Source organism: Quercus lobata, chromosome 5 (assembly GCF_001633185.2).
Source record: "Quercus lobata isolate SW786 chromosome 5, ValleyOak3.0 Primary Assembly, whole genome shotgun sequence".
NCBI lineage: Eukaryota > Viridiplantae > Streptophyta > Magnoliopsida > Fagales > Fagaceae > Quercus > Quercus lobata.
In genome coordinates, this window is record NC_044908.1 from 53,286,449 (window position 1) to 53,353,485 (window position 67,037).

General features: G+C 35.9%; 4 protein-coding genes across 7 annotated transcripts in view; 3 read left to right on the forward strand and 1 right to left on the reverse strand.

The window, feature by feature from the left end:
- Positions 1–9,220: 9,220 nt before the first annotated feature.
- Positions 9,221–48,475, forward strand: LOC115992162 (187-kDa microtubule-associated protein AIR9). Of its 2 annotated transcripts, none has more exons than XM_031116242.1 (39): positions 9,221–9,601; positions 9,782–9,860; positions 10,182–11,061; positions 15,036–15,107; positions 15,916–15,981; positions 16,127–16,198; positions 16,298–16,363; positions 16,468–16,530; positions 16,610–16,675; positions 18,442–18,541; positions 19,002–19,103; positions 19,889–20,121; positions 20,220–20,334; positions 20,941–21,061; positions 21,198–21,373; positions 25,482–25,614; positions 25,987–26,087; positions 26,191–26,238; positions 27,991–28,175; positions 28,290–28,407; positions 28,545–28,672; positions 30,549–30,717; positions 31,465–31,583; positions 31,813–31,981; positions 32,175–32,259; positions 32,365–32,438; positions 32,536–32,658; positions 33,058–33,253; positions 33,348–33,469; positions 33,961–34,168; positions 34,529–34,602; positions 34,826–34,964; positions 35,240–35,421; positions 36,337–36,492; positions 38,508–38,639; positions 40,505–40,563; positions 47,396–47,425; positions 47,529–47,660; positions 48,026–48,475. In XM_031116242.1, exons 3-39 carry the CDS (start codon positions 10,204–10,206, stop codon positions 48,200–48,202), a joined length of 5,169 nt encoding a protein of 1,722 aa, XP_030972102.1. In that variant the 5' UTR covers positions 9,221–9,601; positions 9,782–9,860; positions 10,182–10,203; the 3' UTR covers positions 48,203–48,475. The 2 variants fall into 2 exon arrangements, with proteins under 2 accessions (XP_030972102.1, XP_030972103.1); XM_031116243.1 differs by having other exon boundaries at positions 9,222–9,601; positions 32,539–32,658.
- Positions 48,476–49,440: 965 nt separating this feature from the next.
- On the reverse strand, positions 49,441–51,622 carry LOC115992163 (cationic amino acid transporter 1-like). Of its 3 annotated transcripts, none has more exons than XM_031116245.1 (2): positions 51,493–51,622; positions 49,441–51,274 (listed from the first exon to the last, which is right to left on the reverse strand). In XM_031116245.1, exon 2 carries the CDS (start codon positions 51,265–51,267, stop codon positions 49,480–49,482), a length of 1,788 nt encoding a protein of 595 aa, XP_030972105.1. In that variant the 5' UTR covers positions 51,268–51,274; positions 51,493–51,622; the 3' UTR covers positions 49,441–49,479. The 3 variants fall into 3 exon arrangements, with proteins under 3 accessions (XP_030972105.1, XP_030972104.1, XP_030972106.1); XM_031116244.1 differs by lacking the exon at positions 51,493–51,622 and adding an exon at positions 51,456–51,470; XM_031116246.1 differs by lacking the exon at positions 51,493–51,622 and adding an exon at positions 51,445–51,462.
- Positions 51,623–59,941: 8,319 nt separating this feature from the next.
- On the forward strand, positions 59,942–60,442 carry LOC115990685 (uncharacterized mitochondrial protein AtMg01250-like). Its single transcript, XM_031114492.1, has one exon. The coding sequence runs from the start codon at positions 59,942–59,944 to the stop codon at positions 60,440–60,442; it is 501 nt and encodes a 166-aa protein (XP_030970352.1).
- Positions 60,443–65,041: 4,599 nt separating this feature from the next.
- Positions 65,042–67,037, forward strand: part of LOC115990686 — a 2,318-nt gene continuing 322 nt past the window's right edge. The window contains exons 1-2 of the mRNA XM_031114493.1: positions 65,042–66,615; positions 66,719–67,037. The exon at positions 66,719–67,037 is cut by the window's right edge and continues 322 nt beyond it. Coding sequence (XP_030970353.1) covers positions 65,042–66,615; positions 66,719–67,037 — 1,893 coding nt within the window. The remainder of the gene's footprint in view (positions 66,616–66,718) is intronic.

The window sequence follows — 67,037 nt, forward strand, 5'->3', positions numbered from 1 at the left end:
TTCTCTCTTTTCTCTCTTAGTCTCTTTTCCTCTTCATTTATGTGTCTAAAATATCACCACCACCATAAATAAATATTTTTAAAAACCCAGTCACCATCACTGCCACTCACATCCAAGCAAACCCACTACTCATAGACCACCAAACCCACCACCAGCAACAACAAGCACAAGAAACTACCACCACAAGAACCACTAAAAAAAAAACACAAGCCACCAACAATCATAACCATAAGAAATAACCGCCACAGAGAAAAACAAAATACAAAGAACTGCCAAAAACCACCAACAACAACCACAACCACAAGAAATAGCTACCACAAGAATCACCGAGAGGAAAAAAAAACACACAAAGAAACTGTCGTTCTCGCCAACAACAACCACAATGCCTAAACCCAAAAACCTACCACTACTAATCCCACCAATTCTAGAAACCTTCCACACCGATCTCCACCTCACCATGCCACCACGTCAACCAGCAAACCCATTACCCATGGCAGCAAACCCAATACTAAAATCCACCAGCCCAAGACCAAAACCGACCAATGTCAAGAAACCCACTCATGGTGGCAACTAGAGAGAGATAGGGACAAAGAAGAGAGGCAAACCACCCCAAAACCACCGACCCAGACCCACTCACCACCACCGCCACATCAATAAAACTCCTATACCATGCCTAACTCTACTGCTACTACCACTGCATGAGGTTTCAGGTTTGAGAAAAGGAAGTTTCGAGTTTGACGAGAGGAGAGGGCAGAACAAGAGCAAGGGAGAGAAGAAGAGAAGGAAGACGGAGAGAAATGAAAGAAAGAGAGAGAAAAGTAATAAATATAGACGATATTATAGCAAGAGAGAGAGAGAATAAAATACAATAAAAAATTATACAAGCTTGCTACAGTAACATCATATATGTAAGGCAGTATTGTAGTAAGATTGTAAACTTTTTTAGAATTGGAAGACCAGGTAATGGGCTTTTTTGTGCTTTATTGATGGTAAAATATAGTAACATATACCCTATGCAAGACGGGGTACTGATGCTCTAAGGAGAAAGAATAATTAACAAAAAAAGGAATGAATAAATATTGATTATAACTATCTAGTTGAAAAAATATATATTAATTATAATGTAAAAAATTAAATACATCTAGTACTTGTACAAAACTTATGGATGGACAAGTGCTTCTTACATGGTTCGCTTCCTTACAAATGTTGCATTTTCTTTTCTTTGTTGGTTTGTTTTCTTTTGGATTCTTTAGTCTCAAAGATTTGGGTCTTCTCTTAGAAGGAGCATACAAAGGGTCTTGTAAAGCACCTAGAAGATTTGATAATACCTGGCTGTTAAGTACATAATATTATTAGAACTTGCTAAATCATCAACATCATGTATGACTAGAAGTTCCACATGAACCTTCTACAGAGCTAGGTCAAGATGTTCATATTTCTTCACTAACTGTGACCCTACCTCTACAACTTCCAAAAAATGAAGCATTAAACTATTTTCTCATCAAAATGGAAGAAATTTGTGACTTCACCTGTGTGACATAACCAGATATGCAGTATATAATATGATTCTTGGCCTTGATTGTCCATCTTTTCAAAATATAATGTGTAGGAAGAAGCCCACAAGAGATTTTTTTAACAAAAACTTGTACTCATGGTTTTAAAAACCGAGGTGGTCAATGAACCATTTTTGCATTTGGTTCTTGGTTTTGGCTAGTTTTGGGCGGTTTTGGTTGGACTGAATTGGTACTCGGTTGAACCGGCCGATTTGGTTTGGTATTTAAAACCATGCTTGTACTCTTAGGAGTAAGAAGCTCATGATTATGATTGTCCACAAACTTAAATACAATCCATGTTTTTTTGTTTTTTTTTTTTTTGTTTTGTAGACTCATCATTATTTTGTGATGAAGCCAAAAATGTTCGTCAGTCAAGGCCCTACAAAGATGAGGGAGAAAGGCACCAAAGTGTAGGGGTGGCAATTTGGGTTTGCAAGTCAGGTTTGTGTCGTGTCGAGCCATGAGTACTCTGCTATATGGGTTAACCCGAACCCAACCTGTTTAGTAAACGTGTCAAGAATTATCAACCTTAACTCGACCCGTTTATTAAACAAGTCGACCTGACACGACACGTTTAACCCATTTAATTGATAAGTTATGCAAAAGTCAATACAAATGACCCATTTAATAACCTATTTGATTAATAGGTCATACATGACCTAAATAACCTATTATCAATTTCCATATATCTAAAATCAAAATACAATTACAGTCATAAATATAGTAATATACATATAATTACAACAAAAAATTAAGCAATAATAACAAAATTTAATACATTTATTATCTAAAAGGGTCAGATGGGTTCACATGTTGAACATGAACACGACCCGTTTATTAAATGGGTCAGTCGTGTCGACCCGAATATGATCCGAACTCGTTTAGCCTCAACCCATGACCTGTTTGTAAACGGATTAGTCGTGTCGGGTTCGTGGGTCGTGTCAGATTTTGCCACCCTTACTAGAGTGGCATAGTTCTCTAATGACTAATTTAGTAGAATTCTCAATATCTCTTAGAGAATCAGAATGTAATTCTATGTGTTTGAATGTAAATACCTTTCTCTTGGTGCTTGATGGCTTATTTATAGCCTTGTTAAGAGCCCCATTATAAGTGTAGCTGTTGGGAGCCTCGTTGTGGCTCTCTTGGCTGTTTTGAGTAATGTATATTTGAGCTTAAATAGAGACTTAATTGGCTCATAATTGCTCTTTCTGACTGTTGTGGCTTGTTGGTTACGAAATCATTTATTATTGTGTAATCAATGTCGTATGGTCGTCTTGAATAAGTATGGTTGTCTAGACAATGGAAGGCCCTAGATTTTAGCCCTCATCACTTTGCTTCCCACTCTAGTTTTTGTAGGTTGTGGACCTTTTCTTTCTTTATCTTTACAACTTTTATGACGAAACCCTTCCCTCCAACAAACATATTCCACTCTAACCAATGGTTTATCTTCTTTGGATAACCATTTATGATTTATTTGAACGATGAAACCTTTTTCCTTACATATGCATTGTAACATGCATGACCTAGCATTTTTTGAGTTGTCGAATGCCATATCAGGACATGGTTCCAAAGGCCATATAGAAGCAAAAGATTGATTCAAATCATTCTTACGTAAGTCTACATCGTTTTGATCTTCTACTATTTCCGGCTCATCATATACTAAGTCTTCTACCAAATCATCACAAAGAGAGATTATTTTAGGTTCTTCATTGTTCACATTCATACTTGCAATTCGAGTAAATATTTAATTTCAAGATTTGTTCAATTACAAAACCAAAATCTAAAACATAATAAACTTCCCCAATTTCACAAACTAGTTTTATTACACCAAAATCTAATTGGAAACTTTTAGGCTTATAATAAAATTATCAAAGAAAAAAAGAAAAGTAATTTACTTGATATACTATAGAACACTAGCTCTAATAATTAAGGGATAAAGCTCAATAACATAAGAGACACAAATGGAAACACATAAACCATATAGGAGGCACTCTTACTCTCATTGTTATTGTTCTTTATCTTTTGCTTTGCAAAATCCCACTGGGGGTTAATGTTATTGTCAGCAACACCTCTTAGTCAAAATTAAAAAAAAAAATGAATTTATTTTTTTAATTTTTTAAAAGTCTGATCCTAATGGAGTAACTGTGCAAAACGAACAAAAGAAGAAAGGGAATCTGGAAATAAATGGCTTAGTCAACAATAAAAGATTACAACTCTACAAGAGTCTTACTCTTGGAATAAAGCATAAAGCTCTAAACTCAATGCACATATCAGGACTGACTTACCTTACAAACTGATTAATGCTGTTGGACAATTATTGTTGCTAATGCATTTGTTATTTTACATAGCTGTAACTGAATCTTATTTCTTGGCACAAACTGATACTAATTGAATTACATCATTAAGCCTATTCAATTACACATTGGAACTTCATATTGATGTTGCTGGACACTTAAAATTGTTGCTGATGCATTTGTTACTGCATCAGATACTTTTTATGTTAAAGAGGCCAATAACAAAAATACCCATTAAATAAAATAAATAAATATATATATATATATATATGTGTGTGTGTGTGTGTGTGTGTGTGTGTGTATGGTATTTTTTTCAAATCTGGTTTGAAAATGTGAAATATGGTATTTTTTGAGATGCTACCGGATGTAATAGGATGTATTAATTTTACAATGATTTTTAAGTAAAAGGCTAATGTGACATGTCCTTATTGGTTTACACCATGTCCTCATTGAATTTATTCTTATAATTAATAAATCTCACATGATGCACCCCAAGATGCAACTAACGCTTATGTTTTAATCTAATAAATTCATCTTACTTGCTATTCTTTGCCTCTAAATTTGCGTGTAGGATATTATACCAAATGAAGTTTATTATAAAGAAGCAAAAAAATGAACACCTATTTAAGTTAAAATCCAAACTCTAAACAATCAAAACTTAAAACAGTTTTTTAATTAAAATTATTTACTAATTTTATAATTTATCATTACTATTTATTTAACAATTTTGTTTTAATTGTTTTTTAAAAAATCAGCTTACATATGAATCTTCATCAAGTCATGCATGATATGGGAATAATACTAATATTTTTATAAACTTATGCTTTAAATGCTCCTAAAATTAAAGAAAATGTCAATACTAAAAGGAAAATAAAGGAAACAAAAAATTAAAGGATAAATATATACACACACGCACTAGCCTTTAAGCACACGCTCATGCGCGTACTCAGAGGCTCTTTTATTTTTTAGGTAAAATTTAATAATTTGCATCAATTATAATTTGGGATTACTACATTTTCCAATCACAAAAAAACCTAGAGATGCAATGAGTGTTATGCGTTTGTACCAAATATTAAAATTATAATTGATGCAAATTATTAAATTTTACCCAAAAAAATAGTAACTTTTTAACGTGGCTTTCTAAAATTAAAAAAAAAAAAAAATTAACGTGGGTTTAAAAAAAAGAAATATTTTCGGCCAATTAAAAAAATAAAGAAAGAGAAAAGTTTAAACGTGAAGTTTGTTTCTGAATAAGTGGATTAGTGGGAGAGTAATCCTTATTTTGTAGACAATGTTTTAGTGGGAGTTAAAGATGTATTTTTATTTTGTTGTCCTTTAGTTCTGCCTCTACTTAAATTTAGAGAAATACGGGTATTTTGGACAAAAAAAATCCGATCCAAACAGGGGAAGCCCCTTAAATAGTAACATAGATATAATAAAAAGGGGCTATTACCTATAATTTATTAGTATTTTTAAATTTTTAACAATAAAATAGAGTGGGAAGGACATTTTTGGAAAAGCCAAGGGGCCTTAGCCCACCCCTCCCCGTGGACGTCCCAAAAAAGATTTGGAAACTTTTTTTTGGGGGATTTGTAGCACATTAGGTTTTTGACAAGGTGACTCTTGTGTGCTTGTGTATCTAGAGTGGGGTGTATGTGTATGAGTCTCTTTTTCTTATTTTTATTTTAGGAGTCGTCACCAATCATTGGTTTTGTATTAGGTGTGATTAATCACGTAGATGTTTAATTTATTTTAAGTTATCTAATTAACGAAACCAAATTTCAAAGGTTCATTAATTAAGGTAAACCAAAAGTTTTTGAATCAAAGATCTTGAACTCGAAAGTTTGGTTATGTGTTTTAAAAAGGTTTTTGCAAACAATATACATACATTCATATATATATGTGTGTGTGTGTGTGTGTGTGTGTGCATGTGCGCGCACGCGTATACATGTGAGTAAATATTTACGTATAGCTAGCATGTGAATATTAACTTCAATAACATATACAATTAAAACATGTAAGATATATACATAAGTAACACGTGAATAAGCATACAAATATACTATACACATGTTACTTATGTATATATCGTATGTATATACTAGCAACTAGTATATTTGTATATACTAGCGACTGGCCTGATACACCAATGCTAGCCTCCAACAGTTCTGTCCTCATTTGATTTGGAGTTACGGTCATCAAGATATCGCACTTGCAAGGAAGGTAACGTAAAGCTGAAAAATTCTGAATGTTTTTTTCATGAAAAATTCATATCTTTTTGATCCAAAGCAAATATCGTTGAGCCTTTTTGGTAAAAATTAACTAAGACCTTGTTTTTCAAGATGGTACAGCCTGCTTATTCTAGTTCTCGCCCAATCGGTATAGTTTATTGTGTGAAGTTAGGTAAAAAACTACTTGTTTTTCCTAAAAAAAGTGAAGATTTTATTAGGGTTTTCAGTATTTTGGTGATATCTCATCTGTTTTAACTCCGATTTTAGTTCGTAAACTATCATTTCAAAGGGAAAAATATGCCCTATGAGGTGGTCCAAAATTCAACACAATCCAATGGTCGGATCAAAAAGTCAAAGTTTTGACCATACCTAGTTTGGGTTTTGGCCTTAATTGTTGTAAAATGACTTTTTCAAATGTTGTAACTTTTTGATCAAACACCCAATCATATTGTATTTATTTTTACCCTTTTTGGCTTTGAAATTCATGATTTTGCAAAAAAAATTTGGTTGTTGCTTTGACACGTGAATCAGGGTTAAACAAAATACAGTATCTATACTCCCCTTCCCTCCACCCCTGATTGCACGTGCACACACACACAATAATAATAAGGGTAAAATATTATTTTGGTTTCTAAACTATAATGAAAGTTTGTTTTTCGTCCTTAAACTTAAAAAAAAAAAATTCTTTTTTCATCCCTAAACTTTGTAAAAACTTTTTTTCAATGGTTTAGAAAAATAATGACGAAAAAATAAAATTTTCAATAATTTCAAAATGAAAAACAAACTTTTAAGTTTAAGTACATAAATAAATCATTTTCAATAATTTAGGGATGAAAAATGAACTTTTTAAAGTTTAAGAATGAAAAAAAAATATTTGTAAAGTTTAAGAATTAAAATAATATTTTACCCTAATAATCTTTCGTTTTCATTTTAGTTATCATGCAACTAAGTACTAAATGAACTTCTTCTAAAAAAACAAAAGTACTAAATGAACATGTTGGAAATTTTTTTAAAAAAAGTATGAGCAATGTTATGTCACGTGAAGATATATATATATATATATATAGTTGATAAGTACTATCCACTACAATAAAATATTATAAAGATACACCATATACTTTTACCAAAAAAAAAAAAAAAAAGATACACCATATACGACCTAATCTATTCATCAAATATATTCTACCTAATCTTACATGTGAGAAGATGCATGGAACGTGTTAAAACTTAAAATACATGTTGATTACGGTGGTGGATATTATAGGATAAAACATATCTAAACTATATATATGCAAAATTGTAAATCAAATAAAATATAACATTTAACATATTGATTTATTAAGCATTTTGAGTTTTGCTTACATAAATTCTCCATCTAGTGAATAAAAATATTAGTATAAGCGGCAAATTCGAAGTGGTTGATGGCAAAAACTCCAAATCACAAATCTTAGGGCCCATTTGGATTGAAAGGGGAAAGAGGAAGAGTAGAGTAGAGTTGGCTAAAAATAGGTTAATTTTGGGCCAAATTTACTCTATTCTACTCTATTTCATCTCCCCCCCTCCTTAATCCCAACAGACCATTAGTCCACATTAATTTCTAAATAAAAGAAAGTCTACTTTTGAGTCTTTAACATTTAGCACCACCGCGCACCCTTGGTGCGATAGTCACTCCACAAGTATAAATGTTTATAGGGTGTGAGGGGTAAGGGCCAAGGTTCAAGTATCTAGGAGGGAGTTTCACACATAAATACATTTAAATTAGGTTAGAGTATAAATTTTCTATCTTGTATAAAAAAAAAAATTTAGCATTTTTTTACCCCAAAAAATAATAAAGAAGTACATTAACCAACCCCCAATCACCACCATGCATGTGTCATGGTTAGAAAAAAAAACTAAATCACCACCATGAGATAAGATGGTTGGAGGTTTACTTCCGCAGTCACTTTTTTTTTTTTTTTTTCGTTTCAAATTGGGAAGAAAATGACATTGAGAATAAGATTACAAAATTAATCTTCACCATTTCACTTCTTGATCATCCATATCAAATGCTCTTAATACTGTCCCTAGACTATTGTCAATTTAACTTGCAACACTCTATGTCTAGAAGATATTTTCTTTAACTTTTTTTCCTGTTGGGTTAATAGAGAATGTACTTCGGTTACTCGTGCCGCCACTAAATTTTCCTTTAATTTGGTTAAGATTTTATATTTTAACAAAGAGAAACAATTTACCACCTATGGTTTGTTGTGAATGTATTGTGAAAATATTATAGATATAATACTTCTTTTTTTAATAAACTAAGTATGATAAAAATCTTAAGAACTGCTTGTGAGGTTGACTGTAGTTCTTGCTTTCCAATTTGAATAATATTGAAGATTAAAAAAAAAAAATCTATATCAAACACACGGTAAGGAAAACCATATATATATTTTTATTTTTATTTTTATTATCCTACTTTTCTATCATTTCAATAAAAAAAAGAGTCTAAATCTCTTATTTGAGGTAAAGATTTGCCCCTTTATTTTTTTTTAATCAATAATAAATAAAGTAAAAAAATAATTAACAGATGTCTTAAGAATATTAGTTTAAAATATATTTTTTAATTTTTTATGACAAAAAAAATAAAGCAACTAACTTTTAAAATAATTTTTTATTTTTATTTTTATAAAAATAGTATTAAAACTTTCATAAGGGTGCATGTTTTTCATAAGAGTGCATGTTTACTGACCCATAAAGTAAAGTTACAATTATATATATATTTTTAAATTTTTATGATTAACTTTTTAACCTTATAGGCTTATTCTAAAAACAAACATGATTAAAAAAAAAAAAAAATCGACATTCTCATTTATCCAACTTTTTCGGTCTTTCTACTCTTTTTTTCCCACCCTTCAATAATCATTTGCAATTATTTATTTATTTTATTTACACATTTTTCAAAACTTTCCTAAATATAAGGGTTTGTGTCAAGTCCTAAGTCCTAACTCCAAGCCAAACCCAGGTTTGTTTACAACTGATGTGACGTTTGCATTGGAGTTCCTTTCCTTTTCCTTTGCGGGCTCAAATTTCAAACTTATCCTACACACACTCTCTCTCTCTCTCTCTCTCTCTCTCCACTCTCCACCACTTTTAAACTCCCTGCGGACCAGCCTCTGTTTCCGCCAATTTCCCTTGTCGTCAAATTATTCAACACCATTTTAATTATTTCTTTTTATTTATTTATCAAGATTCCACTGTATTTCAAAATTTTAATAATAATCCCCATTCCCCATTGGACTTTTGCTACCTTTCCCGTCTTTTCTTTTCCTATCTCTCATCAACAATATTGCTTGCTTCCCCAACACACTCTCACTCTCACTCACTCACTCTTCACTCTCTTTCTCTCTCTCTCTCTCTCTCTCTCTCTCTCTCTCACTTTTGCTTTTTTTCTTTTGGTTTCACGCTGCGAAATTTCCAATGATTTCTCCGTCAAAGCCCTAACTTCTTCTTCCCTCACCAGATCTGAAACTCTCTCTCTATTCAGGTACTCTCCCTTCTCTCTTCTCTCTCTCTCTCTCTCTCTCTCTCTCTATTCAGGTACTCTCTCTTCTCTCTCACAGTTCTTCAAATTTGCTCTCACATTGTTGTGCTTCTTTCTCTCAATTAGATCGACTAAGAAGAAGCTTGAAATTTAGCTTAACAACCTGCATTTTTTTTTGGACAGATCCTACTGTAATTTGCACTTCCAAGTACGGACGTCTCGGTTCTCGAAGCTTTTCTACATCTTCCAAATTTTCTGCTTTGTAAGTATCTCTAACTTTATTTTCTCAAAGAAACAATTTTTTTTTTTTTTAAGAATTATTTTTTTGAAAATGTAGTTTAAGCTGAAATGCGGTTTCTTTCAGTGGAGAAATAGATATTGGAATTTTATGCTTTTTGGTACCCAACAAATGATAACGACAGCTCGGCTAACTAAATTATTTTACTTTACAAGCTTTAGTCTTTTTCTTTTTAGCTTTCCTGTATTTTCCAGCAAGCCAAACAGAGCGTCGGTGACAAATTCGCTTCATTTTCCTAACTCTTTTTGTTTGTTTGTTTATTTGTTTGGCTGTCGTTGTTATCAGATTGTTTGATTTCCATTTCACAATGGAGGAGCCATTAGCACAACCTGACGAAGATCCAGTACAAAAACCCCAAATTCCAACAAAAAAAACTACTACTACTACTGCTACTGCTACTTCATCAGAAGCTGTGAAAAAGGTTGCGAAAACTGTGAAACCTGCTGCAGCAACTGGTTCCGTTAGGAAGAGATTGGACTTGAAAACGGGTCCGGGTTCTGGTTCGGGCTTGAGCTCTACTTCGAGTGTGATGAAGCCAACTTTGAGTGCGTCGTTGAAAACTGCAAATGCTGTGCCGGCCGCCGCGAGGCGAAACAGCACGGGAGGGTTGCCGGAGAAGCGACAGAGCAATGCCGGTTCGGTTGCAGGCAGAAAGACTAGCAGTGTGTTGGGTTCGGAACCAGTGCGGCAGCCTGTACCGGAACCTAGAAGGAGTTCTTTGCCTTCGGTTGTTAACAAGGCTTCTTCGACTCGGAGTAGTGTTCCGGAGACTAGAAAGTCGATTCCAGTGTCGCCAGTGAGCCGGGTTTCGAAAACAACACCGACTGGGTCCAATGTGAGTAAGCAGGAGAGTGTGAGGAGGTCTTTGGTTAAGCCGGCACTGTCCGCCTCCTCCACTTCTTCTGCTTATAGGAGGATTACTTCTACTTCATTGGACAGTAGCGGCAGCAGTGGGATTAGGAGGTCGGTTTCGAAGCTATCCTCCCCATCATCATCCCGGTCGCCTACAGTTTCGAGTGGATTGAGAGGTGGGTCTTTGTCGATGTCTCTGGACAGGAGTGCTAGTTTGTCTGGACGGAGAAAAGTGGGGACTCGGACTCCTGAAAGCCGGGACTCTAGGTTCATTGTTCTTCCACAGGTGGAGATTAAAGCTGGTGATGATGTGGTAAGCACTGTCTCTGCAAACCTTTTAATTGTTCATGATGGTACAAGGATACTTTAAATTTTGTTTTAGTTATTTAGAAATCTAGTTGGCTTTGAAGGGCTTTAAAATTTATTCGTTGAAGCAAGTAAAGGTGGTTGCCATTAGTTTGCTGTGGTTTAGTGACATTGCTATGTTCTCCTTTTTATTGTGCCTATCAATGAACACCATTGAAGATATATGCCTTTAGACGTTTTCCTCTTGATGATAATCACAAAGCTTCTGAATTTCTATGGAAATGAGTTTGAGTTAGGTACCTAACGAGGGTGTGTGTTTGTTGCCAAAGTGTTTAGTTATTGCCCATCATTATTTTTACAAGTAATAATGCAAAGGAGTGTACACTAGATGTATGCAACTTACCTATCAAAAAAAAAAAAAAACACTAGATGTGTACAACTGGTACTTGGACACCAAGTAAAAGTACAACTATCATGCATATCAAGAGAATTGGCAAGTCATCATAGACTGGAAGCATGTATCAACTCAAATAGAAATTTGAAGAAAGAAAGTTTTAGGTCAGTAACACTTTCTTTTTTGAATAAGTCGGTAATACTTCTCACCCCCTTCAAAAGTTCTACCATTCTTCCCTCTTCAAAGCACTTATCCAGTTTTCACTGTTACAACTCCTTCCATATATGTCTTGCCAACTCTCTTACAGCTCCAGGACACCTTTGGCATGACCCAGTAAACCCTTAAAAGAGAAAATATGAAACACCTAGGCTCTTGAGCAGCAATGTAGTAGAGAAATAGGTGATCTAAAGTTTACCCAGCCATTTTACACATACAACACCAAATTATCATGATTAACTTCCATTTCCTGATCAACAGTTAGGATTTTACCTGAAATTACTGTGCAAATAAAGAAAGCCACCTTAGATGGGATTTTAGACTTCCATAAACTCTTCCAAGGAAAACACGAGGAAGTTGTTGGGTGCAACATTTCGTAAAAAATTTAACTTCAAAGACGTGCCTAGCAGATGAATTTCGATAAATATTTATTCATTTATTTTTTTATAAGTGAAATTTCATTAAATAAAAGGCTAGAAGGGTGCCACCCATGTACACAGAAAGTGTACCATGGTACGCCAAAATTAAATGCTAAAAGTACGTTCATCAATCAAATCAGGCAAAACAGTAAACGGAAACAGTCCAAAACCATTTATTCACTCAAACAGATTGTTAAGAAATAATAGCTTTAGGTCATGAATAGATTTCTCACAACCCTCAAAAGTCCAAGCATTCCTCTCCTGCCAAAGACCCCACCTAAGGCAATGGGGAATCATGGTCCAAATCTTTGCATTGCAACATGTGCTCAACTTGCCTCTCTAGCTAGCTAAAAGCTCCACAACACCTTTTGGCACAACCCAATACACCACAAACCATGAGAAATCCATGGCCCAAAGCTCTCTAGCTACCGTGCAATGGAGAAGTAGATGGTCAATAGTTTCCCCATCCCTCTTGCACGCGTAGCACCAATCAAGTGCAACTATTCTCTACTTCCGAAGGTTATCTCTATTGGCATAACCCAATACACCACAAACCATGAGATCCATCCCTCTTGTACGCGCAGCACCAATCAAGTGCAACTATTCTCTACTTTCGAAGGCTATCAATATTGGGAACTTTATGAGAATACTCATAATCTAAACGTATTTTAAAAAGAGTGACAATTGGTAAGACCCCTGACACTAGCCCATTCAAACAAGGTTCTACTTAGCAATAATTTCAATTGGGCCCTTGATCTTTTCACATCTTCAAAAATCCAATGATTTTACTCAATCCACAATAGCCACATCAAACATTTATCGTTGAATGATCCCCAAAACAATTCCTCCACCCAAACAAAATATTTGCAAGGGTGGGAGATGGAACTCGTATACGCTTTTGGCATGATAGGTGGATTGGTGAGAATTCTTTAAAAGATCGCTATCTTGAGCTTTATGTATGTTCAGCGGTCAAGGATGCTTGCATCTCTGAGGTATTATGGGCTCCAGAAGGGGATACTATTAGAGTGTGGAATTTAAGGTTTTATAGAGCGTTTGAAGATTGGGAGTTGACTGCATCTTATTCTCTATTTCAGCTTATCCAATCTCGTATTCCTCGGGGTGATAGGAGAGATACTCGTTGCTGGCGGCTAAAAGGGGATGGAAAGTTCGACACCCAGTCTTACTACCATGAGATTCGGGGTGCCTCAAATTCTTTATTTCCTTGGAAGGGTGTTTGGAAACCAAAAATTCCTAAGCGTGTGGCGTTCTTTTTGTGGACTGCTGCACATGGTCGGATCCTCACTTTGGATAATCTAATGCTTAAGAGTCGCCCTTTGGCTAATTGGTGTTGTATGTGTTGCTGTGATGGGGAGTTGGTAGACCACCTTCTTCTTCATTGTCCTGTTACTCATTCCCTATGGGCTTTCATGCTTCAGGCTTTTGGTATTCATTGGGTTATGCCAGGTTTGTTGGCGGGTTTGTTATCTAGTTGGCATTAGTGGCTTGGGAAGCATAATTCGGAAATTTGGAATTTGGTTCCAGGGTACCTAATGTGGATTGTGTGGTTAGAGCGAAATCGTCGATCTTTTGAAGATAAAGAGAAAAAGTTGGAGGAGTTAAAGATTTTATGCCAACGCAGTCTATTGGAGTGGTCTCGTTGTTGGGGTTTTACTGCGTGTTCTTCTCTCTTTGAGTTTATGCCTTCCCTTAGTTTAGTTTCCTAACTTCTCTTTCGCTATTGTGTTGTGTTGTGTTGTTGTTCATCATCATGAATATCTTGTACTTCTCTTTTATTTTTTTCCTTCTTTAATATAAGATTTTTGATTACCTATCAAAAAAAAAAAAAAAAAATATTTGCAATTCCTTGGTAACACTCATTGAATCCCAAACAATTGAAATACTCAATTGCATAAATCATATGCGACCTCACAATGCATCAACAAGTGATTAACCATTTTCCCATTGCACCGGCACATGCAACATCAATAACTAGAGTGAAACCTTGTTTGATAAGGATATCACAGGTAAGTATCTTCCCCCTAGCATGCCTTCTCATCATCAATGGCTGAGAAGTGTAGTCCATCCAACAAAGGTCATCTTAGTCCTTTGGCATATAAATTCCAATTGAAAAATAAAGTACAAAACTATTTTGCACCAATGTCCACCTGGTCAGTCACCAGTGAACACCTCCCCTTCCATAGATAAATGACCTATGGTGTTACTTCTATGATGTGGGTTTGCAAGGTGATGAAAGAACTTTGTGTTCTTTTCCCCTCCCTTAGGCCAAAGTGCTCAAGATTTTTGCCTCCAACTAATTTTCTCTGTGAGAATTATCTTCTCAAGTTCAGCAGTTGCCTATTCTCATTGCGCCTTTTCAGCATTTAAAAAAGGGATTATTCTCCTCAGGCCTCAATCACATCCAGCACCCAGATGCTTTCTTATAAACAAGTCTTCCTTTATTATTGTTGTTGTTATATATTATTATTATTATTATCATTATTAGTTGTTTCTTTTAAGAAAAGTTCACTAACCATAAAAGACGGATAGCTTCAGTTTAGCTGCAGGAAATAAGAATTTGGGATCTGATATTAGTGAATATAATAGAGGTGCTGACGTTGAAGGGAAATAATGGTTTGGTTTATCATCAATCAGAGCAACTGACAAATTTCCTTCAATCACCAGTCTCCTATGGGGATGTGCCAATGCAATTTTTCTTGCATGTGCTTTATGGAGCAAATAAGAATATGCATATAAATTCTTTTCAATTAATAAGAAAAACAATAGAATATTCATGTTATATTGCTCCTACTTCAGTATATGTGGTTCTTTCTCATACTGTTGAAATGAATCACTCCTTAAAAATTATTATATTGGAGGCAATGAGCTTTTAATTTATTACTTATTAGTGCTTCATTTATTTATTTATTTATTTTATAAATTTTTTGTTATTAGAGGTTGGATCTTCGGGGTCACAGAGTTCGCAGTCTCAATGCTAGTGGCTTGAACTTGTCAGCAAATTTAGAGGTAAACTGATGTTATGTCTGATGCATCATTAGTTATATATGGTCAACTTTTTATTGGAGAAACATTTTACCCTTCTGTTTTTAATTAGATTCCATGTTAATATCATTATCTTTAAATTCCTTGTTAAGTTCTTTTTTTTTTGGATAAGTAAATTCCTTGTTAAGTTCTTGTGGACGAACTTCTATATCCTGAAGGTTTGATGAATGATGTAGCTTTCCAATTGATAATAAACTTATTCAAAATAGAAGTTTAAATGTGATAGGGTATTCATGATGTCCAGTGGTATGTTTTGGTTTCAATCAACCATTAGTGTTAATGTTAGCTGGTTTCTTGTGATGGAGTAGGAGCTTTACCATCAAGATAAGGTTCCTTTGAAGCTGATTGTTATTATTTCTTTGTTGACTGGAAAGTCTGATTTTAAGATATAGATAGGGAAATGGGATGCATATAGAGTGGAGAAAGCGTCGTTCATAACTTTCAAAAACATGTCTAGAATCTTCATTTTTTATAATGGAAATTCTTCACTAATCTGTAGAAGTATATCAGATGATGGCTCTTTTGTTAATTTCAGAAATTGAGCATTTGATAATTGTTTCCTGGAACCCTTGCTTAATCTGCATTAAGTGCTCTCATATTTTGTTTTCAGTGTTATATGAAAAAAACCTGAAACTATTTCAAAATTCAAAACTCAGAACTCTCTGAACTAAACTGATTGTCGATAACTTCTGGATCATGGTTCTCTAGCTTGCAATTGTAAGTTTTAAAAGCAATATTTGAAAATTAAGGAACTGATGATCCTCTTTGTCAGTTTGTTTATCTCAGAGACAACCTCTTGTCTACATTGGAAGGAGTTGAGATACTGAAGCGGGTGAAGGTTTGTTGTTTCATCATACCAATTTCATTCTTCATTCACTTCAATGGCAATTCTTCTGGAAGCTAGAGTAATTGACGTGTAAGGTTATTTGTAGATCTGCAAAAGAATAGCTTGCTGATATACTGGTTGTACTGTTTCTTGCTAGGTTCTTGATTTGAGCTTCAATGATTTTAAAGGGCCTGGATTTGAACCTCTTGAGAATTGCAAAGCTCTACAGGTATGTGTCTCATGTGTATTGATTGCTGAATTGCAATGACTCGGCACATGTTGGAGTTATCAATGCAATAGGGCCCTGAAATTTTTATTACTTGTGTAGCAACTTTATCTTGCTGGAAATCAAATCACATCGCTTGCAAGCCTTCCACAGCTTCCTAATTTAGAGGTACAGCTTTGAAAAGCAGTGTCAGCTTTGCTGATCATCAATGAAGATTCACGTTTCAGGTGCTTAAAATGTATTCTCCTCCATAACCCCCTCCTCTTTTGCAGTTTCTTTCTGTTGCTCAGAATAAGCTGAAGTCTCTTTCGATGGCAAGTCAACCTCGACTGCAGGTATGTTGTTACTTTTATGCAGCTTATTTCTTCATCACAAATGCATAAATTTCTTAATTTCCCCCTAAACTTCATGTAGGTATTAGCTGCCAGCAAAAACAAAATTTCCACTCTAAAGGGCTTCCCATATTTACCAGTTCTTGAGGTTAGTAATTTAATTCTGTTTGTTAGACTCACTGCATGCTAAATAGTTTCTCAAGTAGTCTCATGTGATTCATTATGACTATTGTTCATCACATAGCGGATTTAATTTGGTATGAACTTACTGTACTAATTTTGAAGGTTAAAATCATTGTCATTTAGTTTGCCTTATTTACAACATGACAAATAATATAGTCAAGAAATTTGAATTGTTCAATTTGCAATTTGCAGAAATATAGTTACAGATTTAAGTAACTGATCATGATTTTGGGATAGAGCTTAGTTGGGTTGGTGAATGAAAGTTAGATGATCTGAAGTTTCTTGATTGCCCAACTTTCTACAATGTAGAGTTTGACATAAAGCCATCAAATCTTTTGAAATTAAATCAATTTTTTAATAATTACTATGTGCAAGGGGATCTTTATAGCGTTATGAATACAAATTGTATTAAAATTCTGATGCTTTGACTTGTAACAAGAAAGCCAGTAACTATTGGATTCAGTTTACTTTTTTTCAAGCTTGACTTTTCAGATTAATTAATTTATTTTTTGATAGGTAAGAAAAAATATTATTGAAGCTGGAAAAGCATAAAAAATACATAAGGTTCACGATAGTGAACAAAGAGGAAAAAGAAGTAGAAATAAATGAACTGACACTAAACTATTCTAAGAAACAAAAGAAAATCCATTAGTGTAGAACAATCTGAGAGACCCCAACACCAAGACCAATAAAAAATGGTCCGATGACATAAATCTAACAACTGAGCCAAAGATTTTCCAGTATCCTCAAAAGAATGCCGATTCCATTCAGTCCAAATAGTCCACATTAAGCAACCCGAACCAAATTCCAAATGTTAGAATTATGTTTCCTAAGCCAATGATACCAACAAAAAAATAAGTCTGCAACTGAACTTGGCATGATCCAATCAATCCCAAACAACCGAAGCATATACATCCACAAAGAATGAGTTACCGGACAGGAAATCAGCAGGTGATCCACAGATTCCTCATTACAACAACATATACAACAACGATTAGCCAAAGTGTGACCACAGAGCATAAGATCATCCAAAGTTAGAATTTGGCCATGAGCTGTTGTCCGCATAAAGAATGCCACCCTTTGGAACCTTTACTTTCCAAATGCCCTTTCAAGGGAAAGTAGAAAGAGTTACATTTAAAATCTTATGATAGAAAAACCGAACATCAAACTTCCCACTTCCATTGAGTCGCCAACAAAGTCTATCACTACCTCCACCCCTACGAATCCGAGTTTGAATGAAGTGAAGAAGGGAGTAGGAAGCCGCTAATTCCCAATCATACACCAAACTCTATCATTATCACCAACTGGAGGACTTAACACTTCAGAAATACAAGCTTCTTTATTGGCTAAACACACAAATAACTGTGGATAAAGAGTTTTAAGAGAATTTTCCCCAGTCCACTTATCATGCCAAAAAAGAATATGAGAACCATCCCCCACCACAAAGGACAAATGCTTAGAAAAACTTTGCCATCCTTCACTAATACTTCGCCATAAACCACAACCATGAGCCCTTCTACAAACTCTAGTGCTACAAACTTTTCAGATTAATTTATGCACTCAATTTGTAACATATTTCACTTTTTATGGACCTTACTTGGTGTAAAAAATATGGATAAAATGTGAGGAATTAATGATTTGCAGATATGTTACTAAATTATCTACCTACATAATATAAAAGTACATACTCATATATGCTTGTAATTTTGTGATTATTATGTTGTGCTGCAGCATTTAAGAGTGGAGGAGAATCCTATTCTTAAGATGCCTCATTTAGAAGCAGCTTCCATTTTGCTTGTTGGTCCTACTTTGAAAAAGTTCAATGATAGAGGTATCTTGTAATATATTTCACTTCCCATTTATTTTTATTTTTGATAAATTACCAATTCTTCCAAAATTTTAAATTATTAGGAAATGGTGAATTTAATTATTTAACTATTGTTCTAACGTTCTCCCTCATGTATGGGTCCACTTCCCCTTAATAAGTGGAGCACAACAGGTGGGTTGTTAAACTTTTAATGGGAGATATAGTAAAGAAGGGTTTGAACATTCTCTTGAAAACCTAAGTTATTAGGAAATGGTGAATTTAATCATTTGACCATTGTTCTAACAATGTTAAAAAGTATTTTTAATGAGTTGCTGCTCAGTATATTGTGCCTTTTCCCCCTCACTTTGTTGTGCTTCTTACTTCAAAATATCTTTACAACTTACGATTGGTCTTATGGTTTAATTTCCTTTCGTTTTTTTGTTTTGTTTTGTTTTTTTCTTACTTTTATACTATATCTGGAAAGATCTTTCTCGGGAGGAGTTGGCGATAGCAAAGCGTTATCCTGCACAAACGGCTTTGTGCATTAGAGATGGTTGGGAATTTTGCCGTCCAGATCATGCAGCAGGTGCATAATCTGAATATCCTTTTTTTTTAGGTAGTAGCTGATTTCTATTATCATATAGGTCTGTATTGTTCTTTGCATCTTAGTGAATATGTATATGTATGATGAATGATGGATGGTATGGTCATGCCATTGATGAACTCATAGATTGCCATAAATAGTAAGATGAAGGTAATATGTTTTTGTGAGTTTTAAAAAAAAAAAATTAAATATTAAATATTCATAGTTGGTTGGATGTTAGTGAGTCTACGTATGTGTGTATATCCACAGTTTTATTGTTATAGTTTTTAACAAACAACTCCTGTCATCATCAATTCAATTGAAAAATTTAGCATTGCTTCTATATAACAGCAGCAACGCTTTCTCCAAATGTTAATCTGGTGAGGATGTGAGGCAGTTTTTATCTTGCTATTTTCTATTTTTGATAAATTATTTGGTTTTACATTCATGATGAGTGGTACCTGCAAAATTTACGTATACATTTTGTTGACATTTACTGGAGTTTTTCTGACAACAAGAGGCTGGAGATGAAATTTGATTACTCAATACTTAATCAACTGATGTATTTGTGGTATTATTCCTGTGGGTCTATTTTGAAAGTTTCAATTGTTCCACTGTCTTTTTTGGAGTAAATTTTTAGCTTTAAATCTAGCATAGGGTTTGAGTTTAGTAATGCTCTATGCAACTGGAACTAATGCAAGCAAGGATAGCTGTGCATGATGGTAGTTATAATTATGTTTTTAAATTCAATCTGAGACGCTATTATATATGTGTGGTGTCATGTACAGAGTCAACTTTTCGTTTTCTTGTTGAGCAATGGAAAGATAAATTGCCTTCTGGGTACCTGCTCAAGGAAGCCTCAGTGGATCAGCCTTCTGAAGAAGATGCTTGTCGATGCCACTTTACTTTCGTCCAAGACGGCACATTGAGCACTGATCCGCCATTAGTATTAAACTATCAATGGTTTATGGGAGAGAGAATGCTTTCAAATTTTGCTGCTATTCCTGATGCTACTGGAGAGGTGCTGGAATTTTGCATTCTTATCTGTGTATTTGAAGTTTTGAGTCGCTATTAATGCTTCTTTGTTTATGTCATGCTGCTTGATGATGTAATGGTCAGGTTTACTGGCCAAAGCATGAAGACATTGGTAAAATCTTGAAAGTGGAATGTACTCCTCTACTAGGAGAAACCAATTATCCTTCCATTTTTGTCATATCCTCACCAGTTTCACGAGGTATACATTTTTCTTATTTTCTTTGGGATTGAAAAGTTGATTTTAGATGTTCCTTTTAGTAAATTCAGCATGAACTTGAAAATTTCTCATGTATGTTAGCTGGGGTTAATGTGAAACTTGCAGTTGTAGCTCTACATCAATGCATTTCTTGCTAGAATAGAATGTTCATAATATGAAATAGTTGTAAAGTCTCCCTCATGCACTTAATTTTATTTCATTTTTCATGCCTTTCATCTGTAATATACTTAATATTTAATAATAGGAGGAACTGTAATCTCTAAACTAAAATTCCTTCATATGTTCTAAAAGTTTTAAAATTCCTTCGGGCTGATGGTCTCTAGCATAGAATCAAAGCTTAGTTGTCTCTGATGTCCTTCGTTCAATTCTATGTAATCTCTATTTATTAGTTCATTTGTGCTGCGCATGCAAAGCCCGTATTATTTGAGACAGTTGTCTTTGAGTTTCACCTTTTTTGGAAGGAACTATCAGTCCAAGTTTTATCTTGTAGATTCATGCCATTGTTATTGAAATAATTTCCATATGCACAGCTTGTATCATGCCATTATTGAATTTTTCCTTTTAACTTTCTTTATTGTCATTGCAAAGGAAGTGGAATTCCAAAGGTTGTGAACCTTGAAATCCAAGGGGAACTGGTAGAGGGAAATGTCATCAGGGGTTATGCTGAGGTTGCATGGTGTGGTGGGACTCCAGGGAAAGGTGTTGCTAGGTGAGTTGCATTTTTAATACACAACTACATATGTTTATGTTTCTTATTTATATTCGTGCATGAATCATGTATGTATACATACGTATAAATTTGCAATAGAATGATAAAATCTAACTTTGCAATTCACATTTTTCAGTTGGTTGAGGAGAAAATGGAACAGCAGCCCTGTGGTTATTGCTGGTGCAGAAGATGAGGAGTACCGGTTGGCTATAGATGACATTGATTCAAGTCTGGTTTTTATGTACACACCAGTAACAGAAGAAGGTGCCAAAGGAGAACCTCAATATAAATATACAGATTTTATTAGAGCAGGTGTGTTTTGGGGGAACGTAAATCTTCTCATTTCCTTTTCATTAAAGTTTACCTTATTCAGCATCATTCTTTATGTGGATGTTTTAACTTTCCTTTGCAAATATGCTTGCTTGTGATTGCAACTGTTTCTAATCTGCGTTTAGTCCTTCTATTACTAGTTGTATATGCTTGTCAGAGTTGAAGATCACATAATGCCTATGCTATGGTTTGAAACATGAGATATACCAGATCAACTTATTAGTTCAAGTGCTGCCTGTACATCAGTGGATGCTTATTCCAGGGTTGGGTTGGGCCGTTGGGGACACGTATATTTTTCTTATTAATAAAGCCACTGACAGAAAGTTTTGCTAGAAGCCTAGGAAAACAGCAGGAAGAGACCGAAACCAGTACTCTGGATTTGTGAGTATGACCTGCATGTTAATAACAAGTCCAACTTGATACTAACACAAACCAAAACAAACTTGAAGACAAGGAATACAACCTTTCTTGATAAAAAAAAAAATGAAAAGAGCATCTAAAATTTTACATTTTTTACTTGATAGAAAAGCATTATGTGCCATAATGCCATATGCATCTAGCCTATAATTATCTCATGTAACCAGAAAATTTTCCTTCAAAACCTAAACATTTAGCAACAGGATTCTAACTCAAGGATACCCAAAATCATCACATGAAAACAATATCAACTTTCCAACCTCTTTATACATACTCACCCATAAAATGACAGCAAAACAAAGCCAGGGATTTAACAAGCTCTAACAAGCTAGAGTTATCCAAAATACATCTATGCTCAAAAAGGGATCAAATACATCTTGCTTCCTTGTTACACAAAAAAACTCACCAGTCTAATAGACACGCCAAAAAGAAACTACAGCTCCTCTTGTCACCTTTAACACATTTGTTGCTTCCAAGAAAAGAACTTGCTTACAATAATAAATGATGACAGTGCTGCAAGGGCCAATAAGGGTTAAGTGACATGGGAATTTGGTGAGAATGTTTAACAGTGGAAGCATGTGATCTAGTTCTTGAGAACAACATAGTAATTTGATGAGAATGTTACACATTAGCAGTATTATCATTACATCCTTGCTTATTTATTTTCAGAATAATTTTCTCATGCTTATAATAACGATACACTCACCCTTTTTAGAGTTCCAGAATTCTTTTAGATCTTCCATTTGTTATTCTTGTAATTTTATATACTTTGTGTTCATCATTGTGAACATAAGTAATTTTGCATTTTCAATAAAATTTTCATTACTTAAAAAAAAAAAAAATACACTGATGGTATAATATTTTTGTTTAGCCTAGCTCTATGGCCAGGCATTTAGCATTCACCATCGCCAGTTATTCTTGGGTGTCGCGTGTATTAGCATAAAACAACTTTATAGGACGTGAGCATCATCAACTATTGGGTGGTTGGCATCTACCACAAGTTGACCTTTCCCAACAAAGTTTGGGTACAAGATTCATCTCACTAATTTGGCGGCCAAAAATGTCATTATTCATGGAAAACCATTAATTTAATTTGTACTGGCCAAGTTTAGAAGATACTATAGGACTTAACCAGAAATCACACCATATTTCTCAATCCATACTTCTCCATCCCATTTAATAAATAACATAGCATAAGAAACTTTGGATTTCAAAAAATCAAGAATATACATTTGTTTGAAACATGATTTTATGCAACATTTCTTATCAAAACATTTGAATGCATAATAAGCTTTTCTAATAAATATCATGACTTACCAAAATTTTACATCACAAGTCTGTTACTTGATAGTAGAATTGAGAGCTAAGGCTTGTAGGAACTCAAGTCTTATTACTAAAAATTCTATTTTAGCAGAAAGTTGCACATAAATCTCACAACCTGTACTAAGAAGCACGAACATGGTACGACACGGCGATATAACAATTTTATTAAATATACCTTTATTTATATTTTTTATATATTGTTAAACATTTATTTATTTTATATAATGTTAAACATGTATCAATTTAAGAGCAATAACAGGTGATACAATAACAAAATCCAAAAACCAAAGTACACCTTGGATGTGTCCTGTCATATTTTTAAACAAAGGGCCGGGACCCTGTCTGCAGCCATGTCCCAGAGGTGTCCAGTGTCCCAGAGTTGTCGGACACGGACACAGACACAGACATGGCCACGGCAGCCCATCCAAATGAGGTGTCTGTGCTTCCTAGCAACCTAACTCATATAATTAAGGAAAGCCTAATCCTACCTTAAAGAGGTTCCCAAAAAATATATATATATATATATATATATATATATATTGATAAGTAAGAGGTTCCCAAAATGTAACTTACATACATCAAACATGTCAATGCACAGCTCCAAAGAGCTTGCATTTAATAAAAAAAAAAACGTAAATCATTTATGGAATCAAGAAATATGAAAAACAATAATAGCAAGGCTTAGGTCTTCCTTTTAGATACTAAACATTACAGTCAAGCCATGATAAAATTCATCCAAGCAGTCTTCTTTAATGGGTTGGAGAAAATACCTTCAACCACTACAATCCCTTAAACAAGAGAAACAAAATTTCATAATTTGCTTTGCCTAAAAAATTCCACACACAAACATCCAGCCCAAAACATTAAGCTGAACCACAAAGAAACCATGCAAACTTTTCAGATTTTTGCGTTACCTTTTCAAATTCTATGGATTGTGTAATATAAACTTGACAAAGAGAGAAAGAGAAAAAGAATGACTATAGGAGATATGCAAAAAGATGAAAGAATGGCTGGCTATAAGAAGTGGAGGTGTGTGTAAGGGGAGAAAGGTTTCAACCAAAAAGGAAAAAAGGGTGACTACTGACTCATATTTCTGAGTAAAATTACCCAAGTACTCGTTACTTCTTGATTTCCATAGGACCAACCAACAATTTTCAACTATGCCTATTTACCTTTCAGATATTCCAAAAGTTCCTACAAGTTTGTATGGTCTTTTTAAGAGTCAGGTTGTGTTAATGTCTCTCTAATGATAAAAGAAAGATACAATTACAGCTAACCAAGTACATAGATTAACAATTGTGACAAGGATGACATTAGTATCACCATAAATAAATGACAAATAATATAAATAGTTTTTAGACTTATAGGTATGGAATATTACAATAAGAATGCTAATTGACAGAACCTAAACAAACAATGGAAATTACAGAATTAAAGTGAGCAGAGGGAGGAATCTTGAGAAATGATGATCTGAAGGTTACCGTTCTTATTGGTTTACTCTTATCTGTAGTTCAGAAAATTACTTTGTTTTAAACTTCGGCAGTGCCTGAAAGATGTTATAAAATGGGAATGTAAATTCTCATTAATTCTGTAGAGTGTAGATACTGGCAGACTGCACTATTGTGAAACTAAAATGTACCGTCTGATTACATGATCTGCCGAAGATTTAGTTTGAGCTCTATTTATGCAAAAAGGGTGCAAGTGTGCAACTTTAGAGTGTTCTGAAGAATTTTAGGTTGCCTTTGTTGAGGAGGCCTCGCATTTATGCTCTACGATCTGCAAAAGATGAGCTAATTGAGGGCCCATTCTTGAGCTACCTCCCCACAGCATCACATTTTCCGCTCTTCACTGCTCAACCTTAAAAAAAAGGGTGACCAGCATGAAAAAGGAATGATTTCTTCTATCTAATACTAAAAATAATGTTATGGAATTGAATAAAGGGTTTGTGTTTTTTTGTCCTATATTTAGAAATGGTGATGGAACTGGTAGTCTGGCCTTTTCTTGGGTGAGTTAAGCATCCTGGTTGATCTTGAACCTATGACCACATTCTCCATTCCATTCTTAGGGAGGGGGAGGTTCCATTTGAGCTAGAACTCATTTTCTGTGGCTGTGGTTTTATCCAGAAAATTCTTGCCAGCATGCTTTGGAATTGTCTTAGAGAACTTTGTACTTCCATTTTAGCATAGTCATAAACTTTAATTAGATTTCATAGAGCACATGCTGTCTAAAGTCTAAACTTATTCTTTGTTTGTTTACCTTCTATAGCTGTTGTCCTTTCTTCCTTTATTCCTTTTTTAAGCCCCAAAGTGCATGGTAACAAATACCGTTGGTTCTTGTCTCATGATGGCAGCTCATCCATCAGTCAGTAATGTCCGAATTATTGGAGATGCTGTTGAAGGATGTACAATCAAAGGAGTTGGTGATTACCTTGGAGGAAGAGAGGGTCCCAGCAAGTTTGAATGGTTACGTGAGAAGGATACAGGGTTAGTATACACATATTTTGTCTTGCCAAAATTTTCCTCATGCTGTGGTTTTCTTGCTTCATGATTGAGGAGTGAAGTTTCATTTATTTATTTAGTTTCTTATTTTTTTTTTTTTTTGGCCTTGATCATTTTTAATTTGGGCTTTTTTTGTTTTGTAATATCCTCATTAAATCTGTTTTATTTTGTCTTATTGTTGTAGGGATAGACTACTTTGTATGCTTTCAGTTCTAAAATTTAAAACCATTGTCAAGAGCATTTTTAAAACACTGAGATAGACCTTTTATTTCCATGAGAGAGATAGGTTTTCCCTTAGGTTGTTCTGTTTTACAATTCAGCTATCTCCACCTGAGTTTTTATGGCTTTTTCTGGCAGAGACTTTTTACTAGTGTCAACTGGTACTTCCGAGTTTACCTTGACCAAAGAAGATGTTGGGCGACGCTTGGCTTTTGTATATATTCCTACCAATTTTGAGGGTTTGTCCATTGCCCTTCTGTGTCGTGGATCTTTTCTATATATTCTTACTGCATAGATTTCTTAGAGATCATTATTTAAAATAATAAATGGTGTATCTTTCAGGGCAGGAAGGCGAATCTGTATCAATAGTGACTGATGTAGTGAAGCAAGGTACTTCTTGATGTCAAATAAATTTTTAGCTTATAGTTGCTCTATATGTGTGTAGAGAGTTTTTGATAATTTAATAGTTGGGGGAGGGTGGATTTGAACCTTGGACATCTCTGTTGGAAACACCAAGAGGTGCAAATTGAGTTACAAGTAATAATATACAGAGGAGCCAGCCACACTGGTAGACTTCACAATTTTATCTTGTTCCACCTAGATACAATTTGTTCTTTAAGATAAGTTTGGTGTTTCAAATATGGTAATGCAGTGTGGTCTTATAAGACCCACCCATGAGCAAGATGGAGGGTGTGATTGTGGGCTCTAGATCCACTAGTTATGCATGTAACTACAATTAAAAAACGAAATTAGTGTGGTCTAATTTCAGCAGGCACTTCTTTGACAATTTATTTAGGTGGATCAATTCATTCCTTTGAAAAATTTTAGTTTATGTATATCCAGATTTGCCAGTGGATGGTCAATGTCATTGACAATTCTTTTTGATTTGATAGTTAGCAATTTATTGAAAGAGTTTAGGGTGCAACCCATGTACATTAGAAGTATACTGGAGATACACCAACAAATGTAAATAAAAATTCTACAGGTCTATAAATTCAATAAAATTTCCAAAGTAAACTGTTTGGTGGCAGACATCCACTCATACAAGGACCTCAGGAATTAAAGCTTTATGGTCTGTTTGGTTGGGGTGATTTTAGCGGGGATGGAAAAGGGTGGAGTGAAAATGGTTTTTGTGGGTGTTTGGTAAGAGAGATTTCTTCCAAAATATCCAACACATATTTCCTCTGTAACATACTAATTTTCTTGTTGCCATCCTACTTGTCTTCTTGTCATGTTCCATATCAAATATGATCTTGAGATCTAGACATCCCAATGAAATTCCCAAATGGGAGACTTCGTTGGGTCGTCCTGTTCTTGAGATCAGTCCAAGATTGGGAGTTGGAGCCTTTAATGGCTTTTATGGATTTGATATATTCCTCCTCAGTTAAAGGTGAGGGCCTTGATACACTCGGTTGGAAGCCAGCTAAGAGCCGAGGTTTTGAAGTGCGTGGGTACTATCTTTCCCTTTACTTGAGTACCGGCACGTCTTTTCCTTGGAAGTTGGTGTAGCGATTGAAGGTTCCTCCTAGGGTAGCTTCTTCTCATGGATTGCAGCCTTAGGGAGGATTTTGTCCTTTGATAATTTAAGGAAGAGAGCTATTATCATTGTAGATTGGTGCTAAAAGTGTAAACAGAGTGGGGGAGTCAGTGGACCATCTCCTTCACCGTCCTGTAGCGTATGACCTATGGACAATGGTGTGGAATTTGTTTGGTCTTTGTTGGGTTATGCCACAGAGGGTTCTTGATCTGTTAGCAGCTTGGCAAGGTACCTTTGGAAAGCACCGTATTGTAGCTTTTTGGAGGGCAGTGCTAAATTGCATCATGCGGTGTCTTTGGTGGGAATAAAATGAGGGATGCTTTGAGGGATGTGAATGGTCTATGCTTGAGATCAAATCTCTCTTTTTTCATGCTTTGTTGGTTAATTGGTTTGGAGAGTAGCCTTTAAATCTCTTCCCTGCTCTAACATACTAGATATGCTTGAGCACTGTAATTTGAAAGATTGATTGTACTGCTCCCGGAGTACACCTTCGGTGTACATGGGTGTTTCCTTTTTGTTCAATAAAATTTCATTACTTATCCCAAAAAAAAAAAAATCATTATTGACTTCCTGTTTTTGTGATGCTTGTCTTTGCCAAACTCCAGCACCACCAAAGGTAAAAAATGTAAAGATAATTGGTGAATTGAGGGAGAACAGCAAGATCACTGTAACTGGTATTGTTACTGGAGGAACTGAGGGCTCTAGCAGAGTACAGTGGTTTAAAACAAGATCATCCATATTGGATGGTGAGAAAGATCTTGAAGCATTGAGCACTTCCAAGATTGCAAAGGTAGGTGACGTTAATTGTTTTTAGCATGTGTGTGTAGTTGTCCAACTGTTGGGCATAATCTTTATACTTTAGTATTTTGATGGGAATTCTTAGTGGAGTTTGCTCTTTGTTTAGGCATTCCGCGTACCCTTAGGAGCTGTTGGCTATCGCATTGTTGCCAAATTTACTCCTACTACTCAAGATGGTGAATCTGGTGAACCAGCATATGCTATATCGGATAAAGCAGTTGAGAGTAAGAAAATCTCTTTCTTCTTCTATCAACACATTGTCTAATCAATTAACAAGCCTCTTGATTTGCTGCAGAGTCATGTCTGAAACCTTAATGTTATTGTAATATTTGTAACTAATTCATATTTTACATTCTTGCAGCTCTTCCCCCTAGCTTGAATTTCTTATCTATTACTGGTGATTACACTGAAGATGGGATATTGACAGCATCATATGGCTACATAGGTGGCCATGAGGGTAAAAGTATCTACAATTGGTATCTTCACGAGGTATACACTTTTAGCAAGATGGTGTAATCACTGTAATGCTTTATGTGCACTTTCCTTTTCCAATAACCAATGCTCTATGTACAGTTTAGGTTTACTGGTTTCCATGATATGTAAATGTTAAACGGTTCTAAACTATTTTATCTACTAAAAAAAGAATAAGAGCTTCTTTGTTGGACCATAACTATAAACTGTGTGGCTCATCAATAGTAATCACATTGCGTTGCAAATCATTAGAAATGCCATCTCACCACCCTAACATTGGTAGGATTCATTTTACAACTTCAAACATCTGCACTAGATCCTAGACTCCTAGTAAATAATGCAGATATAAGGGACTTGATATACATTGGTTCTTGATGCTGGTAGAAAAATTCTAAGAGTGGGGAGGGAACAAAAAAAGAACAAATACAAGGGAAAGGACTGAGGAATCGACACCTGAGGTTTGCATGAAATCAATATCAAGTGATGAAAAAAGGAAAATAGATGATTCTAAACATTAGAACCTAGAGATGCTTTGAATCAGCATCAAGCTTGATAGGAGCTTGTTTGGAGTTAGCACCAAGCCTAGGAAGAAAGAACAAAGTTTCTCTCCAAACTAGTTTGGAGAGAAACTCTTCAAACTTCTCATATATCTCTTTTTTGGAGAGAAACTCTTCAAATTTCTCATATATCTCTTTTTTGGGTGTGAATTTTGAAAATCTAATCGTTAAATTTCATGTTCCTTATGTTCTTAATATACACATTAAATTTCGTTCAAATTGGATGTTATTTACTATTCGATCAATAAACTTATTTTTTATACGCAATTTTAAATCACAAAAATTTGAAATTTTAACATTTGTTTGATGATATAGCAATTGATCTTTGAACTTCTTGAAATTTTGCAAGTATGAAGGATATAATAAGAACATACAATCCAGCGGTTAGATTTTCAAAATTCACACTCAATATAAAGATATACAAAGAGTTGGAAGAGTTTCTCTACAAACTAGTTTGGAGAGAAACTTTGTTCAAGAAAAAAACCTCCACCTTGAATTTTATAAATCTATAATCAACTACTTACAAAACAATAGTTAACTTTTGGCTCTTTAAATAGAGTCCTTAAATAACACAAAACATAAAAAGAGAATAAGGTAGTAATAGGATTACATAATGTATGTATATAAAATTCAAATAACAATCAAATCTATCTAATAGCATCAATGAAGTAACAAGACCTTGCATTGTGGCTGGGCTTTGTAAGCAATGGTGTTGGTGGTCTGAGACTTTGATGAGTTTGCTTTGGTGATGGGCTGGAGAAATTTTGGGTTTTGTGCTTGTGTGTGTTTTGTTTATTGGGTAGTGATCTATGGCTTTGGGTGGTTTGGGCCCAATGACAGTTTGGTTTTTGGCTGAATTTGTATTTTTTTTTTTTTAGACAGCTGGTGGTTGTGGGGTACATGGGGTTTTGGTTCATTATGATCGTTGGGGTTGTTGAACTGACAAGTTTGGGCAGTGTAGAGGGTGGTAGGTTTTGGTGGCTTTGTAGGAAAATATTGACAGGGTTTGCTCTGTTACCAAATTCAATGCAGGATGAAAAAATCTTAGAGGGGAACGTGTGTTTTGGGAAACTAAAGAAGCACAAAGCAAAGGGATAGGACCTAAGAATTGATGCTTATGGTTGCTTAAAATCTCATTAAGCAATGAAAACAGAAAAATAGATAGAATTTAGGCATCAACACCAAGCATAAAATTTGGGGTGGTGGTTTTCTTCTATGCATGGTGCTGTGCAAAATTCCATTATTTCTGATTAAACATACTGCTTGCGTGCACACACACACAACATTCAACAGATTGTTAAACTTATATTAACTTGCACTTTCTTGGGAATCTGCAGGTTGAAACTGATTCTGGTTCACTTATACCCGAGGTTTCAGGACTTCTTCAGTATCGAGTTACCAAGGATGCAATTGGTAAATTCATTTCCTTCCAATGTACTCCAATACGTGATGATGGGATTGTGGGTGAGCCAAGAATTTGCATGGCGCAGGAACGTTTTCGCCCTGGTAAATACATTCTATTTGGTTTTGAAATTTTATTTGCGTTTCAAAATATATTAATAATTAGGTTCTTACATAAGAGTGATGCATGGAAGGATTTAAAATTTTTATTTTTTAAAGATATGTAATGTCAGTGGTTGGAATTCTATTATGGTTAGGGAAAAGTGTAGTAAAAATGTTCCATATATAGCTATCAGAAACTTGTGAGTTGAGAATTTTTTCTTAATCAGCAGAAATTTACTATTATATTATTTCTTGATTTTCAATTAAGCATTTCTTGCTAAAACGGAGGTATGCTATTGATGTATAAGTATGCATGTTACTTAAGTATTAGTTTAATCTAATTCAACGAGCTTGCGGTTTGTTGAAAATCTTTACCTCTTACTCTTAACTGGACTTCCTGAGCAGCGTGCATTTTAGAGCATTGTGTCAGGTGCATATCTCATAACTGTGCTGTTTTATCTCATGTGAGCACTAATGAATTTTAGAGTTATTGGTTGGTAGATTCTATGTGGAAGTTTCTGTTACCTAGATTTGCACTCAGTGATTGTGATTTTGTTTTCGTGGTGGGGGATATGGATTTGGGGTAAATTTATGTGTATGACACGTGTATATGTTCATCATGTGAGTGCAATGTGCATATTTGGTGGACATATTTGAACTAGTCATCATGTATAAATCCTCAGTTGTGATTTTTGTGTATAGTTGTTGCTAGAAATTCGCTTCATATGCTTATTGCTTCTTGATGATTAGGAAGCCCAAGGTTGCTGTCTCTACAAATAGTTGGAAATGCTATTGAAGGAGCCACGCTAAGTGTTGACAAAAAATATTGGGGAGGTGAAGAGGGAGATTCGGTGTTCCGCTGGTTCCGGGTATTTCCACTTAACATTGTGTATTAGTAATTTTCTTGTATCCTCATCTTGCAAGCTATTACTGGATTGAGAACAACTTTAGGAGATTGCTCCTGGTACAGGAACAGTACTCATTGCTGCAATGTGTGTTGTCAATTAATTGATGTCCTTTTTTCCCCCCTTCCTCTTGCTGTTATAGCAGTTTGTTAACTAGTGGTAGTTTTGATTAACCAATGGAATGTATATGCAGACCAGTTCTGATGGCATGCAAAGCGAAATTTGGGGTGCAACTACTGCATCATATATGCTTTCAGTTGAGGACATTGGCTTCTTTGTTTCGGTTTCTTGTGAGCCTGTGAGAAGTGACTGGGCTCGTGGTCCAATTGTTCTTTCTGAACAAATTGGACCTATAATACCTGGTAGAAAGTTAATTTCTTCTAATCTATATTTTCAATCTACTTTATTTTCATTTTGCTTAATGGGTTATTGAGCAGGAATCTAGTTATTTAAAGTTCTGTACATGCATGACAATGATGATAAATAAATTTATCTCTGCAGGAGCATGAAACTTAATAGATATGATAATCATTTTGAATTTATCTTGCAATGCAGGTCCCCCCACTTGCCAGTCTTTGGAGTTTCTTGGATCAATGATAGAAGGGCAACGTGTGAGCTTTATTGCATCTTATAGCGGAGGGTGAGACATTTGATTTGACACCTTTTATATTTGATAAGGGCTGTAATTCCTAGTCTTAATGTTTTGACATTTACCCTGAAATTGAAGTAATTGTTTATGATTCAGGGAGAGAGGTAGCTGCTTCCATGAATGGTTTAGAGTGAAAAGTAATGGCACACGAGAGAAACTAAGTACTTTTGGTGAGTGTTTTTTTTTTTTTTTTTGGAATTATGGGTTGAGATCTTTTTGCTGATACATTTGGATTTGCAATAATAATGGTTTAAAACTTTTCTATAGCAGATTTTCTGGATTTGACTCTTGAGGATGTTGGAAGATGCATTGAACTTGTTTACACTCCTGTGCGCCAAGATGGAATGAAGGGGAGTCCTAGTAGCATATCATCTGACATAATTGCTCCAGGTTAGTTGGACATTTCTGTCTTTTGTTTGTCTGTTAGGGCAGTGCAAAGAAACTATTGTCTATTGACTGCGAAGTTCATGTAAAATTACGATAGAAATAAATGAAACAGATGGTGTAGGTTTTGTTTAGTCTAAAAACTTCAATGTGGTGCATGCTTGTGTAAAAAAGTTTTGACTACCTAAATAGCAAAGATGATGGTGTTGAGTTCTGCCACTGCCAGGATGTTTTCATTGGGATATTATGACCATTGAATTTGTTGTTTCATTTTCTTTTGTACAGTTCAGTGCAGTTATATCCTATTTCACTGTTTGCATTAGTCTATTTTGTTTCCAAATCATTCTATAATACTTGTTGTACTCATGCAAATGACCTATTCTGTGTAATTTTTCTTTTAAACAGCGGATCCCATAGGAGTGGACCTAGAAATTCCTGATTGCTTTGAGGATGAGGAGGTAATCCCGCAAAAAACGTATTTTGGTGGACAAGAAGGTGCTGGGCAATATATGTGGTACAGAACAAAAAATAAGCTGCATGGATCTGCATTAATAGATATATCTAATGCTTGTGAAGATGTTGTTATATGTGGTAAAACACTGTAAGTTCTGAGTATTGTTATTATTCTGAGATTTAGGAATGCATGTTGCCATCTCTAAAAAGAATGTTAAGTAAATTGCGTGCAACTGTGGCAGAACTTACACTCCATCACTTGAAGATGTGGGGTCTTATTTGGCCTTATATTGGCTGCCCACTCGTGCTGATGGCAAATGCGGGAAGCCATTGGTTGCAATATCCAACTCTCCAGTTGTCCCAGGTACAACTCTAGTTCTTAGTCTTTAGCTTGGAATTGGGAATCTGTTTCTTATTTTAGTGGATAACTTGATGACCTACCACTGAGATTCCCTTGTCTAGGTATAATATCAATATAATTTTGATTCAGTGATTGGAACTCTCTTCCATAAATTAATTCTGTAGAATGTGATAAATTACTGATTGTCCAAAAAGCTTAAGCTTTTTGGAAATGGTAAATTTAATCATTTTACCCTAATTCTAACAGTACACACAGATTCTGTTATAAATCTAAGCAAGTGATAGGCTTAAGTGGTTGTTGTCGTTCATTCTCACTAGTTTTTTTCCACAAGCAATTACCTCCTTTTCATGAGCCCGTAAATGGTAGATCCTATGTAAGTCATGTGCTCTGTCTTCTATCTGTAGTTGACTTTTGGCCTTTGTCATACTAAGGCATTCAATATGTTATTTCTTTTTAGTCTTGTTATTTGATACATTAAATAAATAATTTGGCAGCTCTTCCAGTAGTTTCTAATGTTCGTGTGAAGGAGTTGTCTTCGGGTGTTTATTCTGGAGAAGGTGAATACTTTGGTGGATATGAGGGATCAAGCCTTTTCAGCTGGTACAGAGAAACTAATGAGGGAACTATTATTCTTATCAATGATGCTAGCTCAAGTACTTATGAGGTTACTGATTCAGATTACACTTGCCGTTTGTTGTTTGGGTAACTGTTCTACCTTTTAGTCTTTTTTGCTGTCATTTGTTGGCAAGAAGAAATTCGCTTTCAAAATTCCAGAATAATTCATATCTGAAGCCTATCATGTGATGCAATGAGATTAGCATATGCATCTTTAATTGGATAAAAGATTTTTTTTTCTCTATTTGGAAAGGCTGTTGTAATGAACTTTTTTTAATGCATCTCAAAAGCAGCTATACTCCAGTCCATTCAGAATAATTCATATCTGAAACCTATCATGTGATCTAATGAATATGCATCTTTAATTGGATAATATATATATATATAATTTTTTTTTTCCTATTTGGGAAGCCTGTTGTAATGAACTTTTTTTAATGCATCGTACAGCTATACTCCAGTCCGTTCAGATTCAGTTGTGGGAGAACTCAGATTGTCTGAGCCGACTGATATTATTCTCCCAGGTAAAATTTACATTTTGTTATAATGAAGCTTGGGCCCTTTGATATGGCAATTATTTCATAAATAACATGAAAATTTGTCATTCATGATGTTGGACTTGCATCAGTGCAATCCTTAGCTGGTATATGTATTTAATAGAATAAGAAGACTATTTAGTTTAACCTTTTGTATATATAGTGAACTTGAACTATTTAATTCAAATGTGGGTGTTGCATTTCCCTACAGAGCTTCCAAAAGTGGAGATGCTTGCTCTCACTGGAAAGGCAGTTGAAGGTGATGTACTCACTGCCATTGAAGTGATTCCAAAGAGTGAGACTCAACAACGTGTTTGGAGCAAGTACAAGAAAGATGTCAGATACCAATGGTATTGTGCTACTTTTGACAACCACAAAGCATATTAAATTGTAGTTGTAGGTCTCTTAGGCATTCACTAAATTGTTTGCCTTTCAGTAGCAATAAGAAATTGCATATTATTGAAGGGAAATGAGACACTGGAATCACATTATCTGGATTGCATTTTGTTGTTTTCATTTTCCTGATTTATTTAAATATATTCTTTAGAAAGTTGTCTTTTACACTGGTTTATTAACTTTTGAAATAGCATTGTGTTCTCCATATATGACACAAGGGATGCTGCAGGTTCTGTTCATCAGAAATGGAAGATAGAAAGTCCTATGAACCATTACCTACACAACGGTCTTGCTCCTACAAGGTGCGGCTTGAGGACATTGGTCGATGTCTGAGATGTGAGTGCATTGTGACTGATGTGTTTGGAAGATCAACTGAGCCAGTATATGCTGAGACTGCACCTATATTGCCAGGTTTTTTTCTATACGGGGGCTGTAAATTGACTCATGAACTTCTTTCTTACTCAATTAGTGGCATATGGTCATTTTTCTCTCTTTCACCCTTTTTAGAAAAATATTGTAAGGTGGTGAGGTTAGTACTTAGTAATATGATTTACGAGTTAAATACAGTAGGGCTGGAAAAAGCTGAGCTTTTGGGCTTCTTGAGCTAAGGTCAATGATGATTTAAGAAGGTTTTAGCTCAGCTCATTTGCAGTAGTAATCTTAATGTTATTTAATTGAAGTGTGGCTTATTGCCTTGGTTGTTCCTGATAGAACTCCTTTGGGGAAATTTTTTTGAACACTTTCTTCCTTAAGCATTCTATAACAGTGCTGCCACTTCATTTCTTGCTTCTAATATCTTGTAATGATTTCAGTTTTTCTCTGTTTATATACTATTATTGTATTGCTTTGGACCGTATCTGGGTGCTTCAAGAATTAATTTTAAAGTTTTCATTAACTTTGAAAATGGTGACATGGTCAATTCCCTGCTCATTGTTTTTTATTATGATATGTTCTTGTTTGAAGATATCTGGATATTTAAAACATGGGAATATTTCTTTCTTTGTGGAGTACATTAGCTCTTTTAGGTAGATTGATCACCATTTTACAATTTTTTTCCTGAAATATTGGTGTCTACATAGTCTTTAGGAGGGGCATAGGTATAAAACATATAAATTGGATGTTGTGTTGGAAGTATTTGAACCAACTTCTGCTGAATTAATGTGGGAGTGTGAACCTTTGTATTGATTTGATTTGACTGCTTCCAGCTAAATTGCTTTTATTAATAATCAGTGTCAATATTATTGTTAATTTTGTGTATTAGGAAGCATCTTTCCTCTTGTCCTTCATCTTCTTTCTTTCCCCTCAAAATTATTTGTTTATCCGTAGGGATGCCTAAAATAGATAAGCTGGAGATTGAGGGGAGAGGTTTCCACACCAACTTATATGCTGTTCGTGGCATTTATAGCGGAGGAAAGGAAGGCAAAAGTAGAATTCAATGGCTTAGATCAATGGTTGGAAGTCCTGATCTCATCTCTATTCCAGGTATGCTAAAATTTTAAGTTACAATTAAGAAGTTCAGATCTCGTGTCTTTTGAGATAATGTGTGTTATTTGTTTATTTATTTATACTTTTATCTTTTTGAAAAGAAAAAAAGGGATAATGAGTGGAAAAGCTGAAAACAACTTTTAGTTGAAAATGTGTGAAAAGCTTGTGTTTTTTATAAATTAGGGGACTCCATGTGAATTTCTCAATTGCATGCATTGGATTTTCTTGACTATTTATCCCTTCTTGAGTCACATTAGCAATAGGTAAGAGAGGAGACAAGGAAATGTTTGGTTGAGGAATAACATGAGAAAAATCATCATTGGATTGATTGTAATTCATTTGGATCTCTGTACAGGTCTTTGTCATTGCAGCTCATTGTTAGATAGGAATATTTTAAAAGTAAATAGCCTGTCTAAAAACCTGATATTTGGCCACCTGTGTTGAGCTTAAATCCATGAGCAGTTGTTCCTTTGGTCACGATAAATGCAAGTCAGTCTAAATTTGAAAATTTTTATAAATTATTAAATTTTGTTATTGTTATTATTATTATTTCATCCGGCTAGAGAGAGATGTGCTTTTTGCTGTACTGGCTAGACAGTTTAATCGTTTGACATCCAAAATTAATAACTTAAATTTTGGTTTTTTTTTTTTTTTTTTTTTTTTTTTTTTTTTTTTTTTTAATCTGTGTTGATTATTTTATGGCATCTGTAAATAAGATAAATTGAAAAGTGTTTTTACCTAAATTAATTAACCATAATACACGGAATATTTTTAAGTTAAGCACAGAAATACACTGAATGACTCATCAATTCACTCATACTATTTTACTCGTAACACTCGCTGGAGCATCTGTATCATTTAACCCCAGATTGTTATGACAGATCCCAATGAGCCTTGTCCAGTGGTATGTGAACATATCAACAACTTGGACTTCTGTTGAGAAATATGGGTAGCAATTACACTACTTTCCTCTTTCTTGGACATGATGACAATCCATTTATGTAGATAAATTGTGTTTTGCCATGTATGGGCTCACAACACTAATTGCAAAATATACATTTGGGGGAGTAATGGTGAAGTAATTCAACTTACCAACCAGGGCTCACAACACTAACTGCAAAATATACATTTGGGGAAGTAATGGTGAAGTAATTCAACTTACCAACCAAGAGACAAATATCTTTCAGGATTTAATAATGATTCCCCCTCATTTGTATAAAGTTTGTCATTGGGTTTTATAGGGGTCGTTATAGGTTTTGAACCTAACAAACCGGACCCATTTCATTCAAAATATCCAACACTTATTTCCTCTGCAACAGAATAGCTCCTTGGATCATGCTATCTCAATACCCAAGAAGTAACATAGCTTTCCCAAATCCTTAGTCTGTAACAAGTTTTGAAGTAACAGCTTCAACTTAGCAATGCCCTTTTTTTGTGATCACCAAGAATAATGATGTCATCAATTTAAACTATTAAGAGAATTTCCTCTCTATCAGAAGTATAATTGAAAATAGAGTGGTTAGGTGGCGATGACGCATCCCAAATTTGACAACTGCTTCATTGAATTTACCAAACCAAACCTTAGGAGATTGCTTTGCATAGCCTGCATACCTCTCCAGGCTGCCCTGGTGGTTGCTTTATGTAGAATTTTTCTCATAAATCATCTGTACACAACTAGAATGTCTTAGGAATGCCTAAGGTTCCAATGTTAAGAGCTCGAGGTTTCTTAAATGTTTTGGAAATGATTTTTATTTTTTATTTTTTATAAAAATTCTAAACAAATTTTGATTGTTAAAACCTATCATTGTGTGCTCTCAATGATCTCTCTTTCTAGATCTAAATTGATCTTAAAAACTAGCATTGTTTTATTATTATTATTATTATTATTATGTGATGGTAAACAGTGCAGTTTTTTGTTTTGGCTTCCCTTTCATTTCTGCTTTGCCAGATACATTTTTAGATAATCTAAGTTTCCCTTCTTCCAAATTCTGATTGCTAAAGATTAATTGCAGGAGAAATAGGAAGGATGTATGAAGCTAATGTTGATGACGTGAGCTACAGGTTAGTGGCCATTTATACTCCTGTTAGAGAGGATGGAGTTGAGGGGCAGCCTGTTTCTGCATCAACTGATCCGATTGCAGTTGGTAATTTTTGGAATCCCATCTTTCATGGCTATTCAAGTTCAATGATTTTGCAAATAACTTTGCTATTACACTCTTCCTTTTTTAGTTTTTTTTTTTGCATTTTATATTTACTGATGTTAGTTGAAGCTGTCTTCTTTTTGGGTGTCCTCTTGTAGTGCAAGTATGTACCCTACTTTGTGAGCTTTTTGTATGAATATTTGAATATGGTGCTCTTTTTTATTTTTTATTTATTTATTTTTCACCTTTACCAATAAAAGTTTATAAGCTACCTTGTTACATGCTGATTGCTTTTAAAAAGTTGAACTTTATTAGGTTTTGAAAGAGTTTATTGAACTGAACCTTTTTCTTGTAATGTTGTTACCTGCCATGATTCAATGTTGCCATCTTTTGCTATACATTCCTTGATTTGTAGCATTCAATTTCGCAACTGAAGCTTTGCAAGGTATCTTTACCCAAGTGAGATTATATGTTTATGTTTCGCAATGATACACTTATATGTTCTTGTCATTGTTCAAGGAACTTGAAGTATGTGTTGTTTTGTAAATAAGAAAAATCCATTTGAATATATATCACTTGATTTGTTAATGGACAAAGTTTGGTTACAAACTTGGTTGTAGCTAATGCCTACAACTCCCACAAAAAAAAATTAACTATGCAACATATTTTGAAAATCTAACTGTTAGATTGCCTATTCTTTATGTTTTTAACACGTGCGTCAATTTTGTGTCAATAGGATGTTTTCTATTCGATCCATAGACTTATTTTTTATTCATTATTTTATACTACATGTTAGGAGTATGTAGTTAAATGATTAAATTTATCATATCCCAATAGTTTAAGCTTTTGGGAGAATCAGTAATTTAACACTACAAAAACTTGAAATTTAAATATTTGATTGATGCCATAACATTGTTCTTTGATTTTTTGGAAATTTTGTAAGCATGGAGGATATAAGAAGAAAATGTAATCTAATGGTGGATTTGTCAAAATTCACGTGCAATAACTTTTGTCCTCTGTTCATCTATTATAACAGATTTTTTATTTTTAAATTAACATTTTAACATAAATTTATATGACACAAAGATATTAAAAAGTTAATGATAAGCAGGATTTGATTTTTACTCTTTTTTCTTTTTTTGAGGGCTGCATTCTGTATTCTCATTGTACTTGGATGCCCCATTTTGTACCTTATTAGTAAATCTGTCACTTATTATTAAAGGTGGAAAAAAAAGAAAAAAAAGAAACCTTAGTACAACTTCGAGTGCCTGAGCCCTGAGGTTGAGAATTGCAACTCTCTCTCTCTCAACGGGACTTTCTAGTGAAGAGTTATTACATCGTGTTGAGGAGGGCAGATGAAGTTTCGGTGGAAAAGCATTTAGAAAGTGTGTGTACTTGTTGGTTAATGAAATAGTTTACTCATGTACCTGATGGCGAATGAAAATTTCACTCATGTACTTGTTGGTTAATGAATAATTTCATTTTCGTTTTTTTTTTTTTTTTTTGAAATATTTACTTATTTAAAAAAAAAGAAAGATATTTGTTGCAATGGTAATCACTAATATCAGAAATGCTGGTTAATCAATTCATGAGGGCTTAAAACCATTTACTCTTGGAGCAAAGATCATTATTGCAAGGTTCTGATTTTGGTTCTCATTGTATCTTTATTGTATTCTCCGGTTCTTGAAATTTTTTTTATTTTTTATTTTCATAAATTCCTCTGGTGTCTAACTTTTGGGGGGGTGGATCTCTTCTACCAATTTTGATCTATGTTTGTTGGTTTCTATAAAGAATTCTATAGGAAATTATCAGATCTTGTCTTCCTCCTATTTGTGTTTTCATTTTGTATAGCATTGATTTTCTTGCAGAGCCTGATGTTTATAAAGAAGTGAAGCAGAAGCTTGATCTTGGATCTGTGAAGTTTGAGGTGTGGCTATAATTCAACTCTTTTGTTGGCGTTATTTTCCTATCAACTTGCTCGTATATACTGAAATGTTTGTTGCAGTTATGGAATATACATATCGTTGCATTATGTGATCTTTTTCTACCTTTTATTATTATAATAATAATAATAATAAAGAATGCAGATATACATAACACACATTCCCAAAGTTTTATTTATTTATTTATTTTTTTAAATACGGCTTTAAAAAAGAAGAGAGGATGGAAGGTGTTTTTTGTGAGGTTTTTGTATGAATCTTTGAACATTTTGCTCCATTTCTTTTTTCTTTTTTTCCCCTTTATCAATAGAAGTTGATACTCAAAATACTTTGTGAAGACTTTCTAAAGAAGGGGACAGACAGAATTCAAGTAACATCAGTGATTAGGAATGTTGTTCTGCAGTGAACTGCAAATAATGAGATGGTTTAGTCGTATTCGAGGCGACTACCCTCCTAGAATAAAAGGAAGGAAAGAGTGTTTGGGTTAAATTCTTCTTGCCTCATGTTATTCATCCTTAATGCTTAAATACACTAGAATGGAAATCAAGATAACTCCTAATAGAGTTCTATCACAAGATAGACCCTATCCTAACAATAACTTAATTGAATTCAAATAACAATTTATCCTAACACACGATAACTACTACTTGAGGCAATCTCTATCACTTGGCCCATGTTAGCCACTATTCGGCTCAGCCCTTTCTTCTAACTCCACATGTCCACGGTTCATAACATTCCCACCCTCTGGAGAACGAATCTTGTCCTCAAGATTCAAATGGGGAAACTGCTGTAGTAATTCCGGAAGAGGTTCCCACGTGGCGTCATCAATTGTTGTTCCTGTCCAATGTACTAATGCTTCCTGATGGACTTTCTTTCCTGCCTTGCTCCAACGGTAATCCAAAAGTGCAGCGGGTTCCAACAACAACTTGCCATCGTCTTGCACCTTAGGAAGCTCCTGTGCTGCGCGGTCTAAGTGTCCCAATTGCTTCTTTAACTGGGAAACGTGGAAGACCGGATGAATTCGGGAATCAGTTGGAAGTGCTAATCGGTAGGCCACCTTTCCCACACGTTCCATTACCTGGTAAGGTCCGTAGAAACGTGGAGATAACTTCATATTTCCTCGAGTTCGCACAGATAATTGTCGAAATGGCTGCAACCGAAGATATACAAAGTCACCAGATGCAAATTCCAACTCACGGCGGTGACGGTCTGCATTCATTTTCATGCGGTGTTGGGCAGTAGCTAAATTGTCTTTTAACACTCGAAGAATCTCATCTCGGCTTCGCAAGGAGTGCTCGACCTGTGCCACCATTGTGTCGCCGTGCACCTACGAATGAATGGTCGCCGGGGGTCGCCCATACACAGCTTCAAAGGGAGTCATGCGAGTAGCGGTGTGGTAGCTTGTGTTGTACCAATATTCTGCCCATGGCAGCCATTGGAGCCACTGTTTTTGCTTTGAACTTGCAAAGCAACGCAGGTAAGTTTCTACGCAACGATTGAGGACTTCCGTCTGGCCATCCGTTTGAGGGTGATAAGCCGAACTCATACGCAATTCAGAACCTTGTAGGCGAAAGAATTCTGACCAAAACCGACTAGTAAAAACAGGGTCCCGATCAGAGACTATGGATCGCGGCATGCCGTGAAGCCGCACTACTTCCTTTATAAAAGTCTCCGCCACCATCTTTGCTGAGTAAGGGTGCTTAAGGGCGATAAAATGGCCATATTTGGAGAGTCGATCCACCACTACCAAGATGACGGAAAAGCCACTCGATGTTGGAAGGCCTTCAATGAAATCCATTGATACATCCTCCCAAACCCGGTTCGGAATGGGCAACGGTTGTAATAAACCAGCCGGTGTCATCGTATCATGCTTGTTACGTTGACAAACATCACACCTCTGAATGTAGTGTTGAACATCCCGTTTCATGCCCTTCCAATGGAAGTTGGCAGCCAAACGTTTAAAAGTTCGGAAAATTCCAGAGTGTCCCCCGACTGGTGTATTGTGAAACTCTCGAATGATGGCTTCCTTGTGCAGAGAATTTGGAGGCACGACCAACCTGCCTTTGTACCACAATTGTCCACCCCGTGCCTCATAACCGCTAATGCTCTTAGTCCCTTTTTGCAAGTCTTCCCTCATAGCAATCAAGAGTGGATCGTTGTGGGCTTCATGGCGAACTATGGCCAACCAAGTGGGTTGTGGATAAGAGATTGCAGTTAACTCACCATGCACACGTGAAAGAGCGTCGGCAGCCACATTTTCACGACCTGGTTTGTATTCAATCTCATAGTCGTATCCCATCAACTTCACAAGCCATTTTTGTTGATCCATGGTCGAAATGTGTTGCTCTAGTAAATATTTCAGGCTTTTATGGTCAGTACGAATGCGAAACCGCCATCCCAACAGATAATTACGCCATTGGAGGGCCGATAAAACGATGGCCATCAATTCCTTTTCATAGGTGGAACGCGCCAAGGCTCGGCCTGAAGGTGCCTTGCTGTAGTAGGCGATGGGTCGACCGTCCTGCATAAGGACTGCGCCTAGCCCAGTTCCTGATGCATCGGACTCAATCACAAATTGTTTGGTGAAGTCCGGCAATGCGAGAACAGGGGCTTGAGTCATTGCGTGCTTGAGAGTGTGGAATGCCTTCTCGGCTGCCTCTGACCAACGGAATCCATCCGTTTTCAATAACTGTGTGAGCGGTGCTGCGATGGTGCCATAGTTTTGGATGAATTTCCGGTAGTAACCGGTTAACCCCAAGAAGCCGCGAAGACCAGTGGTGGTTGTCGGAGTTGGCCAATCCGCCATGCTCTGTATCTTCGTCGAATCGGCAGCCACGCCTGTAGCGCTAATGACATGGCCTAGGTACTCTACTTCTTCCCGAGCAATTAAACATTTAGATTGGTTTACATATAAGCCATTAGTCATCAAAGTATGCAGCACAGTATCTAAATGGATTAAATGTTCATCCCATGTTTTGCTATAAACCAATATGTCATCGAAAAATACCAGGACGTACCTCCTTAGTAGTGCCCGGAAAATGTCATTCATCAAGGATTGGAATGTTGCCGGGGCATTGGTGAGTCCAAACGGCATGACCAAAAACTCGTAATGGCCATCATGGGTGCGAAAAGCGGTTTTATGAATGTCGTCGGAATGCACCCGAATTTGATGATATCCCGATTTGAGGTCCAACTTGGTGAAATACGTCGCACCATGGAGTTCGTCAAGTAGCTCATCTATGGCTGGAATTGGATAACGATCCTTGACTGTGACGCGATTTAATGCTCGATAATCCACGCAAAAACGCCAAGAGCCATCCTTCTTCTTAACCAGGAGGACCGGCGACGAAAATGGGCTGAAGCTTGGTCGTATAATTCCTGTGGCGAGCATCTCCTTGACCGCTCGCTCAATCTCATTTTTTTGGATGTGGGGGTACCGGTAAGGACGGAGACTCACAGGCCCGCTCCCGGGTTCCAAGGGAATGCGATGATCATGGGTACGGGGCGGTGGCAACGTGTTTGGTGTTTGAAACACCTACTGGTATTTTCTCAACAATGCATCAAGTTCGCTGCATGGGTCGCGAGTTATCTCCGTTATAAATGCTTCGGTGGGCCCTCCTGAAATTGGCATAATACAAAACTTCACACTGTTAGATGCAAGACGTATAATGGAGTGTATGGATTCTTGAAACACTCTTCCATTATCTTCCCCATGTATAATGAATTGTTGATCGTCGACCCAAAACTCCATGGAGAGTTTATTCCAGTCATGCAAAACTCGGCCAAGACTCTGTAGCCATTGTATACCCAGAACTACATCTGACCCCTGTAGATTGAGAGGATACATGTTAGTTTGGAATTTATAGCCTTGTATCTCTATGGGGACTGCCACATAAATTTCTTCGCACCGTAATTTTTCACCGTTGGCTACCATCACTTGGAAAGCCGGTGTCGGAGTTGTAGAACAGCCCATTCGTTTGGCGAATTTCAAACTGACAAAGTTATGTGTGCTACCGCTGTCAATAAGTATGTGCAATTTTCTGCTACGGATTAAGCCAGTGACTCGCATCGTTCGGGGCGTGGACACTCCAGACAATGCATGGAGAGAGATTTCCGGCACCGCTTGTGATGCTTCAAGTTCGGGATCCAGTTCTACTGCCCCGAAGTTTTCTTCCGTCTCATCCATTGTTTCCAAGACGAATATTTGTTGTTTCTTGCATCGGTGCCCTGGTCCGAACCTTTCGTCGCAGTTGTAGCAAAGGCCTTTTTCCCGTCGCGCTTGCATCTCAGCCTATGACAATTTTTTAAATGTCGGATTGGTGGTAGTTCGGTTGCTGGGATGAAAGGGTGTGGTGGTTTTGATAGGTGTTGGGGTAGGAAGAAGGGACGGTTTGTATGGTGGGGGCTGTGACAGTGAAGGTCTGGGTGGTGTTGCGGTGAATATTGGTCGTCGTTGTTTGGACAGTTTTTCTTCTAGTAACCGAGCCTAGCTTGCGGCATGAAGCAGGGTGGTGGGCCGGAAGAGTTTAACTTCTGCGCGGATCTCTTCTTTCAGCCCGCCGACGTAGCTACCCACCAACGCTCGCTGAGGCCATTGACGGACACGCGCAGCCAGGCGTTCAAACTGCGTTTGGTATTCTCGTACGGTGCCCGTTTGCTGCAATTTAGCGAGAGCCTCGTCGAAATCTTCATAGTCTGAAGGGCCGAAACGGATGCACAAGGCTTGGGTGAACTCTTCCCATTGTACGTTTGGTTGGGATTGTTCAAACCATTGATACCACTCCAAAGCGTCATCCTGTAAGTGGAAAGATGCCAACAACACCTTTTCGTTGGCCTCTGTTTTTTGATAATGGAAAAACTGTTCTGCTTTATAAATCCATCCGGTTGGGTTTTCCCCGTTGAAACGAGGGAAGTCCAATCGTGAAAATCTGGTCTGCAAGCCGCCCTGTTGAGTGCCTCGGCTTCCTTCTCCATACTCGCGATGCCGGTTGATGGACCCACTGTCTCTGCCACTGCTGCACTGTTCCTCATCAACCCGAGTTCCCCTGTCCTCCATAGCTCGGCTCATTTTGGCCACGGCATCAGTGAGGGCCTCCAACGCTCCCTTCATGCCTGCAAATTCTTCTTTTTGAGCGTCGGCTTGTTGTTTAAGGGAATGGGTGCTAACCTCCAAGGCAGCCAGGCGGTCATCGTTGGTGGTTGAACGTGTATTTGGTGGGATGGTTGTCATTGCTCTGATACCAATTGCAGTGAACTGCAAATAATGAGATGGTTTAGTCGTATTCGAGGCGACTACCCTCCTAGAATAAAAGGAAGGAAAGAGTGTTTGGGTTAAATTCTTCTTGCCTCATGTTATTCATCCTTAATGCTTAAATACACTAGAATGGAAATCAAGATAACTCCTAATAGAGTTCTATCACAAGATAGACCCTATCCTAACAATAACTTAATTGAATTCAAATAACAATTTATCCTAACACACGATAACTACTACTTGAGGCAATCTCTATCACTTGGCCCATGTTAGCCACTATTCGGCTCAGCCCTTTCTTCTAACTCCACATGTCCACGGTTCATAACATGTTCTCCTCTGTCAAATGTGGTGCATTTGGTGGCAAAGAAGTAGATGGATTTACCATAACCTAAAAGTTAGAAAAATAATCTCTTTGATTTGGAAGTAGAGCCTAATAGTAATCTTTGTTTTCCTGTGACCTTGTTTTCCTCGTGCAAAATTAATATTGCTTGCAATTGATTTCTCATTTGTTTCATTTTAAAATCCAATGACAAAACAAAGACATGGCCCTATATTGGTTGAGTGGAATGGCGTAAAAGGGTCCATGTAGTCAACCATATTTTTCTTTATTACTTCGACCCACGTAAATTTTAGCTGATGATATTATAATATTATTGATTGTTCCAAAAGTTTAAATTATTAGGAAATGGTGAATTTTAATCCCTCTTCATGTGGGCCGAAACTTCCTTTGGGGCCCAACATGTGAGATTTTTAACATTTAAACGGGAGGTAGAGTAGAGACATGGATCGAACTTAGGATCTTCTGCTTTGATACCATGATAATATTACCGATTGTTTCAAAGCTTAAGATATTAGGAAAAATGATGAATCACTTAACCATATTTCTAACATTAGCTTTCCTTTCATCCTTTGGATCCTTCCACATTAATAAACTCACCTTTTGAGTCTGTTGCATGTCTAAGCCAGCTCAATTGACTCCCAAATTCTATCCTTGGTGCCACTTGCACCTGCTTACGCTTACAAATAATTTCATTCCTTATGTTCTTTGGTGTAAGGTTTATCCATCTAATGAAGAGTAAAAGAGATTTCATGTCCCGTATTTGTTCTGTAATCTTTGTTTTTAATTAAACCAATGCAAATTGGGTACTAAAATCAACTAGGTTATAAAGCAGACATGAGTCTATGATTAAAACATGGGGGGCACACTGATTTCTTGTCTAGTAATATTTCAAGAAACATTTTCCCTGTATTGGTAATATGTTTGGAAAACATTTTTACAATCTTGTCCTTTTAAAAAAAATTAAATATTTTTTTTCCAATTCTGGAAACATGTTTTTATATAAATTCACTGAAAGCAAGTTGTTTAAAGAATTTCAGGAGAGTTCAAAGAAATTCAAACAAAATTTCTTGGGCCTTTTCATGTTGTTACCAGTTTAAACTAATATGCCTATGAAACCTTTGTCTATTGCTAGTGGAAACTCGTTTGTCTTTGGAAGCAGTATTTCCTATATATTAAGATTGCCAGCATTGTGCTCCGTAATCTAACTGTTACCTATTTGAAACAGGCACTATGTGACAAGGACCGATCTAAAAAGGTTACCTTTGAAATTCTGTTTGTACATTTCTTTTCTGTTAATGTACTATACTGAGAAGATTGATATAGGAAATAAATCAACTCATTTTGTTGTAATTTTGCAGGATCCTTCAATGGGGAGTCTTGAAAAAAGAGTCCTAGAAGTTAATAGAAAAAGAGTCAAGGTTGTAAAGCCGGGTTCTAAAACTTCATTTCCAACTACTGAAATTCGAGGAAGTTATGCACCTCCATTTCATGTAAGTTTCTGCATTTACCCTAGGTTTTTAAATTTCTCATCCTTTGTTTGTCAATTGTGGAAGACATTTGTTTAATTCTCTTTTTTTGTTTGATAAGCTTACTTTAGGCATTAAATCTAATATTTTTATTAAAAAAATGTCTGACATAGGATATTATGTAGGGTAGAAAAGTTATTAAAAAAGAAGAAGGGTGCATTTGGCCAAACCTCAATTAATTGAGAAAGGAGCCATAATGTTAACCCCAATTTAAAATTGGGATTAAGGCCTAATTGACTTTAGTTGTAGGGACTCAATACTTTTTGCATAATGTGTTTAGGAGCATTAATCTAATTAGTCAGGAAATCTATGGGTAAACTATGAAACAGGTGGAGCTTTTCCGAAATGACCAACATCGGCTTAGAATTGTGGTGGACAGCGAGAATGAGGTTGACTTGATGGTGCAGTCCCGGCACCTGCGTGACGTTACCGTGCTTGTGATCCGAGGCCTTGCCCAGCGATTCAATAGTACATCACTCAATTCTCTCCTCAAAATAGAAACATAAGTCTGTTTAAGAAGTGTAAAGTAAATTCATTTTAAAATATATCATCTTATAGGTGTTGAGGCATGCTTGTCATCACCTCTCTCCATTTTTTTCCCATTGTGCTTTTAGCACCATCATCAGTGTTGGTTTCATTGCAATGTTTATTATTATTATTATTATTTTTTGTGTAAGAAATGTTGTGCAGTGGTCAAACTATAGGTGAGGTCACAATCATTGTATATTATTGTATTAATGATAATATTTTCAAGCTAGTTGTACTAGAAGTTTCAACTTTTTCTGTTGTGTGCGCGCACCAGTGCACATGTTTTACGTGGTAGGGTGTAGAGGCTTAATAGGATCAGCACAGCACATTCATATGGCTTGGGCAAGTTTGATGGATTGGCTTTAAACTTTATACCACAATAACTGACAAATGAAAAGAAAGTTATTAATTCTTTGCATCAAATATACACAACAACAAGAAGAAGCTTTAAACCCAAATTTATAGGGTCACTATGGATCATCAACAGATTAGTTAAAGTTGGTTACATCAATAGGTTAGTTAAAGTTGCATGTATTAATAAAACACACTAATTGAGTTCTCTAATTTTCTCGTCCACCGCTAGGTCAAAACAAAATTGTGCCGCACATGTACCATTCGGGTATGGGATATAATATAAATTATATGGGAATGGCATATAAATTATAATCCATATAATTGCACTATGGTATACTTCGTGCACCTTTCTTTAGATTCCAAAGCGTATGTACTATTCGTTTATCCAAAAAAAAAAAAAAAAGCTTATGTACAATTATTCGGGCAGTGGTCCTTAAAAAAAGTTAACTTCTAATTTTAGTCATTGAATCAAAAAAGTTTTTAGTTTTGAACTTTTTTTGATTCAAGGTTTAAGATTAAAAGTATAATTTTTAACGTTTAATATCAGCCCTTAAAACCAATTGTGCCCGATGTAATTCTCAACCTCTAGTAAGAAGAGGTTTGCTAGCGGCATGAGACAAAATCATCATTAATTGGGTTATATTCCTATGTGATGCCAACCAATGAGCACCAATTTAAGGCATTGACTAACAGTTTGTAACTCTGTATTTTCTTTTATCGAACTAGAGGATAAAATTGCACCTAAACAGGTTGAACCACTAAGTTTCTCAACTACTGCATTTGTATGACAAATAATGAATACGAAATAACTCCAATAAAAGGAAAAGAAATATGAACTAAAATTCAAGCAAAACAACTAGTATTCATATCAACTCATGCATTTCTACTAATTATGTTTCTGTTATTTGGTAGTCCCAGCCTCAATGTTTGTTGCTTGAGTTGCTTCAGCTTTCCTTTCAATCTCCTTAGCTGCATCATATGAAGCATGTAGCGCCACAAGCAAATAGTAGATGAGCAAAAATAATGTCCATACACTGAATCTAACAAATGATGGTCCATCAATGGAACCCATGATGAAGACATTGATAGCAATGCTAGCAGATGGCAACCAAGGAACTAATGGCACTCCCCACAATTGAGGTTTCTTTGCTTGCTTCACTGTGAAATTTAGCCCTAGTGTGGCCGAAAACCAAATTGTTACTGTCACCATGTACCCTATCCAATGATCCTTGCTAGCTGCCCAATATGCAGCTGTAGCAATTGAGGATCCAATAATCAACACCAAGAACCCAATCAGCTTGTTTCGGTCGGCATTTGATGTCACACCCGTAGCGTAGTATCGTCTCACAATTAGAGCAATTGCAACAAGGGTAAAGATGAATAGGGTAGCTATGGAAAGAAGGTTTGCCAACACATCAAGGCTTGTGAAGAATGCTACAATGGAGTTTGCAACAGTCATAATGATTGTGGCATTCATTGGTGTCCCAGTTTTCTCATTGATAACTGCAAGAAGTGGTGGTGCCATGTGGGTACGTGCAATATGAGTGAAATATCGAGCTTGACCAATAACATTAGCTAGCAGAACTGTGGTCATGCCCTTTAATGCTCCGAATGCAACAAAGTACTTGGCCCATTTCATCCCCACTGCTTCGAATGCAATGGTGAATGGTGCATCAGCATCAATTTGTGTGTATGGCTGCATTAAGCACAATGTTGCTGCTAGAAGGCAATAAGTTACTATGGTAATTGCCATGGAGCCAATTAGCCCAATTGGGATGTCTCTACCTGGGTTCTTGGTCTCTTCACCCAAGGTTGCCACTCCATCGAACCCAACGTAAGCGAAGAAGAGCACTGCAGAAGCTGTAAATACACCAGGAATACCATCAGGCACAAAGGTTTCATAATTAGCAGGGTTAGCTTTAGTAAGACCTGCAACCACGATGAAAATCATGACTATAATGTGGAGGATGGTAGCAATAGAATTGAATCTCGAGGACCCCTTAATGCTTAGGCATGCACCAATAGCAACTGCAATTGAGATACCAATGGCAATTGGGTCTAAATGGTTGTAGCCTTCAGCTATGGATGACACATTTATGCGAAAATCATCTGGTTTGTGGTTGCACAAGGTAGCAAAATATGAAGTCCAGGATCGTGCCACACTAGCACCAGATACTATATACTGGAAAAGAATGTTTCCAGCAGCAATGTAAGCCATAAAGTCACCAAGCTCCACTCTAAGATAGGCAAATGATCCTCCTGCCACAGGGAGTTCAACTGCAAACTCAGTGTAGCACAGCACAGAGAGCAACGCAGATATGCCTGCTATGAGGTATGAAATTACAACTGCAGGACCTGCATTATTTCTGGCAGCCTGACCAGTGAGGACAAAGATTCCGGCGCCCATGACGGCTCCAATGCCAAACCAAAGTAGATCCCACCAATTCAGATTTTTCTTCATCTCATGCCCGCTCTGGGCACGCATTTCATGTAGTTCAATGCAGTCTTGGGAGCGTGTCAGTAGGCGATCTTTGAGCCTGGTTTTTATACTACTCAATGCCTTGACATAGTTTCCCCAGTTCTGGAATGACTCCTCTGGCAAGAAATCCTCTTTTTTCCAAAAAGAGCTTCTCTTCTTGAGCCCATCAATGCCAAGTGCACCAATACCATTTTCTGTGCCACTCGCCATTGTTTTTCTGAAAAAGAATTACAGAAAGAAGATTAGATAAATCATGCACCTGTAGTATTAAATACTGCTTTTATTGAACATGGAGAAGCTATGAAAAAATAACTAAAAAAATTTGGATTTAAGGCATAACATATTTCAAATATGCCTAAAACATGGGAGTTGGGACCTCTGACTCACAAGAAACTTACTATGTCAGCTCAGTGGTAATGGTAAAAATACACTTACATTCCGATTGCAATAAGTATTATACTGCACAAACAACTCTGTGGAACTGGTTGAGTAAGTTAAGATAATCCAGATGGAAAGATAAGCCAGATGGAACTTTTAGCATAATCCTCTCTGCTTTTGAAACAATAAAGGAAGTCAACATGGGAAAAATTCTAGGGTAAAGATCAGATCCCTAATGCCAAAATAGACGGGATTATGTTGAACCAGGATAAGGATCAGACTCCTCCACCGGTTTTTGCATTACATTCAAAAAAAAAAAAAAAAAAAAAAAAAAAAAAAAAAAAAAAAAGAGGAAGTTTTAAAACATCAGACTCCTCCACCGGTTTTTGCATTACATTCAAAAAAAAAAAAAAAAAAAAAAAAAGAAGAAAAAGAAAAAAGAGGAAGTTTTAAAACATTTGTCCACCATTCCAGTGGAATGGTGGACAACGTGGTCCACTATTCCATAGAAAAACCCCCACTTGTTTAAAATTGCTAAGTCAGTAATTAGTTTCTGTTAATTTTTTTTTTCTAATTCAGCAATTTTAAACAATTTTGTCCACCACGAGGACCTTATAATTTCTCCATCTTCTGGTCTTTTACCTCTTCACTTCATGATTGGAAAATGGTAAATAACTGTTCATTTTCATTTTTATTTATTGTTTACAAAATATTTTGATGACCCATTTTTCTCTTTTTAATTTTTGAGATACTATAAATTTCAAGAAATGCTAACGGATGCGTTTAGAACAATAGTTAACAATTTATTTAAAGAAAGTTTTTATGGGAAAAGAAAAGAAAATTAATGTTTTGATAGTTTTTTTCATTTCCCATAAAAGTGGTGTCAAAACTTTCATAAAATAGATTGTTAATCATTGTCCGAAAGGCACTTGTTAACATGACCCATAAATTTTATTAAATAAGCTTTACGAATTGAAGCCATCCTAAATAAGTAACTAGATTTTTATTTATTATGTTGTTAAAGTGACATTAATAATTTATTGTTATATTAGATGGTAGATTTTTGTAGTAAAATTGATATTTATTATGTTGTTAAAGTGACATTAATCACATTTATTGTTATATCAGATAGTATATTTTTGTAATTGATAGTAATTTTAGGCTTCTTTTGTTGAAAGGAAGCTACAATTCCAAAAGTCATTCATCCCTTTATTTTCATTTTTAAATAAATAATGTATAAGTATAAATTATTTTGAAAACATAAACGAATCAAGGGAATGAAATAATTTTACTTTACCTATTGTCTTACCCCTTGATGCATTTATCCGTTGTAATACATATTCAATAGACATCCATCATAGGTTTCAAACTCTATCAAAAAAAAAAAGAAAAAAAAAAAAGAAAAAGAAAAAAACCCAAATATAACACCTAAAAAATTCTATTTTTGGGAAGTAATTATTTGGTACTCATAGAACACGGAAAATGGTGCTCACTCCTTTCATATTCATTATGGGGTCTACTTATTAAATTCATGGTGGGGTCCATCATGAATGTGAGAAGAGGGAGCATAATTTCTTTATACTCTAGAAGTACTTAAGAATTTTTTACTTTTTGGCTAAAAAAATTATACTTTTATTATCAACCAAAAGAATTAAAAGCTTAGGTAGAGTAAAAAGGGGTTTAATTACTTAATTAAATCTTGCCCATCACTAGTCTATGTTAGGGAGGGAGTAGAGTGGTTATAGTTTTTTATACATCCGTAACATAATATTCTTTTTGTTGGGTTGGGTGATGGATCTTGGGCTAGATCCACAAACATTAAGAGTTTATTATTTTTATCTTCTATTTTAAAGATTCGAGTTCACATTTTTATTTTGCAGTAATAAATATAAGGTTCTTTTCATACTGGTTTCAAATTCTTAAAGCCTGAAACCGGACAAAATATAAACCATTAATTAAATTATTATAATGATTAGAGAATTTTAAACTTGTATGGTGTTGTCCAACTTTGAGTGATCTACTCTATACTTAAAATAATAAAAAAGTAACGGGTAACCACATTATTATTATTTTCAAATAAAGTAATCAAAGGACTTAAAAAAAAAAAAGATTCCTATCATATTGCCGTTAGTTGAGTATTTTTTTTTTAAGAAAGTTTTAACTTATGACGTTTGTTTTTGATAATAACTCTTTATCATCAGACTAAGACATCAATAAGTTTTTGGTATAGGTGGGGATTGAATCTTAGATTTTTTATTCAACTATTAGAGACTTCATCAGTTGAGTTAACTAGAACCACAAGTTGTTAGTTGAGTATAAGTATAAAGTAGGTACTAAAGCTGACCGAATGATATTTATTCCTAGTTTCATATCTACAATATCCTTAATCTTTGACATTTCCAAAAAAAAAAAAAAAAAAAAAATTAATGGAGAAGATCAAAGGCGAAATTTGCTTCCTATCTTCTAGCAAAAAAAGAAAAAAGAAAAGGAAAAAGAAATAGAAACAGAGGGCTACATGCAGTTATCAGTTCTTTTTAAAGTTTTTGCACATTATCTGTCTAATCCAATCTAACACAAATCAAAGAAACCCATATGCCATGCACATGTTTGAATTGACTGCTTATATAAATACTTCAATTCTTCAAAATTCGAGTACTGCCTTCATATTAGTCAACTAAAAAACCTTTAGCAGCATTGCAAGGGCAGATATATCACATATACTAATACCATACCCAGTTGTTTTACAATATTATTATGAGTTTAAATTCTGTCCGGATGTGGCGTAAACCAAGGGGTTTACGCCACCAATAATATAACGCCACGTCAACACATAATTAAAAATCTCATTAAAAAAAGAAAAAAAAAAACCAACAAAACAATGAACTTTCTGTGTTGATATTAGCAACGGTGATGTCATCGGAGGCACTAAGAGCATTAGCATTGGGAAATGCTAATGCTATTCTATTTTACAATTCTAAAAACTCACTTTATCATTATACCATCTTATTTTACAATACCTCCACATCCCAAACTTCTATTTTCCTCTTTCACTCATTAAAATAATATATTTACAAAATAAAATAATATATATCAAAATTATATCTGATCTCTCTCATCTCTCTCCTCTCTTCCATTTTCAGCTCTCTTCCAGACACAGCAACCCAGAAACCTCACAGAAACCTCACGGCAACCCACACAGCAACCCAGAAACCTCACAGCAACCCACACAGCAACCCAGAAACCTCAGACCCGAAACCCATGGCCACCACCATCACCACGGCAACCCCCCACCTTCACCACCATGAACCCACATGACCCATAATAAAAACCCCCCCCCCACCACACCCCCCCACGGCCAAAGTCCCCAAAACCATCTCCAAACCTGGCCACCACCACCATCTCCACGGCAAGCCCCCACCACCACCACCACGAACCCACATGACATAATAAAAACCCCACCCCCTTCCACCACGCCACCACCCCACGGCAACCCCAGAAACCCATGGCCACCACCATCTCCACGGCAAGCCCCCACCTTCACCACCACGAACCCACATATGAGCCATAATAAAAACCCCACCCCCTTCCACCACCACCACTACCACGGCAACCCCCAACACCACCACCATGAACCCACCAAAAAAAAATCCATCCCAAAATCAAATCAAACCAATAGCAAATTCCAAATCCACAAGATGACTCACAAAAAAAATCAAGTCAAAATTTACACAAACCCAGCTACAAACCGATCTCGCCGCTGCAAACCACACCGAAAACCCAGAAATCGCCGCTGCAAATCAAAAATACCCAGAAATCGCCACCATACCACGCCGATCGGACTTCCCAGTCTCACCTCCACGCCGGACCCACGACCCACGGCAGAAAAGCCCACCGTGAGAGAGAGACGTGATGAGAGAGAGAAGCTGTTGTGGTGAGAGAGAGACGTTATGAGAGAGAGAAGAGAGCCGTTGGGGAGAGGAATGAAAAGAGAAACAAAGGGAGAGAGAGAGTCAGAAGAAAGGAATAGAAAATTAATATAAGTTATACAATTGTGCTACAGTACTATTCTACCTTTAGAATTGTACTGTAGCACAATTCTAAATATTTTTGCAATAGTTCCTTATAGCATTCTCTGATGCAGTGGTTATTTGGTCCATTTATGCTAAAATACCCTTAGATATGGCTTTAGCATCTTCTGATGCTAATGCTCTAAGAAGCTGAAGAAGTCACAACCAAAGTGATTTTTTTTTTTTTTTTGAAATGAATATTCATTCATAAAAGAAAGAAACGTTAGAGCCAAAAACAAAGCAAGAGGAAAGAACAGAGGAAGAGCAGGACACAAGCACCAAAAGAGACAATGAACAAAGACACTAGCCAAGAGGACTGGAGATTTGAGAAGCTGGGTTGGAACAACTCCAGAGATAGTTAATGACCTGCTATGTACAAAGACACCATGACCAGGTCAATGATTTGGTCATCTCTCTTCCTCCTCCTAAATTTTATTTTACCAAACCTTAAAAACAAAAACAAACCCCACAAGGCCACAACCACAATAGACCAAGAACCCGGGTTCCAAAACACATATGCAAAAGCAAAATCTTCAAAATTTAATCACCTACAAACAGCGGAGACATCAAATCCTTGTCTTCCCCCACCAAAATCCACACCTTTATCCCATATGCAAATCTTGAGCCAAACCCACAAACTTGCACATAACCCAGATGGGCTATATATCTTAAAAAGATTGTACCTTGGATAATGAAAATTGGGAAAAAGAAAAAATAAATCGAGAAAAAGGAAACTTAGGTTAGTAGCGACTTCTCTAGAGGCTTTTGGGCAGCATCTCCGACGGCGGAGGCTGTGTCTTAGCTGGCTTGGAGGTTTGGTTGGTTCTGACTTTTGAGGAAGATACAATTTTGGTATATAAATTTTTAGAGGCAAGACTATGTGTGATAAGTTTTATTCTTTAGTTTGCAATCAGCTGATGTGGCGCATTATGATTGATGGGCGTAAAACTGGGGTTTTACGCCCCATCCGGACAGAATTTAAACTCTATTATTATAGCTGTAAGTGTGAATATTTTTGTACTTTACATTGAAATTATAGAGGGTCCAATAACTTACAGTGAAGACAAGAAAAGAAAGCAGTACAAGCACTCTAAGCCAACAAAGAAAAAGATTAACAATGAATGAACGAATGACTGCATATTTATGAAAATAGTTAAAAATAAATAATTTAAAGCTAGGCATGCATACCTTTGAAGGAGACCAGCAAGAGCGAGGTGAGTTGAGGCAGATAAAAGCTTTTTGAAAAGACTAGACTACAGCTATTTCTTATATCGCACAGAGAGAGATAGAGAGAGAGAGAGAGAGAGAGAGAGAGAGGGTTTTGGTCCTAGTTTTGAGGTTGGGCACTAGAGAAATTATTATAAGGTGTTCTTGGTGGACAAGTAATATGGTTCACTATTCTACTAAAAGACTTCTATCTGTTTAAAATTACTGAGTTAAAAAACTTTTTTAAATAGAAATTGATTATTGACTCAACAATTTTAAACAAATGAAAGTCTTTTAGTTAAATAGTGAACAAGTAACTGATCCACCAAAAAGCTATAATTTTTCCGGGCGTAAAGGATACCTACTGTTTCATAATTAATAGGACTCTTCTGGAGATAGGTTTGCATGCAACAAGTTTTTTATTATTTATAATTGATTTTTTTTGGGAAATAACACCTAATAATTAAAGTGCACCTAGTACCTTCTATTTATTCTGTTTTTCCTTAAAAAAAAAAAGTTTGACGGCTTAAACCAAATTGCTGAACTGTCCACAGCTAGATAAAATCGCAAAACTAGTAGTAACCAGTGTTTTTATTTTATTTTATTTTTATAAAAAATAGTAGTAATCAGTTGGCTGTGAAGTAATACTAATAAGACAAGCAAAATAAATACAATTGCTGAATTGTCATTTATCAGGACCATCTGCTGGAAGCAAATTAATGACATGTAAAGACGTGAAGTTTTGACTATCTTTTGGTAACAAACAATGACCTAAAATGGTTTTCTTGCCCCATATAAGTAGGGAATTAATTAACTTCTAAAAGAATGCCCAAGTGATTCACAGTTTATTTGTTTGTTTGCTTGTTTATTTATTTTTTATTTTTAGAGAGAGAAATACTTTAATCTGAATCATAGCGGTTTGTAAAATAATTTACAAACTAACTTGTAACTCTAGAATTTTTTTGGATTCCAGTTAACTCAATTGGTAAAGTTTTTGATAGTTGAATAAGAAATTTGGAGTTCAATTCCTGCCTATACCAAAAACCGATTGATGTCTTGGTCTGATGATAAGATCTATTATTAGGAGCAGACGCCATAAGTTGAAACTCTTTTTAAAAAAGAAAAAAAATTCTAATCAATTTATAAATTAAATGACTCGTTCCCTCCATAGTGTATTGAGGTTTAGATTTGACCCGCCTATGTCAAGACTTGAGCAAGAGAGCGAGTTGAGATATTAAAAAAAAAAAAAAGTTATCAAGAAGACAATATTATGTAATTTTTTTAAATATATATTATGATAGGACAATATTATGTATAAATGATCTTAATCTTCTCAACATAAATTTACCTTCATATGAATTATTATCGAAAGTAACTTGGATGGACATGAATGCAAAGCGGCGGGGGTGCATGAACACCCTTGCCGAGCACAATGAGGATGTTGAGTTGGAACTGCCAAGGGCTTGAGAACCTTTGGATAGTTCGAAGCTTTCGCAAAATTGTGAGGGATCAAGCTCCCATGGTGTGTTTTTTGATGGAAACTCATTTGGACAGGGAAGGGTTTGATAAGCACTGTAAAAAGCTACATTTTAAGAATAAACTAATAGTCAAGAAACCAAATTCAGGAGGGGGATTGGCGCTACTTTGGAAGCCAAAAGTGCACTTAGATGTAGTCAACTATATTGAGCACCATATTTTGGCTAAAGTTGTGGAAGAGGAAGGGTTTGAGTGGTACCTTACGGGCTTTTATGGGTGGGCCGAGGCAAGCCAAAAACCAAAATCATGGGCTCTCTTGTCTCACTTATCAAGTCTGGTTGATGGGCCTTGGTGTTGTATAGGGGATTTTAATACAATATTACTATTCTCTGAAAAGCAAAGCATGCACCCACCATCATACAAACAAATGGAAGAGTTTGGCTTGGCTTTGGGCTCATGTAATCTGATTGACATGGGTGTTGGTGGTTATCCATTCACATGGAACAATAAACGTCCAGGGAAGGCCAACACAAAGGAACGACTTGATAGGGCTGTTACAAACTCGGCTTGGAGAGAAAAATATCCGGCAAGTACAATAGTTTACTTGTTTTCTCATGCATTAGATCACCGCCCCATTGTGTTACAAACCAAGACTAACAGTGGTTTGCGTGTCAAAGGTGTACGTGGATTTAAGTTTGAGGAGGCTTGGCTTTTGAGTGATGACTGTGAGAAGAGGGTTGATGAAGCGTGGAAGGCTAAGGGGAAGGAAGCATGTTCGGCCATGGCTAGAGTTACAGAGAGGATATTGACTTGTGGGGAAGAACTCCTTGCGTGGGGCTCATCAAGAACAAATCCGGAGACTGAAGAAATTAAAAGACTACAAAGGCTAGTAGAGAACTTAAGTATATGTGAGCCTACTAAAGAGACAAAGGCAGAGTTTTTGGAAGCAAGCAGGAAACTAGATGCTTTGCTCCTTAAGAGTTTACTGGCATCAACGTTCCTGGATTTCTTGGCTTAAACATGGTGACAAAAACACCAAGTTTTTTCATTCCAAGGCCTCACAGAGACGACAGAGAAACTTTATTCATGGTCTAAGAGATCAGCAACAAAATTGGGTGGAGGAGATAAAAGACATAGCTGGGGTGGCAACTTCATACTTTGAATCTATTTATAGCTCATGTGGCAGCAACTAGTTGGAGGAATGTATTGACACAGTGCCATGCAAAGTGACCGCTGATATGGTGGAAACGTTGTCCAATGAGTTTAGTGCGAAATAGATCAAAGCAGCTTTGTTTCAAATGGGACCAACAAAGGCGCCTGGACCTGATGATATGAATGCTCTTTTTTATAAAAAATTTTGGCATATTGTTGGGAATGATGTGATTGCTACTGTGCTAGATTTTTTGAATTCCGATATAATGTTGCCTGAAATAAACTATACTTATATAGTCCTTATATCGAAAATTAAGTCACTGGAGAGAATCTTAGATTATAGACCTATTAGTCTTTGCAATGTAATCTATAAAATTATCTCAAAGGTGTTGGCCAACAGATTAAAACTGATCCTTCCCAAGCTGATTTCCCCATCACAAAGTGCCTTTGTACCTGGTCGTTTGATTATAGATAATGTGTTGGTTGCATATGAAACTTTGCATGCTATGCATAGTAGGAGATCTGGTAAAAGGGGTTCTCTGGCATTGAAGTTGGATATTAGTAAAGCTTATGACAGGGTTGAATGAAACTTCTTGAAGGGTATTATGTCTAAACTGGGTTTGCCTGAGAGATGGATTGATAGAGTTATGAGCTATGTGGCTTCCACCTCTTTCTCTATTCGTATTAATGGAAAGGCTTATGATAATATTCGACCCTCTCGTGGGCTCCGTCAAGGAGATCCACTATTACCTTATCTGTTTCTTTTATGTGCAGAAGGGTTCTCTTCTATGCTAGCAAAAGCACAAGATGAAGGGAGGGTCCATGGGGTTGTTATATGCAGAAGAGCACCATGCATATCCCACTTATTATTTGCAGATGATTCGCTCTTATTCTGTGGGGCTAATCAAGAGGAGGTGCAGGTTATTTCAGATGTTTTGCAGACATATGCAGTCGCGTCAGGCCAGTGTATTAATTTTGAGAAATCCTCAGTTTACTTTATCAGCAACACAACAACGGAATTTAGGGAGAAAATTAAGGAGACTTTGGGGGTGAGGGAGGTGGAGCGGTTTGATGCCTACTTGGGATTACCCCCTTTGGTTGGCTAGGCTAAGTACTGGACTTTTTATTATTATTAAAGACAGAGTATGGAAGAAAATTCAAGGTTTGAAGGGAAAATTATTGTCTCGAGCAGGGAAGGAAATCCTTATCAAAGCAGTGGCGCAATACTATGGGGGTGTTCCAGTTGCTAGTGAAACTTTGTGATGAGCTTAATGCAATGTGTGCAAGGTTTTGGTGGGGGCAAATTGGCAATGAAAGGAAGATCATTGGAAGAATTGGAAAGTGTTAACTCAATCTAAGAATGAAGGTGGTATGGGATTTCATGACTTAAGAAATTTCAACCTTGCAATGCTAGCCAAACAGGGATGAAGGTTATTACATGAGAAAGATTCCTTGCTGTGTGGATGTTTTAAGGCTAAGTATTTCCCTCATTGTTGTTTCTTGGAAGCGGCTGACATTCCCAATAGTTCCTATGTGTGGAAGGGCCTACTTGTAGCCAAACATATATTGAGGAAGGGGTGTTATTGGAGGGTAGGAGATGGCCGCTCCATTCAGGTCACACAAGATAAGTGGATCCCAAATTATCATACTAATCAGGTACTTCATCGGCCTTTGGATGCAGAGGAGGATTGGCGTGTGAGTGAGCTGATGGATTGGGATGGACATGGATGGGACTGAGGATTGATTGGAGTGAAATTCCGTAGGAAGGATGCAGAGGCTATACTTTGTATTCCCTTGAGTCGTAGGAACATACCAGATTCGCCTATGTGGCTGCCTAATAAAGATGGGGTGTATACGGTAAAGTCGGGTTACTTCATTGCAAGGGAGCTAGCTAGTGAGATGGATGGAAGGGAGGAGAGCTCGGGTGTGAGGAATGGAGGACTGACATGGCCAAGGTTGTGGAAGCTCCATTTACCAAGTAAAATATAGGTATTTGGATGGAGGGCTTGCTAGGATATTACGAAAGAAAACTTGGCTCGCCAACGAATCATTGAAGATGGGATATGCGAATTTTGTAAGCAAGAAACAGAAATGGTGCTGCACGCTTTGTGGTGTTGTGGGGTGGCTCGGGATGTGTGGGCTAACAGTCACAGATGGATACAAAAGTGTGGGGGAGGCCATGTTGATTTTGTACAATTGATTGAGGAGCTGATGGACAAATTAGCGGTGGAGGAGCTTGAACTTTTTCTGGTGCAGTGTTGGGTTATATGGAGCCAAAGAAACTCTGTTATACATGGTGGCGTTCTTCAAGAACCATCTCGGCTTGTTAATCGAGCAACAGACTTGTTGGAGGAGTATAGAAGAGCACAGGAGCTATTGGCTATTCATAGCAATATCGGGTTGGTGCAGAAATGGGAACCTTCAGTGGGCTTAATTTACAAAGTAAATTTCGATGCGGCGGTATTTGCAGACTTAGACGCTTTAGGTGTTGGGGTGGTAGTGCGGAATGATAAGGGAGAAGTCATGGCATCTCTGTCAACCAAAGGACCACCGGTGCAAGATAGTGAGGAAGCGGAGGCGCTAGCATGCCGGAGAGCAATGGAGTTTGCTGTGGAAGTTGGCTTCTTGGAGGTGATACTGGAAGGGGACAACGTGACAGTCATGAAGTCTCTCATTTCTCTAAAGCCTAACAGGTCTCGCCTGGGTCATATATATGAAGACGTACAATGTATATTGGCAGGGCTTTGAAGTTTCGTGGTTAGTTTTGTTAAATGTAGCGCTAACTCAGTGGCCCATGCATTGGCTAAACATGCTAGTGAAGTAGATGATGAACTTGTTTGGCTGGAAGATTGTCCACAGCCAGCTTCAGAAGCTTTGTACTTTGGCTCTCTTGGTCTTAGTTAATGAATGAAATTGGTTAAAAAAGAAAAAGAAAAAAAAGAATTGAACAATTAGTTAGCTTTATTTATAAGCATTGAATATAAGAACTCTCTCCATTCAAATGATGACCCTTATCTTATGAAGAATTATAAGTCCATTTGCGGATTTCTTTCACTTTTCAAATGAGGCTCACCATTAATGGTGAGCTTCACAATCCTCACTTAAGTGTGAGGGACAGAACTTACCCTCACATGTGACAAACAATCATAATTTTAAAGTGCACCAATGATGCGTTTGAATACTTGAACTTGAATTTAGAATTGGATTTGAATTTGAATTTTAAATTAAAGGATTTAAAATTCCTTGATTTGAAATTTATAAATTTTAAAATTCATTGTTTGGATCCGTTTTATAAATAAAAGGATTTGGAACTATAAAATTTTAAATCTATTGAAGTATGGCTAAGGATTTCTAAAATTTAATGGGGTTGGATTATTTCAAATACAAGGATTTCAAGTTTTAAAATTCTTGTTGGATTTGACCAAATCTAAATTCTTGACATTTTTAATCTAACCAAAAAATATATTTAGATTTTAATCTCCAAAATCCTTTTGTCAAATTTATTGTATTCTTCTACTTCACTAATATAAATTAGGTACACTTCAAAAAAATAAAATCTAAATAAGTTAATGAACCTTTGACAAATTGTGTTTGATTTATAATAAGGACAAAGTTTAGCTATAAAATTAGTTGTAACTTAAGGTTACAACATTACTTAATAAAATAAATATTACTACATATTTCGAAAATCTAACTGTTGAATTACGTGTTCTTTATACTCTTAATATACATGTCAAATTTTATGTTAATCGGATATTATTTACTATGTGATTTATAAGCTTATATTTTATGTATAATTTTAAACTACTAAAACTTGTAATTTAAATAATTTATTGATGACATAACTATTAATCTTTAATTTTTTAGAAATTTTGCAAGCATGGAGGATATAAGAAGAAGATATAATCTAAAAGTGGATTTGTCAAAATTCATCTCTAATAAAAAGATATTGAGTAAGGTTGTAGTTTTAGGCTACAACTAATTTTGTAGGTAAACTTTGTCCTTATAATAATTGTTGAGTACCATGTGTGAGTTGATGTTTAGCATGAGAAAAAGTGAAGAAATTAATTGAGAAATTTTGACTCAAGTTACTAGACCTTATAGTTAGGCCTCAATTGTCCTTCCTTGCCTATACCATATATTAACATATAAAACAACAATTTTTTTTCTTTGTCCTTTCATTTTGAGATAAGTAGATAATGTCGGAGTTCAAATCACAAATATAGACACCACAAAGGATGCCATTACTATGAGGATATAAGGCCAACCCTAGGCCTAGGGTCCCCCTGAATAAAGAAAGGCCCCCAAAAAATTCATTGGTTTTTTTTAATATAAAAAAATTGTGATTTGTAAATTTTTTCCTTAAGTTTTAAGAAATTCCAAAATATTGAGTGATATTAGAAATACTACAAAATTTATTACATAGGCCTTACAAATTGTTGTGTCACCAATCACACTAAATAATTCAAATACTTATTTATTATCTTGTAGTTGTTGAAATGCCACCAATCAATTTTTTTTTCTTTACATCAAGGGTAAGTTTTTTGTAGTAAAATTTGCAGTAATTTTAGCATCTAAAAAAAAAGTATAGATTAATAGTAATCCAACCAAATCAACATTAAGTATAATAAGACATCATATGACTTCCAAGGTCTAGGACATGGAGAAATTATTAGGTTCACTAAGAGGACTGTTGACGTGATCTTCCCAACCAATGAGACAAAACCATCTATGCAAATGTGTGAGTGGGCTTCCTATTTAGTACAAGGAATAATAAAAATTACAAGTTAATGTTACGTTTGTATAAATAACAATATTTTATTGGTTAGGAGGTTAGGGAGGACCACGTCAGTAGTCCTCCTAGTTGTTGACCTCCAAGTAGACCTAATAATTTCTCCATAACAAGATCGTTTGCGTACCAAAAAAAAAAAAAAAAAAAAAAACTTATTTAAGCAGCTGTAAAGTGTACTCACTAGGTTGCACGGACACGCCATTTTTGGCGTCGTGTCCGCGTCCGACACGTGTCGGACATCGGAACAGGGACGACGCGCCAGTTTCTGGTGTCCGGCGGTGTCCCTTTTTTTTTTTTTTTTTTTTTTCGCTTCTCCGACACGGCTCCGACGCGGCGCCGACACGGCGCGGACGCGGTTCCGACGAGTCCGACACGCCAGCAGTAAAAAAAAAAAAAAAAAAGGAAAAAAGCACAGATTTTGACAGATGGACTTACCATTACCGTTGATCTGTGACAACCCTAAAACCATAAAACATTTTTAGAATCTGAAAATTGGAAGTTCAAACCACAAAACTCAAGTTCTTCACTTCTTCTCCGTTGCTGAAACCCACTTCGCTGCCGCTGCTCTGTTCTTCGCCGGAGTTAGCTCGTGCCGATCGGCGAGCTCTGACGTCGACGGCGTTCCATCCGTCCCTTCCGATCTCCATCTCTCTCGGCGTGGAACAGGTCCGATTCACCTCTTCTCTATTCTCTCTGCTTTTTTTTTTTTTTTTCATTCTTTCTTTCAAGTGTTAATTTTAGTGTGGGTGGGTGTAATGTTTACTGTTAAAGCACTTTTATATATATAACGTGTTTTGTCTGATTTTTTTTTTTTTTTTTTTTAGTTATAACTTATCATTTATAAATTTGTTTTTGTGCCTTGCTATAGTTTTATTTATTTATTGAAGTTAAATATTGTAGGTGAATTATTAAAATGAATCCTGAAAAAGAAAGTGAGAATGAGAAATCATCTTCTGAGAATGCTGCTCCTCTATGGAAATATGTTACTAGATTAGAAAAAGCAAGTGTTGGTGGTGGGAATGTTTCTTTTAGATGTAATTATTGTGAAAAAATTTTTAAGGGGTCTTATTCAAGGGTGAAGGCACACTTGTTAAAATTGCCTAAGTTTGGAATACAAGCATGTGCCAAGGTTGGAGATGAGTATCAAAATGAAATGCAGAAATTAGAAGATGCATTTGAGGAATCTTCGCGTAGATTGAAGAAGCCTAAGTTAGTGTCTTTACCAACTGATTCTCCTACTAGTCCTAATTGGGATAGTAGGGAGAGTAGTACAGCTACAAGTCATCCATTTTCCCAAAAAAAAAAAGGGGTTGGGATTGGGAATTCTCCTTTGGAGAGGGCTTTTAACAATCAATGTCGAGAGCAATTAGATTGTCTTATTGCTAGGACATTTTACTCTGCTGGCTTACCCTTTCACTTTGCTAAGAACCCGTATTGGATTGAGATGATCAAGTTTGCAGCTAATAATAATTTAGCGGGCTATGTTCCTCCGGGTTACAATAAATTAAGAACAACTTTGTTGCAAAAAGAGAAGGCACATATTGAGAAGTTGTTGAGGGCAATTAAAGACACTTGGAAAGAAAAGGGTTTAAGCATTGTAAGTGATGGGTGGACAGATGTACAAAAAAGGCCACTTATCAATTTTATGGCTACATCACAGAAAGGGCCAATTTTTATCAAATCCATTGATGGTACCAAAGAGTACAAAGACAAGCACTTCATTGCTGACTTGTTTTTAAAGGTTGTTGGTGAGGTTGGGCCTCAACATGTTGTCCAAATTATTACTGATAATGCGTCTGTTATGAAGGCTGCAGGATCTATTGTTGAAGCTGAATATCCTCATATATTTTGGTCACCTTGTGTTGTGCATACTCTCAATTTGGCTTTGAAGAATATTTGTGCACCTAAGTACTCTTTGCAGAATGAGAATGCATATAATGAATGTAACTGGATTGCACAAGTTTCAGATGAGGCAACTTTCATTCGTATTTTCATCACAAATCATTCTATGAGATTAGCAATTTTTAATTCATATTCTCCTTTGAAGTTACTTGCTGTTGCTGAAACACGATTTGCTTCAATAATTATCATGCTTAAAAGATTGTTTCAAGTAAAACAAAATCTTCGAAATATGGTTGTTAGTGAGGAATGGATGTCATATAGAGAAGATGATGTAGGAAAAGCTCAAACTGTGAGGGATTATATTTTGAATGATTTGTGGTGGGACAAGGTTGAATACATTCTAAGATTCACAGAACCTATTTATGAGATGCTTCGAGTGGCTGACACGGATGCACCTATTCTCCATAAGGTGTATGAAATGTGGGATTCCATGATAGAAAATGTGAAGAAAGAAATATACCAACATGAAGGCAAGGAAGACTATGAGGAGTCTCCATTCTATGATGTGGTACACAATATACTTATTGAACGGTGGACTAAAAATTGCACACCACTTCATTGCCTAGCCCACTCCTTGAATCCAAAGTAATTTTTCTATCTCTTTAATCTTTTCGTTTATATTCTTTAGGTATTTCCAAATAAATAAACTAAACTCATTAGTTGTACTTGTTTATTTGTTTTTAACTAGGTATTATACTATTAAATGGATTGAGGAAGTTAGAGGCCGTGTTGCACCACATAAGGATGCTGAAATTTCAGTGGAGAGAAACAAGTGTCTCAAAAGGATCTTTCCTGATCCTGATGATAGGCAAAAAGTTAATGTGGAGTTTGGTTTGTTTAACTCATTACAGGTTTATGATGAGGATAACATGGAGGATAGGTGGAACTACAATCCAATGCTTTGGTGGTCAACTTATGGGTCTACTTTACCAATACTTCAAACTTTAGCTCTAAAACTTCTTCAACAGCCTTGCTCATCATCATGTGCTGAGAGGAATTGGAGTACC

Excerpts from the sequence above, each read along its gene's own strand:
- LOC115992162 (XM_031116242.1), top strand. The coding sequence starts at position 10,204 with ATGGAGGAGCCATTAGCACAACCTGACGAAGATCCAGTACAAAAACCC. Across the intron at positions 28,673-30,548 it reads ACAATTGGTATCTTCACGAG|GTTGAAACTGATTCTGGTTC; the intron begins GTATACACTTTT and ends GGGAATCTGCAG. Across the intron at positions 33,470-33,960 it reads CAACTCTCCAGTTGTCCCAG|CTCTTCCAGTAGTTTCTAAT; the intron begins GTACAACTCTAG and ends ATAATTTGGCAG.
- LOC115992163 (XM_031116245.1), bottom strand. The coding sequence starts at position 51,267 with ATGGCGAGTGGCACAGAAAATGGTATTGGTGCACTTGGCATTGATGGG.
- LOC115990685 (XM_031114492.1), top strand. The coding sequence starts at position 59,942 with ATGTCTAAACTGGGTTTGCCTGAGAGATGGATTGATAGAGTTATGAGC.